Source organism: Thalassophryne amazonica, chromosome 16 (genome assembly GCF_902500255.1).
Source record: "Thalassophryne amazonica chromosome 16, fThaAma1.1, whole genome shotgun sequence".
NCBI lineage: Eukaryota > Metazoa > Chordata > Actinopteri > Batrachoidiformes > Batrachoididae > Thalassophryne > Thalassophryne amazonica.
This window is the reverse complement of record NC_047118.1, coordinates 72,392,123-72,464,211: the sequence shown is the minus strand read 5'-3', so window position 1 is coordinate 72,464,211 and position 72,089 is coordinate 72,392,123. Positions and strand designations below refer to the sequence as shown.

General features: G+C 40.5%; 3 protein-coding genes across 3 annotated transcripts in view; 1 reads left to right on the top strand and 2 right to left on the bottom strand.

The window, feature by feature from the left end:
- LOC117528755 (chromobox protein homolog 1-like) overlaps nucleotides 1-8,267 on the top strand; it is a 25,447-nt gene extending 17,180 nt beyond the window's left edge. Inside the window, exons 4-5 of the mRNA XM_034191385.1 lie at nucleotides 6,443-6,537; nucleotides 7,992-8,267. Of these exons, the coding sequence (XP_034047276.1) occupies nucleotides 6,443-6,537; nucleotides 7,992-8,142 (246 nt within the window). The 3' untranslated portion in view covers nucleotides 8,143-8,267. The remainder of the gene's footprint in view (nucleotides 1-6,442; nucleotides 6,538-7,991) is intronic.
- A 7,750-nt stretch (nucleotides 8,268-16,017) lies between these two features.
- On the bottom strand, nucleotides 16,018-49,995 carry LOC117527348 (endoplasmic reticulum membrane sensor NFE2L1-like). The gene is given in 8 exon segments (XM_034189655.1): nucleotides 16,018-18,869; nucleotides 18,872-18,988; nucleotides 24,568-25,224; nucleotides 27,976-28,135; nucleotides 29,079-29,252; nucleotides 41,348-41,503; nucleotides 48,024-48,386; nucleotides 49,949-49,995. Coding segments are annotated over 7 exon segments (2,382 nt in total). The 5' UTR covers nucleotides 48,306-48,386; nucleotides 49,949-49,995; the 3' UTR covers nucleotides 16,018-18,033.
- A 12,165-nt stretch (nucleotides 49,996-62,160) lies between these two features.
- On the bottom strand, nucleotides 62,161-67,435 carry praf2 (PRA1 domain family, member 2). Its single transcript, XM_034191043.1, has 3 exons — nucleotides 67,241-67,435; nucleotides 64,714-64,931; nucleotides 62,161-62,411 (listed from the first exon to the last, which is right to left on the bottom strand). Exons 1-3 carry the CDS (start codon nucleotides 67,414-67,416, stop codon nucleotides 62,275-62,277), a joined length of 531 nt encoding a protein of 176 aa, XP_034046934.1. The 5' UTR covers nucleotides 67,417-67,435; the 3' UTR covers nucleotides 62,161-62,274.
- Nucleotides 67,436-72,089: the final 4,654 nt, after the last annotated feature.

Here is a 72,089-nt window from a genome sequence, read left to right as displayed (position 1 = left end):
TTGTGTTTGTCTGTGCTCAGCATAAGTCCAGTCCTATTATTGCCTGGGTCTTCATATTCACAGGGAACATTCTTGGGACACAGACCTTGGACAAGTTCAAAGATGGTTAACCTTAACCTATTTTAAGAGGTTAAAAGGTCACATTCTGTATATTTTTATGCTATGAATCATGCAGATCTTTTTCTTTCCCCCCCCTGGATGGGTGGGGGTGACAGCCAATCAGAGTAGAGCGGCACTGTGACATCACTAGCTTGTCTCTAGCTGGTGCTCCAAAACAGCTTTGTTTACAGTAGTGTTCAGAATAATAGTAGTGCTGTGTGACTAAAAAGACTAATCCAGGTTTTGAGTATATTTCTTATTGTTACATGAGAAACAAGGTACCACTAGATTCAGTAGCTTCTCACAAATCCAACAAGACCAAGCATTCATGATATGCACACTCTTAAGGCTATGAAATTGGGCTATTAGTAAAAAAAAAAAAGAAAAATGTAGAAAAGGGGGTGTTCACAATAATAGTAGTGTGACATTCAGTCAGTGAGTTTCAGTTTTGTGGAACAAACAGGTGTGAATCAGGTGTCCTCTATGTAAGGATGAAGCCAGCACCTGTTGAACATGCTTTTCTCTTTGAAAGCCTGAGGAAAATGGGACGTTCAAGACATTGTTCAGAAGAACAGCGTAGTTTGATTAAACAGTTGATTGGAGAGGGGGAAACTTATACACAGGTGCAAAAAATTATAGGCTGTTCAGCAATGATCTCCAATGCTTTAAAATGGCCAAAAAAAAAAACAGACGCGTGGAAGAAAATGGAAAACCATCAAAATGGATAGAAGAATAACCAGAATGGCAAAGGCTCACCCATTGATCAGCTCCAGGATGATCAAAGACAGTCTGAAGTTACCTGTAAGTGCTGTGACAATTAGAAGACGCCTGTGTGAAGCTAATTTATTTGCAAGAATCCCCCGCAAAGTCCCTCTGTTAAATAAGACGTGCAGAAGAGGTTGCAATTTGACAAAGAACACATCAACTGGCCTAAAGAGAAATGGAGGAATATTTTGTGGACTGATGAGTAAAATTGTTCTTTTTGGGTCCAAGGTCCGAGGACAGTTTGTGAGACGACCCCCAAACTCTGAATTCAAGCCATAGTTCACAGTGAAGACAGTGAAGCATGGTGGTGCAAGCATCATGATATGGGCATGTTTCTCCTATTATGGTGTCGCATACCAGGTATCATGGATCAGTTTGGATATGTCAAAATACTTGAAGAGGTCATGTTGCCTTATGCTGAAGAGGACATGCCCTTGAAATGGGTGTTTCAACAAGACAATGACTCCAAGCACACTAGTAAACAAGCAAAATTCTGGTTCCAAACCAACAAAATTAATGCCTCGCAGATGTGAAGAAATCATGAAAAACTGTGGTTATACAACTAAATACTAGTTTAGTGATTCACAGGATTGCTAAAAAAGCAGTTTGAACATAATAGTTTTGAGTTTGAAGCATCAACAGCAGATGCTACTTTTATTGTGAACACCCCCTTTTCTACTTTTTTTTACTAATAGCCCGATTTCATAGCCTTACGAGTGTGCATATTATGAATGCTTGGTCTTGTTGGATTTGTGAGAATCTACTGAATCTACTAGTACCTTGTTTCACATGTAACAATAAGAAATATACTCAAAACCTGGATTAAACTTTTTAGTCACACAGCACTATTATTCTGAACACTACTGTATGTGTAAATATAACATGTTTCTCATATTGTGTAAAAGCTAGTGAGAAATAAATTAAACCTTCTAAAACTGAAAATGCTGTGACCTGATAACACCTCTGGAGTGATTTAGAAGACCTTGCAGACTTTTGCTAACTCAAACCTAACATCCACTCTTGACAAAGGCTCATGTATACGCACCTCCTCCTGCAGATGCTGTTAAAACATAAATAAAATATTGTTTATGATTGAATGAGTTTATTCTGCAACATTAATACAAACATACAGAGGTGAATATATCAATGATACACTGAGAACACAATAAAATCTAAATGCTTATTTCCATTGTGGTCCTTTTGAAATTATCACATGACAAAATAGAGGAGCTTCACGGTACACCCACAGTCAGGAGAACCTGGACTACATGTGTCGTGCACATATATTGAATATCATATGTAATCCTGAGGCGTGTCAAGGCAGGTGTTGATATGAATATACAACCCCTGGCAAAAATTATGGAATCACCGGCCTCGGAGGATGTTCATTCAGTTGTTTAATTTTGTAGAAAAAAAGCAGATTACAGACATGACACAAAACTAAAGTCATTTCAAATGGCAACTTTCTGGCTTTAAGAAACACTATAAGAAATCAAGAAAAAAATATTATGGCAGTCAGTAACGGTTACTTTTTTAGACCAAGCAGAGGAAAAAAATATGGAATCACTCAATTCTGAGGAAAAAATTATGGAATCACCCTGTAAATTTTCATCCTCAAAACTAACACCTGCATCAAATTAGATCTGCTCGTTGACATTGACCCTGTGCCATGACATTGACCCTACGTGTCTTCTTGCAAGGAATGTTTTCGCAGTTTTTGCTCTATGGCAAGATGCATTATCATCTTGAAAAATGATTTCATCATCCCCAAATATCCTTTCAATTGTCCAAAATATCAACGTAAACGTGCATTTATTGATGATGTAATGACAGCCATCTCCACAGTGCCTTTACCTGACATGCAACCCCATATCATCAATGACTGTGGAAATTTACATGTTCTCTTCAGGCAGTCATCTTTATAAATCTAATTGGAACGGCACCAAACAAAAGTTCCAGCATCATTACCTTGCCCAAGGCAGATTCGAGATTCATCACTGAATTTGACTTTCATCCAGTCATCCACAGTCCACGATTGCTTTTCCTTAGCCCATTGTAACCTTGTTTTTTTTCTGTTTAGGTGTCAATGATGGCTTTCGTTTAGCTTTTCTGTATGTAAATCCCATTTCCATTAGGCAGTTTCTTACAGTTCGGTCACAGACGTTGACTCCAGTTTCCTCCCATTCGTTCCTCATTTGTTTTGTTGTGCATTTTTCGATTTTTGAGACATATTGCTTTAAGTTTTCTGTCTTGACGCTTTGATGTCTTCCTTGGTCTACCAGTATGTTTGCCTTTAACAACCTTCTCATGTTGTTTGTATTTGGTCCAGAGTTTAGACACAGCCGACTCTGAACAACCAACATCTTTTACAGCATTGCATGATGATTTACTCTTTTAAGAGTTTGATAATCCTCTCCTTTGTTTCAATTGACATCTCTCGTGTTGGAGCCATGATTCATGTCAGTCCACTTGGTGCAACAGCTCTCCAAGGTGTGTTCACTCCTTTTTAGATGCAGACTAACGAGCAGATCTGATATGATGCAGGTGTTAGTTTTGGGGATGAAAATTTACAGGGTGATTCCATATTTTTTTTTCCTCTGCTTGGTCTAAAAAGTAACCATTACTGACTGCCACAATCTTTTTTCTTGATTTCTTATAGTGTTTCTTAAAGCCAGAAAGTTGCCATTTGAAATGACTTTAGTTTTGTGTCATGTCTGTGATCTGCTTTTTTTCTACAAAATTAAACAACTGAATGAACATCCTCCGAGGCCGGTGATTCCATAATTTTTGCCAGGGGTTGTATATACTTTTCACCGGGATACCAATTAAACAACTGCAAATTATAAAGAAGACGATGCTCATATGGCCGAGGATATTTTAGCATCGCATTACATTTTAAATTGCACCGGGTTTTTTTTTTTTTTTGTTTTGTTTTTTTGACCAGGAAAAGGAAACGTCACTCGTATTTATTCTTTTCTATTTTGAAAAACCTCTGATTCTGAGATTCTGATTGTTTTCTTAGCTGTCTCCACCTTGTTTTCTCTTGCATCCTAGGATGCAATTGCAAAACGATTTCTAGAAAAGGGAGAACAGCTTATGATTTGGCTATAAAAATAACATTTTAAGTTTTTTTTTTTATGTCTGCCAAAGACAGATTTTGACCATTTTCACCACAGATCTATTTTAGGCCATGGAAGAATCCATTAAATTTTGGAGGTGTTCCTGAATTTGGATCAGGTTTCACTTTATATAGGCTTTGAAGGATTATGTCAAAACTACTTAAGGGATTCTCAACATATTTGCAACACGGATGGATATTGGGGCATGGAAGACTCCACTGAATTTTGGAGGGGATCTGGATTGGCGGACGTCAGAAATATGTGATTGCTCCTGGTTTTTGTTTTTACTTTCATCCTTGTGTGTGTGTGTGTGTGTGTGTATGTATGTATATATATATATATATATATATATATACACACACACACACACACACGAGGTCTGTTAGAAAAGTATCTGACCTTTGTTGTTTTTTTTTCAAAAACTATACGGATTTGAATCGTGCGCTTGCATCAGACAAGCTTGAACCTTCGTGCGCATGCGTCAGTTTTTTCACACCTGTCGGTTGCGTCATTCGCCTGTGGGCAGGCTTTGAGTGAGCACTGGTCCACCCCCCTCGTCGGATTTTTATTGTTTAGGAATGGCGGAGTGACTGCTGCTTTGTTAGATGAATATTTTTTCAGAAACTCTACCAGACAGCCAGATGGAAACCATTTGGAAGATTCAAATGGCTTTTGGTGAAGATTCTATCGGTATCACATGGATTAAGGACCATTAAAAACGGCCCACGGCGGCGGAGGGCGCACCGCGCCCCGAGCGGCCATCGACAGGCTGAAACGAGCAGATCACTTCCAAATTTAAGGTTTTGTTGATGCAGGACGTCGTGTGACTAGCAGAGAAGTTTCAGAAGAGGTCTGGATCAGCACTTTATCGGCACATTCCACTGTTAAAGGAGATTTTGTAATGAAAGACGTGCGGACGGATTTGTGCGTCGCGACGCAGCCGCTCATGGCGCGGGACAAACACCGCTGTGTTGGAAGTCTCACAGGACAAGTTGGAACATGCCCAGCTGTTAAAAAATTTCTCGGATACTCACTTGACTGAAAACCCACCGAAAGCCATCTGAATCTTCCAAATGGTTTCCATCTGGCTGTCTGGCAGAGTTTCTGAAAAAATTTTCATGGAACAAAGCGGCAGTCACTCCGCCATTCCTAAACAATAAAAATCCGACGAGGGGGGTGGACCAGTGCTCACTCAAAGCCTGCCCACAGGCGAATGACGCAACCGACAGGCGTGAAAAAACTCACGCATGCGCACGAAGGTTCAAGCTTGTCTGATGCAAGCGCACATGATTCAAATCCATATAGTTTTTGAAAAAATAAAAAGGTCGGATAGTTTTCTCACAGACCTCGTGTGTGTGTGTGTGTGTGTGTGTGTGTGTGTGTGTGTGTGTGTGTGTGTGTGTGTGTGTGTGTGTGTGTGTGTGATATACGAGGTCTATTAGAAAAGTATCCGACCTTATTATTTTTTTCAAAAACCATATCGATTTGAATCACGTGTGATTGCGTCAGACAAGCTTGAACCCTCGTGCGCATGCGTGAGTTTTTCCACGCCTGTCGGTTGCGTCATTCGCCTGTGAGCAGGCTTTGAGTGAGGAGTGGTCCAGCCCCCTCGTTGGATTTTCATTGTCAGGAAATGGCTGAATGATTCGGGCTTTTTTTTTTTCCGTCAGAATTTTTTTCAGTGCTTGTTAGAGACAAGCAGCTGGAAACCATTAGAAAAATTTATCTGGCTTTTGATGAAAATGTTAGGGGCTTGGTAGAGAATAAGGAGTGTTACTGTCGCTTTAAGGATGGCCCCCAGCGGCTGTGGGGCGCGCCGCGCTCCGAAGCCGCCATCGACAGGCTGAACGACCATTTCATTTCTAAACGGATGGCTGTCTGGATCCGTGATCGTGTGCCATTTCTCTGGTTATCACAAGAGCTGGACATCAACCATTTTCCGGCAGATTTCACTTTTAACAAGAGATTTTGTCATGGAAAGCTGAGCGGAGGCTTCGTGCGTCACGATGGATTCGCCACTGGAGCGAGACAAAACCACCTCCGTTTTGGTCTCACAGGACGGCTTTGAGATGGCGTTCAGACAGCCGTCGGTGGTTTTTCCATCGAGTGATTATCTGAGAAATTGTGGATGTGCCTGGCCATGCCAGAACATGTCCCGTGAGGCTTCATCACGGCGTTGCTGTGCACCATGTGGCACCGCCACGGCGCGCGAAGCCTCCGCTCCTCTTTCCATGACAAAAACTCCTGTAACGGTGGAATGTGCCGTTCATTTCCAAACTGGATGCTGTTTTATCCGGGACGTCGTCTGACTAGCACAGGAATTGTGAAAAGACGTGGACAGCAGCACTTTTTCGGCACATTGAGACAGACGTGCGGAGGAATTCCGCGCAATATAATATACACACACACACACACGCACAAAATTCAATGTCTGTGTCTTACTTCTCATTCTTCACCAGGGTGAGAAAGCCAGAGGTTTTGGCCGAGGTCTGCAGCCGGAGAGAATTATTGGGGCGACAGACTCCAGTGGAGAGCTGATGTTCCTCATGAAGTGGTGCGTTTTGTCTACCTTGACATGAAGTTTTTGCTTTGCTTTTGGAACAGTGTGTTCTTTTTAGTTTTCAGGAAGTGACATGGAATGGTTTAGCAAATGTTCAGACAAATAAAACTAAAGGCCCCCTCACACTTGGCAAGAATGAGCAGGAATCCAGCAGAATTAGACCAAATGGGTAAAAATGCTACAATTTGAGCCACAGTCGGTTATTTCAAAATCTCTTTCATGTCGTTATGAACAGTCATTTATTCCAACAAGAACTGTGACATTTATTTACAGTGATAGTCCCAGAGACCGTTCTTGTCCTCTGACAAATTGAGGTGACCTTGCCGCTATATTGGGTATTAGTACACCCTTTACTGCAATGTCTGCAGTGGCCTCTCTTCACCTTCATTGGAAAATGTCCAGTTAGGTCCTTGAGCACATCCGGTGGGGGATGTGCACGATTTCTTGGAAGAGGGATTGTTGGGACTGCCATCACCTGAGCATGTTCTCTTCCGATCATTCAAAAGACTCCCTGCTGTGACTGGGTTCCCGTTGCCTGAAGATGGTCGTTCTTTCTTTGGAGATTATGTATGGCATAACAATTGCAAACTCTGATTATCATCCTATTAGTAATGCATGTAGCCTCCAATTTATAGCTACACCTTACATTCATGAACATTAACACCTGTTCCAGAACAAATGCTGCAAATGCCCCTCCAAGCATCTCCCACAGCTGCTCTCATTATGAGTTGATGGGAACATTTTCTTATCAATAGCCAAGACAAAGGGCAGACATGGAGAAACAGATTTTCTTTGTTAGAAAGTCCTGCTTTCTGTGATAAGGGGAAAATATGAGTGTTCAAGGTGGTTAGAAATCATAAGTAAATGAAAATGATTAGATTTGGCAATATATCTTTGCACATTAGTTTATATTACAGTATATGCTGTCCAATATAAGGCTAAAGGCTAGAATGTGTAAATCATCTGTAGTTTAAAGTTATATTGATTTAAAGTTGTACTTTAAGTTTGTCTCAAGACTTTCCTCTCAAAAACAGGGTTGTTTTGACTACCACATTCACCCAACGTTGTAATATTGCAACATTTAAAAAAAAAAGGCTCTAGATTAAAAATGGGGGGCATTTTCCGCATTAAATACATATATATGTATTCTAGAGGCTGTGAATACTTAACTTTCTTTATTTCTTCAGTATATATAAATTTGCAAAAATCTCAAGCTTTTTTCATATTGTCATTATGGGGTATTGTGTGTAGCATTTTGAGGGAAAACATGAATTTCATACATTTTGGAATAAAGCTGTAACATAACAAAATGTGGAAAAGTGAAGTGTTGTGAATGCTTTCCGGATGCACTGTATGAATTCCACACTTCCTGGGGCATTTAAATTTTAAAGCTAATACTCAGAACAGTCGCTTTCTTTCTCTTCTCGCTTATATTTTTCATCTTCCAGGAAAAACTCAGACGAGGCCGATCTCGTCCCGGCTAAGGAGGCCAACGTCAAATGTCCCCAAGTTGTCATCTCCTTCTATGAAGAGCGGCTCACCTGGCACTCATATCCCACAGAAGAGGAGGAGAAGAAAGAGGAGGAGAAGAAGGAGTAGATAAGTGGAGTCATTACAAAAGGTGTAGGAAGAAGTAAGGAGGTACTGGGCAGGAAATCAACTGCAAACTGGTGAACTGTTGTCAAAGTTAACTGACTCAAGCTGCCTCCCTCTGTCCTGGAAAATAAGATGTAGCCGTTTGTTTCCTGCCTTAATTCATGACTACTTCTTTCCGCAAAAGTTGCTCCCGCCGTTTCTTGATTTGATCCCCTTTTTTTAGCGCGCCCCCCTCCCCCCCCACTCACTAAAGATCACTGTTTACGAATCTGTGCCTTTTTCTTTTTTTTTAGTGATTATTATTTTTCTCCTCAGTGTGTTGGCATTGAAGCTCTTTATAATGTGCGTCGTCACCAGTTGTTCATGTCAGTGCTGACATGAACGTTTGGTTTTGATCCTCTGCTGCTAGCAGTTTTAACCCGTCATCTTTTACGTTTCCGCAGGGGGGGGGGTGCGCACTAATGTACTGAAGAAATCCACACAGAAATGGAAAGAAAAATTGAAAGCTGAGATATGAAGCTCATTTCCCATCTTGTGCTTTCGACCTAAAGTTTCATATTTTGGCATGTTGTCTTTAAAATTTTCAACCCCCCCCCCCCCCCCCCCCTTTTCTTTTAGATATCAACTTTGTCATTGTTCCATATGAATTGGCCTTTTCCTCCCCTGGAAGAAACGGGCTTGTGTATTTACACGACCTTCTTTTTTTTTTTTTTTTTTTTTTTTTTTTTTTTTAAGTGGTGGTTAGGGCTTGTCTCCGGATATGTTGGCGGGGAGCGTCTTTTGGATGGGGCGGAGTCATATGAAGGAGTGGAAAGAAACCATTGGTCTTTTCAGTGTCTCCTCTGTGCCACTGTGGTGGTCATTATTCCTGACACGCTAAACTTCATTAGAAAAGAATTTCCAACACGGAGTACATTTTACACTGACGTGAATCGTTGATTTGTTCGGAGGCATTGCAGTCGAAATTTAGACCAAATCACCGGTCCTACCAACCAGTTTGGCAGCTTCTCCGTGAGTATCAGAAATTAGTTGTCCAGATTAACTGCATTTTGTGTGCCCCCCCACCTGAAACTGCATATTGCTGCCACGCTGGCTGGTAGGCTGTCTTCTGCTTGCCTCTGTACATAATCAGAGTGAGCGTCATTTCTACTCCATTTTTAACCTGCACATGCATTCAAGGCTGTATTATTTTAGCTCACGCTGCCCGGGCACCACTCGAATCAAATCGATCTGTGACAGTGTCGGGGTTTCTGGTGCTTCACGGCCACTTGCCGGGCCGTGTGGGTGGTGAAATAAAGTTTTGGCGTCATGGAGCGGTGTGACGTCTGCTGTTCTTTTGATTGTAGCCCGGGCATGTTTATTTCAGTGTATACTGTATTAACAGCTAGCATAGTAGCTTTTGTGTTTGTTACCAGACCCAAGTAAGTTTGTATATCTCCTGTTTGTGCTGCTTGAACTGTGCTCGTGTCTTTTTTTTTTTTTTTTGTCTTGTTTGTTTTGTGCATCTGCAAACCCCTTGGCAAAAAATATCTTTAGCATTCATGGAATACTGTCAGACTCCTAACACACTTCTAGTGTATTAGCATGCTGTGCTAATGCTATTACTTTTGTAGTTTAGCATTTTTGCACAGTCAGAACCTGCGTTTTTTTTTTGTCCTCAAATTGATTCAGAACTGAATTAACACCTGACCTTTGACCTCACAGATGTAATATCTCAGGAGGTTAAATTTATGATTGCGTTAAATCAGTATTGTGAGCGTGTGCTTCTGCAGTTTAGTTTCGGTTTTAAAGGGTAAATTCCCTTTACTGTGGCTAAGTTAACTTACTTGGGTCTGCCAGTTATCTTTTTCTATTGTCTCTGAAACTGTTCTCTGCATTTAGCAGACTAGCCTGTGTTGTCTTATTGCATGTTGATTGATTCACTTTGCAATGTCACAGTAATGGCTGTTTTACTTTTAATAGTCTGTTTTGGACAATAAAAGTTGTTTCTTTTTGGTAAATATTTGTTTGTGTTGTCATAGTATGGTCATGAGAATCTGCTTGTTACAGATCTCTTAAGATCTAATCTTGGCATTCCTTGGCTCTAAGACTCGAGTTTAAAACCTGTTCGTTTAGCAGAGGTAACACCGGCTGGCCGAAACATGTAGATTTATGTGCATAGCTAGACATGGGCCGATAACTGGTTTCACGGTATCAAAACCACTAAATTTTTACGCTATACCGTCCTTACGGTATGAGTGGGTTATGAGAATTCTTGACAGGCAGTGCCGCTCTTCCCCCTGGCACACACCTCTGTTTCTGTCCACAAACGGGCAGCTAATGTTAGTTCGCTCTGCATAATGGCTGAAGGAGGCGAAGCCTGCGCTGAACTTTTCCCTCCGTCTGAAAGGACCAAGTCGGCTTTTTCATTTTATTTTCTGAGGAATAGCTCTTAGAGCCAGAAATGGTGGCAACAAAGCACCGTAGCTATGACCTGTGTCGGACGCGGAGCGATTCAAGATACCTGCAAAGGATTACATGGAAGGAGTAAACTTTATCCCATCTTTGAAACCACTGAGAAGTACAAGCAGTGGACTCGGGTCATGCTTGTGGTTGACCAAATGTCTCCCACAAACATGTCAAGAAGGACAAATACATCTATTCCAACCACTTCGTTGGTGAAGCTGGGCCAATATTGAGCATCCAGGATTCCTGACCTTATTCCAGCCACATTTCTCCCTAAGCAAGTAAGTCATGTTTCCCACGGGGCAGATGCTACATGTCTACAAGAGTAACTCTTAATTTGGTATTTTCTCAAGTTATCAATGGTATAGTACTCATAGTGGTAGACATTGCGTCAGTTAGTGCGCCTGAATCACGCGCTTCATACGCAAACAGGCATAATGTTGTTAAAGCACATTTTAAAGCTATACATAATGTGAAACCACAGTATTTTTTTTTGCCCCCAGTTATCGTCCAAATCGCATACCAGCCCATGCCTAGCCATAGCTGGCAAAAGTCACTTTTTGTAGATTTTTAGAATCGAGTAGAACGTCGTGCTTGTTGAGTCTTCAGCACTTGCTCGGGATCAACAGTCCCATGAAACGATCCCGTGGAAGTGAACATCCCAGGGATGAGAATCGCCTATCATTTAAAATCCGATGAGAGAGAGAAAAAAAAAATTGGTGACGTGTTTGACAGTTCTCACGTTAGCCACTGGGCATCACTGTTACTGAAGAGCATGGTGTGCACAAGGCTTGCTGGTGAAGAGCTGCTATGCTAAATAGCTTAGCAGCTCGTCCTGTAGATTGTGCCCGTAAAAGTAAATAAAGCCAATTAACGAAACAGGCTGGGTACTGTAATTTCTGGACTAAAATCCACTACTTTTTTTTTTATACATTTTGAACACTGCGGCTTAAACAGTGATGCACTTTGCAGGCTTTCATCCATTAATGGTGTCCATTGATTGGCCGAAACCCGCTTTCCTCAAATTCACACACGGAGTAAATGTATAGTTCTACCTGTTCGTTTCAGTGGAGTTCACATCCTGAAGAAAAACTATACACATCAGGCCTCCTAATTTTGGAAAACGTCTAAAAATTAGAGCTGGGCAACAATTAAAAAATTTTAGTTGCGCGATTTCCATGATTAATCACGTTATACGCACAATCCAAAAATGAATTTAAAAGTAGTGTATAGCTCAATTTTATTTTGAATGTTCTGCCATATGAACGAAAGTGCCATATTTGTTCTGCAAACACTTAGCATTTTGTTTATGCAGTTGCAGTTAAATAAAATAAATTATGGTTACCCAGTGATGTTCAGTAGTCCCCAGTGAGAGCAACAGCGGGTGCACGTTGTGAAGTTGTCGCTTTTGCAGTCCTCTGCTTTATGGTGTGTCATGAGGGAATCTCGTACGTGCCGTCATTTGTTGTGATTCTCAGTCACACAGCCCGACGTCCTCAACAACACTAATCGGCCTGCAGTCTGTAGCAATCCATTTCACTGTCACATTTACTAGCTTCTCTTGCCTTTATCAATAGTTCTCCCACACACTGCATCTATCGAGCCACAGTTTGTTTCATTGAATGATTTGCTGGTATCGGGTGCGTGTACTGCATTTAAGTGATACTTGAGACTTGAAGTACTCCGCTGATAAGAAAATGCAGCTTTGCAGTGGCTGCAAATAACCGGTTCTGTTGACTACGCCGTCTGGAAGCACTTTAAAATGAAAATGGCGTGTGCTTCTCTATGCTGGTTGGTGTATCTGTCCATTCTTTTCTGTTCCTGTCAGGGACTCATCACACACCAGTTCCTGTGAGCGCGACAGCAGTCAGCAACAGATTTGCAAAACAAAAGCCTGTGAGCAACAGATTCTTACAATAAAAAAAAAAAAAAAAAACTTAAGGTGCGATTCAAAAAAAAATTGTTAATGCATTAACACAATAACACGTTGACTTGCCCAGCCCTACTAAAAATACTTTATTTCTCGTGACACTGACACTTTGCGCCACAGTGCCTCTATCAGATCCCGGTTTCTGCACAGGAGGTCATCCATCAGGTGGCTGAGTTGCAGCACTTGGTGTGCCTGTCCAGGCCAATGTGAGATCGTCTCGGTCTGCTGCAGGTGTAATCCTTTGGTTGGGTTTATGGTGGTGTCAGCAGCGTCTCATTCGTTAACGTCTCAGTTACCACAGGCATCAGGTGATTTTGTCTGCATGCGATGAAATATCCCGTGATCCACAAAGAAAACAAAATAAAATAATGCCAAAATTACTCTATTTTGCCTCCTTGTGGAGCAGAAATACTGTGCGACAGTGCATGCGCTTGATGCTGTGCTCGTCAATAATTGCGTGTTCCACCTTCTGAAAAAAGCATTTACAGTATGTGTATGTTACCGGTATGTACTTAATTCTTCAATATTTTTCATTCATTTAAAAGAAAACAAAAGCAGAAATGAATATATTACAAGACATTGAATGAAAAGGAGCAGAGGGAAGAACAAGTCTTCTATTTTCTGCCCCTTTTTACAATACAATCTTTCAATTTTAAGCATCATTATTCAACATTATTTAACAGATTACATTTTTTGACTGTCACATACCACTGACATATTTCATAATTTTAGCCATTATTTAAAAGATTACATTTTTAGACTTACTTAGGTTACATTTTAGACTTAAAACATTTTAGACATTATTAACAGATTACATTTTAGACTTTGTCACAACCCACTGACTTATTTCATAGTTTCATACTTACTTAATACATCTAGTTTGTTTTTTAAATAATTTAAGCGACCTTGATTCTTTGATTTCTTTGTTGAGGTTGTTCCATAATTTTACACCATTCACTGCAATACTCCGTTCCTTTACTTTGGTTCTGAATCTTGTTTTTTTAAAGACTTCTATTCCTGTCAAATTATAACTACTTACTCTTTTTTCAAACATATTTTGAATGTTTATTGGTAATGTATTTTTATTAGCTTGGTGCATTGTTTGTAATATTTTCAAATCAACTAAATCATGAAATTTAAGTACCATATACTTAATGAATAATGGATTAGATGGATCTCTAAAATGACTATTGCTAATCATTTTTAAAGCTCTTTTCTGCAGAATAAATAATGGTTGTGTATAAGTTTTACATGTTGATCCCAGATTTCTACACAATAAGTTAAATATGGGACAGTCAATGAATTGTACAATGTTAATAAACCATAACTATTCAACGAAAATTTTACTTTATGCAAAACAGCAATGGCTTTCTCCATTTTTCCTTTTGTGTAATTTGTGACTTCCATGTAAGATCTTCATCAATCATGACTCCTAGAAATTTTTCTTTTACCCTTTGTATGTCCATTCCATCTATTTTTAATGACATCATTTTTTTTCCACTCTGTCATTAAACAATATGAAATTTGTCTTAAGATTTAGTGACAATCTGTTTATATCAAACCAATGTTTTTCCAACTCTGTATTCATCACTTGTACTACTTCCTGTATATCTGATCTAGAGTAAAATAATGTATCATCAGCAAATAATATGCTGCCAAGTACTTTAGATACATTCACAAAGTCATTGATATACAAAATAAACAGTTTGGGTCCAAGTACCGACCCTTGTGGTACTCCATAAATAATGTTACACAATTCTGATTTAGTATTATTTATCTGAACAAACTGTTTTCTATTTTCTAAGTAGCTTTTTATCCACTGATGTGCAGTACCTCTAATTCCATATTGTTGTAACTTGTGAAGCAATCTTGAGTGGTCGATAACATCAAAAGCTTTATTTCAGGTCGATAAAAATACTTACAAAATAATCTATCTATTGTTAATTAAATCTATTAATTAATCTATTGTTAATTAAAAGTTAAAAGAAAAAAATCTCTGTAAATATCTCATGTTTTAACGTGGACACCTGCAGTTTATAGACACGTGCGGCCAATATATGTAAAAAAAAATATTTTTCTTCTCTAAAATTGGTGGCTGCAGCTTACATTAAGGTGCACTCGATAGATCAGAAATTACAGTAGTTCCTGACAGGGCAGGGGTACCCTAAGCAGTAAACACTTTACTACTTTTCCTGAAAAACATCTCTTGTGCGAGATCCCGCATGTGGGAACTGCATATTATGGGATGCATAATTGAGGCAAATGAAAAAATCTTGGAGAGTTTTTTTGTGAGGAAAATGCACTGGCGAGCATGGCAAGTGTGCTGGAGAAATCGGTAAAGGTTACAAAGAAAAGATTGCATGGATGTAGCTGGGCAAAATCATACTATAAACTAATACTACAGCCTGCAGCCCTGATGTTGGACCGAATATCTACTACTGATGCAAGTTAGTACCTATTTAAAAAAAAATAAACTAAGGGTAAGAAAAATACAAATGAACTAAGAAGATAGAAAAAAAGGATTAAACACATCAACAAAGGACATGGGTAGGGCCCAGGATTCGACAATACCATCCAAACTAGAACTCTGTGTACATTCATTCATTCACCTTCTACCGCTTAGTCCAATTAAGGGTCGCGGGGGGCTGGAGCCTATCCCAGCAGTCATAGAGCGCGAGGCGGGGTACACCCAGGACAGGACGCCAGTCTGTCGCAGGGCCACAAATAAACAAACACTGACACACTCACACACACCCCTAAGGACAATTTTAAAGATTCCAATCCACCTAACCCGCATGTCTTTGGATGTGGGAGGAAACTGGAGCACCCGGAGGAAACCCACGCAAACATGGGGAGAACATGCAAACTCTACACAGAAAGGCCACGGGAATTGAACCCACGACCTTCTCGCTGTGAGGCAACAGTGCTAACCACTAAGCCACCGTGCTGCCCCCCAACCCTGTGTACATGATTTTTGTTATTCTTTTCAGTACTGTCAATAGTGTCAAGTTTGATTTTACATTTGAATGAGTGAAAATCGACATGTTTTTGTTTAATTGAAAAAAATCATTTGTAGCGTGGTCTTGAATGGGTTTCACCAGGATTTACATGTACATTGGACTGTCTTTACACATCCTGGTTATTTGGTTTCATTATTGACGAACACTGATTTGGAATGTCTGTCACCATAAATTTTGATACAATTTATTATGAATTGTCATTCATTGCCAAGATTTTAAACAAAGGTAAATGAGCATTTTTTTTTTATCCACATAAAACCATCTTTTCATTTGTTAAAATTCACCAGAATAGCTCCTTTAAAGTGTGAAAAATTCCAAATGTTGTCCTTGTGGAAGTGGGGGCCCCCTCACAGTCGTCCACCAATCTTTTTCCTTCCAGACTGTTCTCATCCCTGATATCAGAGCAGTGATATGTCAAGTGTTAAAAGAAGTTGTTGTTGAACCTTCTTGAGGACTGAATAAATTCAAGAGTATGCCAAGAAGTGTCAAAAAATAAAAACCTTTATCAAAAACACATTAAAGTTTTTACATGTGAGATGGGCTTCAATGTTCCATTAATGTCTTAAATACAACAGTGTAAATTTGTAAATGACAGTCACCACATGAACTAATGAACACCTGCTTTGCACAAATTCAAGCAAATGATCCAAACATTTTACAAATTGCATTATCTGCAAAATAACTAAATACTTGAGTAACGCTACACACTGGGTTCTAATTCCAAAGGAAGTAAATTAAACTTTCAAATAACAGCATTTTATTAATCAATTACATGACTACCACAGCTGACTTGGAACCAAGGACTTCGACAGCACAACCTACATCTAACCCTGCTCCTGTAGGTCATCTGCCTTGCAGGGTTTCCAACTCGGCCCACTGTTATTTAAGTGTGCTCAGATAATCAAGAGTTACGAAACAAGACTGACTAATCAGCTGTGGTTGCAGCAAGTACACATGGGAAACATGCAGGGCAGGTGACCTCTGACCCTGTTTCAGATAGCAAGTTCAATAAACCCTGAGTATCATCCTGAGCCCTCGGTTGATTAACTGAGCTGTCAAACAGACTTTTCAGTTTATGAACAAGTGATCGGAGTTGGCACAATTAACTGGATGCATTAAAATCTGCATTACTGGAACAAGATAATTAAACATAACTATGGGGGGGGGGGGTGTCAATCCTACTATTCCTCTTCAATGGAGTTAGAAATATTCAGGATGTTTATGCAAAAATAATATTTATACAGTAGCATCAACCAAATAATGGGAGCTGGTGTGGCAGATAACTGACTGTCAGAGTATTAATTTAAAAAATAATTAAAAATAAAGCTTATCTTTTAAATATGCCTTGTCTGTATAAGAGTATATCCATCTAGTGTCAGTCATACCTGGCTCATACCATTAAAGATATGCAGTTAGTAATATTACAGCAATGATTTGCTGCCCCCATGAATTAAGGAGGTGACACATAAAAGCACCATTAAACATACAAAAATACAATTACTGTGACATGCAAATTATGACTGTCTACAACAACAGTGAAGAGATTTGAGGGGGTGTCAAGCTTAATAAAGGGTTCGTGAATTATTACAGAATTGTGAGTGTGTGCAGATTGTGAAAGATATCTTTAGATGTGATAACATGAATTATAGCGAAGAGTTGTATCGGTGCCACACAGCCCCCAAACGAGAAGTGCTCATGAGGTCTGCAGACCACGCAACCAACAATGCACGTGGGCACAAAGTCAGCATGTCAATATTAGACAATAACAATAGACTTAGACATGCCCACCCCTCTCCAGGTACTGACAGAGTGCACAACCCCACAGAGAGGGGCGTCAATGCCCCCACTTGGGACTGGTCACTGGAGCAAGAGCCAGCGACGCTTTCATGCCTGGATTACAGTCCCATAGCAGAGCCATGGGGAGGGCTCAGCTGCTGCTAGTGGCAGACACACACCATCGCGAGCCACTTGAAAGGCAACCCATACTACCCATAGGGGTCTCCTTAGAGCCCACAACATGCTATCCGGACCACTTCCACTGACCAAGCCCAGCTATGCTATCAAACGACTTCTGGTTTGAAAAGGTTCCCGGGTGTAGCCTCCCTGCGCTTGTGGGAAGGTTCTTTATTCCTGTCTTCCCTTTGACCCTCAGCAGCTTAATGTGGTTTGGCGATAGTTAGATGACCATCTAGTCAAGCAGCCTCTACTTGCAGAGGTAGAATGTTACATGCCAAACTGTAGTTGTCAGTGCAGTTCCTTCTGTTTAGCAGGACAGAAAAGAACCTGTTGCAGTTCTCTTTCAGCATTTCATAAGTTCTTCAAGTTAAGATTGTGTCTGAGAATCACCCATTTCACATGGGTGGAAATTCTGTGCACACAGTGCCACAACCCATAAACTGCAAACACAGCTGTGGAACTGAAGGAGCATTACAGAGTGCTGAGAGTGGTTTGTCACGTGCTTTAGTTCTGTTATCTAATAGTTCTGGGTTTCCCACCTCCTCACTTCTGGTCTCTCTGTTTCTTCCTGTTTTTTTTGTCTGTGGATGATGTCACTCTTTGTCGGCGTGAAGTCAATGACACATGACCGTTTGGTCCAAAATTAAGCAGGTACTCTGTGCTGTCCAGTGGCCTCCCCTCCTTATCTCTGAGGTTGGAGAAGACCTCCTCATACAAGCTGCCTAGTCTCTGCTTCATTTCCTCCAGTGTTTTCAGGGCTTCTCGTTTTTCTCGGCGCAGCCGCAGACGGATGCGCTTCAACCTTGACACGTCATCTTGTATTCCCTGCAGCACATCCAGCTTCCTCTTCCTGCAGTTCTGAGCAGCTATTTTGTTTTTGCCACGGCGACGTATGTCCCTGATAAGCACGAGCTGCTCCTTGCTGAGGTGGTAATTGGCCAGAAGGTCACTGAAGTCCTCTACGGGAAGATTAACAATTAGTTCAATGGAGAAAGGAATCTTCATTGCTCGTGCTCGGCATTCATCCCGGCTCCATATTTGAGTCTTGGAGATGTGGTTGGAGATGTGCAGCTTGGTGCTGTTGTGTTGTCTAGTGGATTTGGGGTGTTTAGTCGGCAAATTGCTTTTGGAAGGCAAGGAGGTTGAGAACCCATGTTGAATGTATGTGTGATTATGACCAATATATTCCAACCGGGGAAATCCACTGAACATCTTTTGATCTCCATACATAGGAGGGAATAGTTTAGCATCATCAGAGTAGCCTCCTACTGCTCCCAGCTCCTCCTCTTCTTCCTCTTGCTTTATGTTGACCTCAACTTCCATATTTTTGCCAACTAAACCTTCGTCAGTATCATCTTCAGGAAAGGAACTCTCACAGTTGAAACTGAGGACAAAGACGTGTCTGAAGAACAGGAGCTTTCTGAGGAACATGGAGAAACAGGGCTGTGGTTGAAGTCCAGGGATAGACCAGAGTCTGAATCAGTTTCATTTTCACTGCCTAAGGGAACAAGGAAAGGTCAAGTTAAGTAGTGGGAGTTTTCAACATATGACTTTTGCATTAGTACACACTTGAAAGAGGAAAACACTGCTGCTTACTCTGCCAGTAAAATTTCATGCAGTTTTGCCAATTGCCACAAGTCAAATTATTTTACAAAGATTCCTAAATATTTTTTTGACATGCTAATATCATTCAAATTAGAGCCAAACCAATATATTGGTTGAGCAGTAATATCAGGCAATGCGATCCTTTCAGGAACATATTGGTGTCAGCGTTGATTTTTGCCTAAATCAAAACTTTTATTTTACAAAATAAACAATGCATAAAAACACTTTGTTTAAAATGGTATTGTGCAGTCTATCCAGCAGAGGACACTCCAGTAGTATTGTTTGCAATGCCCACCATCACACCTTAGTTGCATTAGCTACAAGAGACTGAGGCAAAGTGACCAGCTGCCATTAGTTTTCAGTCAGAGTAGGTATGTTACAGTGACAAGAGTGTCAGCTTGGTGGGGACAAAATAGATGATAAGTCTCACTCACTCACTCACCTTCAACCGCTTATACGGGATCGGTTCGCCAGGATAAGAAATCTATTTTATGCAAATACTGAACAACGTGATACAGCCACTGCCTATCATAGCTATGTATGTACGGTGGCATTCATTGGTTGGTTAAGAAAAATACTCCAAGATGACAGTTGTATTTCTGTATAAATATAATATGCTCATGGGCGCAATTTGGTGGGGGATGGGGGGGGACATGTCCCCCCGACCTTTTCAACCAGGGGGGACAGAATATGGTATGTCCCTCCCCACCTTCTGACATATATGTGTGTACTTGAAACATGCTATGTCAGTCTTATGTGCAAAACCATGTCAGAATAGTATCTTTGTTTCTGCAAGTTTGTATTTTTAGCAGCATTGACTTGTTTACAACACCTGCTTCTTGTTTGTCACATTCGGAATTTTCTGGGATGGCATTTGCCCAGATATGAAACCAAAAATAGTTGCCTCTAGGGACTAGTGTCTACACATAAGTATCAATGGACCATATGCTAATGTACTAAATTCTGAAAGTTTTGAAAAGGAAATCAGAAAAGCTATCTGGGTCCTCAGAAAGCCCATCTGCAATTATTGCTTGATCTCCAAAATCAGTCTATGCAAGCGAAATGATGTTCAGTATGAGTGTTGTCATTAGTGCCACTTCGAAAATTAAATTCATAAGTAATTTATCCTAAACTTATGATCTGTTGTTTTTTCAAACATGCAAAAACAAATACAGTATGCGATAGTTAATAATTATTAAGAGCCTGTTCTTTCATATTTATGAATATATTTTACCACATTGCAGTTGTTTTTTTTAATGAAAACTCAACCTATCATTCTTTTTGAGTTCTACACATGTGGTGATACCTTATTTACACCAGGATGTTAATAAAATCAATGCTGGCTATTCTCAGAATAAAGTACTTATATCCACAGTTTCAAATTGCATAAGTCAAATGGTGTCCACTTTATGGTCTTCTCAAAACATTAAAATTACTGTTCTGGATGCTCAGAATGCATCTGAGCTCATCGAGAAACCGTTGGCTTCTGGGGGCCTAAAGCCGCCCCCAGACCCCCGGCCTATGGGCTTCCGCACTTTGTCCCCCCCCCCCCCCCCCCCCAATTTCTAGTTCTAAATTGCACCCCTGAATATCCTGTTAGATTTCCTGTTATTTTGTAAAAGTTTGTAAAATATTAACAATTTCATATATTGGAGTCTGAAATTTTTTACTACCTAGTATCTCTTGGCCTGCAAAAATTCCATATTGGTCAGTTGAAAGTGCTGTGGGTTATCCCCTCCTGGATTATGAGGTGGGCTTCATAGATAATTGGCAAAGCTTCTGAGGAAAACCTGGTCTTGTTAGGAGAGACGGCATCCATCCCACTTTGGATGGAGCAGCTCTCATTTCTAGAAATCTGGCCAATTTTCTTAAATCCTCCAAACCGTGACTATCCAGGGTTGGGACCAGGAAGCAGAGTTGTAGTCTTACACACCTCTCTGCAGCTTCTCTCCCCCTGCCATCCCCTCATTACCCCATCCCCATAGAGACGGTGCCTGCTCCCCGACCACCAATAACCAGCAAAAATCTATTTAAGCATAAAAATTCAAAAACAAAAAATAATATAGCACCTTCAACTGCACCACAGACTAAAACAGTTAAATGTGGTCTATTAAACATTAGATCTCTCTCTTCTAAGTCCCTGTTAGTAAATGATATAATAATTGATCAACATATTGATTTATTCTGCCTTACAGAAACCTGGTTACAGCAGGATGAATATGTTAGGTTAAATGAGTCAACACCCCCAAGTCACACTAACTGCCAGAACGCTCGTAGCACGGGCCGAGGCGGAGGATTAGCAGCAATCTTCCACTCCAGCTTATTAATTAATCAAAAACCCAGACAGAGCTTTAATTCATTTGAAAGCTTGACTCTTAGTCTTGTCCATCCAAATTGGAAGTCCCAAAAAACAGTTTTATTTATTGTTATCTATCGTCCAACTGGTCGTTACTGTGAGTTTCTCTGTGAATTTTCAGACCTTTTGTCTGACTTAGTGCTTAGCTCAGATAAGATAATTATAGTGGGCGATTTTAACATCCACACAGATGCTGAGAATGACAGCCTCAACACTGCATTTAATCTATTGTTAGACTCGATTGGCTTTGCTCAAAATGTAAATGAGTCCACCCACCACTTTAATCATACCTTAGATCTTGTTCTGACTTATGGTATGGAAATTGAAGACTTAACAGTATTCCCTGAAAACCCCCTTCTGTCTGATCATTTCTTAATAACATTTACATTTACTCTGATGGACTACCCAGCAGTGGGGAATAAGTTTCATTACAGTAGAAGTCTTTCAGAAAGCGCTGTAACTAGGTTTAAGGATATGATTCCTTCTTTATGTTCTCCAATGCCATATACCAACACAGGGCAGAGTAGCTACCTAAACTCTGTGAGTGAGATAGATTATCTCGTCAATAGTTTTATATCCTCATTGAGGACAACTTTGGATGCTGTAGCTCCTCTGAAAAAGAGAGCCTTAAATCAGAAGTGCCTGACTCCGTGGTATAACTCACAAACTGGCAGCTTAAAGCAGATAACCCGTAAGTTGGAGAGGAAATGGCATCTCACTAGTTTAGATCTTCACTTAGCCTGGAAAAAGTCTGTTGCTCTATAAAAAAGCCCTCCGTAAAGCTAGGACATCTTACTACTCATCACTAATTGAAGAAAATAAGAACAACCCCAGGTTTCTTTTCAGCACTGTAGCCAGGCTGACAAAGAATCAGAGCTCTACTGAGCCGAGTATTCCTTTAACTTTAACTAGTAATGACTTCATGACTTTCTTTGCTAATAAAATTTTAACTATTGGAGAAAAAATTACTCATAACCATCCCAAAGACATATCGTTCTCTTTGGCTGCTTTCAGTGATGCCGGTATTTACTTTCTCTCCGATTGTTCTGCGTTATTTTCATTAGTTACTTCCTCCAAACCATCAACATGTCTTTTAGCCCCCATTCCTACCAGGCTGCTCAAGGAAGCCCTACCATTAATTAATGCTTCGATCTTAAACATGATCAATCTATCTTTATTAGTTGGCTATGTACCACAGGCTTTTAAGGTGGCAGTAATTAAACCATTACTTAAAAAGCCATCACTTGACCCAGCTATCTTAGCTAATTATAGGCCAATCTCCAACCTTCCTTTTCTCTCACAAATTCTTGAAAGGGTAGTTGTAAAACAGCTAACTGATCATCTGCAGAGGAATGGTCTATTTGAAGAGTTTCAGTCAGGGTTTAGAATTCATCATAGTACAGAAACAGCATTAGTGAAGGTTACAAATGATCTTCTTATGGCCTTGTTCTGTTAGACCTCAGTGATGCTTTTGATACTGTTGACCATAAAAATTTATTACAGAGATTAGAGCATGCCATAGGTATTAAAGGCACTGCGCTGCGGTGGTTTGAATCATATTTATCTAATAGATTACAATTTGTTCATGTAAATGGGGAATCTTCTTCACAGACTAAGGTTAATTATGGAGTTCCACAAGGTTCTGTGCTAGGACCAATTTTATTCACTTTATACATGCTTCCCTTAGGCAGCATTATTAGACAGCATTGCTTAAATTTTCATTGTTATGCAGATGATACCCAGCTTTATCTATCCATGAAGCCAGAGGACACACACCAATTAGCTAAACTGCAGGAATGTCTTACAGACATAATGACATGGATGACCTCTAATTTCCTGCTTTTAAACTCAGATAAAACTGAAGTTATTGTACTTGGCCCCACAAATCTTAGAAACATGGTGTCTAACCAGATCCTTACTCTGGATGGCATTACCCTGACCTCTAGTAATACTGTGAGAAATCTTGGAGTCATTTTTGATCAGGATATGTCATTCAATGCGCATATTAAACAAATATGTAGGACTGCTTTTTTGCATTTGCGCAATATCTCTAAAATTAGAAAGGTCTTGTCTCAGAGTGATGCTGAAAAACTAATTCATGCATTTATTTCCTCTAGGCTGGACTATTGTAATTCATTATTATCAGGTTGTCCTAAAAGTTCCCTGAAAAGCCTTCAGTTAATTCAAAATGCTGCAGCTAGAGTACTGACAGGGACTAGAAGGAGAGAGCATATCTCACCCATATTGGCCTCTCTTCATTGGCTTCCTGTTAATTCTAGAATAGAATTTAAAATTCTTCTTCTTACTTATAAGGTTTTGAATAATCAGGTCCCATCTTATCTTAGGGACCTCATAGTACCATATCACCCCAATAGAGCGCTTCCCTCTCAGACTGCAGGCTTACTTGTAGTTCCTAGGGTTTGTAAGAGTAGAATGAGAGGCAGAGCCTTCAGCTTTCAGGCTCCTTTCCTCTGGAACCAGCTCCCAATTTGGATCAGGGAGACAGACACCCTCTCTACTTTTAAGATTAGGCTTAAAACTTTCCTTTTTGCTAAAGCTTATAGTTAGGGCTGGATCAGGTGACCCTGAACCATCCCTTAGTTATGCTGCTATAGACTTAGACTGCTGGGGGGTTCCCATGATGCACTGAGTGTTTCTTTCTCTTTTTGCTCTGTATGCACCACTCTGCATTTAATCATTAGTGATTGATCTCTGCTCCCCTCTACAGCATGTCTTTTTCCTGATTCTCTCCCTCAGCCCCAACCAGTCCCAGCAGAAGACTGCCCCTCCCTGAGCCTGGTTCTGCTGGAGGTTTCTTCCTGTTAAAAGGGAGTTTTTCTTTCCCACTGTTTCCAAGTGCTTGCTCACAGGGGGTCGTTTTGACCGTTGGGGTTTTTCCGTAATTATTGTATGGCCTTGCCTTACAATATAAAGCGCCTTGGGACAACTGTTTGTTGTGATTTGGCGCTATATAAATAAAATTGATTTGATTTGATTATCGATGTCATATAACTCCTCTGACGCACACACAAAGTGGTTCTACTAAATTTGAGTGCTTTAGACTTCGATAGATGCTCTGAGTGTACTCATTTTTTGCCTGTACATTCTGTAATTACCTCGCTGGTGTCTCCTGGGTTTATCCCGTTCTTCCTGGACTGCCACACCATCATCCCAGTTCTTGTCATCACTTTCTTCCTTTGTGGCAATGTTGCAGATCAACTGACCACATTGTGCTTGGGACACTTCAGGGGAAAGGTAGTCCTGCTCTTGTAGACTGGCAAGGATCTCAGGGCTGAAGCCTTCCTCCAGAGCAAGACCCAACAAGCTAATCTCATCTAAGATGCTAGAATCTTCTAAGAGATCACTAAATGGACTTTGTAGACCATCATCATCATTGTCTTCATTGTCATTCATCAACTGGATGCTGGTGAGGGATGTCTGGAAGTCACGGGTACCACTCAGCTCTAGAGAAGTGATAGAACTGGAGTCTGAGTTCACATTGAATCCAGCAATTCCTTCAGGGTAGAGGATGTTAAGGCTGTTTTCTGTATTGTCAAGAAGATCACGTGTTAGCAGACTCATATTGAAGGCATTGGTGTTTTCAGCATCCAGTTCCCTATGGAAGTCATCTGAGAAGTCTTCCACAAACAGACCCATTTGGTCCTGTGGACCAGGAGAGATATTTTTCAGAGTCTCAAAAGATGAGCTGTAGTTCTCCAATTCTGCACTGGGGGTGAGAAGAACCTGGTCCGGGTGGTGATGCTCCAATGAATCTAGAAGGAGACAACAGGCAGTTTGATTAACATGGAACAGCATTCAGCAGTTTTTACTCCGTTAGTCCATGGGCCAGGTCAGTACTACATAAGAGGACTAAATAACAATCCAGCCTCAGCATACCATGGCCTACACAAAATGTAATGCTGCCATCTTAGAATGGCAGCTATAGCCAGGTAGGGCTCACTGAAGGATTACACAGGAGTCAGCATTTAAAAATGCCCCAGTCATAATTTAAAGTATACCACATTATTTGTTAGACCATAAAGATTTCAAAAAGTTATAGTTTGGACAATTTATGATAATGTTTTGGAGTTATGGGGTAAAAACAGCGAAAATGGTGACACAGGTCAGTTTCAGTTTGCACAGGATACAAAAGATAAGCTGGTCCAATTTTGGTTAGAAAAAAAAGTGATGCAAATTATTAACTGAGCTAAAGGGGTTTTTAAAAAGAATAGTTTGCACTTTTGGATGTTGACCGTTAGTAAGCATTCATAACACTGTCAAAACTATTCCATTTATTCTCATTAGCTCCACCAGTTTTCTTCCCTTTTCACTAAAACTGGAGCAATTTTAAGTTTTGACCCCTGTACAAAGTGACAGTGCATTCAGAAAGAATTCATGGTGCTGCACATTTTCCAGATTTTATGTTACAGCTTTATTCCAAAAAGGATGAATTTTTTTCCCTGAAAATTCTACACACAATACCCCATAATGACAATGTGAAAACGGTGGGGTTTTCATTGGGGGGGGGGGGGGGGGAACAAATGTAGGGAAGGGTACAAACATTTCTGCTGCTTTGAAGGTCCCAATGAGCACAGTGGCCTTCATCATTTGTAAATGTAACAAGTTCAGATCCACCAGGACTCTTCCTAGAGCTGGCCGCACATCTAAACTGAGTGACTGGGGTAGAAGGAGGTGACCAAGACCCCAATGGCCACTCTGTCCGAACTCCAGCATTCCTCTGTGGAAAGAGGAGAACCTTCCAGAAGGACAACCATCTCTGCAGCAATCCACCAATCAGGCCTGTATGGTAGACTGGTCAGAAGGAAACCACTCCTTAGTAAAAGGCACATGGCAGCCCACCTGGAGTTTTCCAAAAGGCACCTGAAGGACTCTCAGACCATCAGAAATAAAATTCTCTGGACTGATGACACAAGATTGAACTCTTTGGTGTGACGTCATGTTTGGAGAAACCAAGCACCATCCCTACAGTGAAGCATGGTGGTGGCAGCATCATACTGTGGGGATATTTTTCAGCAGCAGGAACTGGGAGAGTAGATAGGATTGAGGGTAAGATGAATGCAGCAATGTATAGAGACATCCTGGATGAAAACCTGCTCCAGAGCGCTCTTGACCTCAGACTGGGCAACAGTTCATTTTTCAGCAGGACAATGACCCTAAGCACAGGCAACAGTTCATTTTTCAGCAGGACAATGACCCTAAGCACACAGCCAAAATATCAAAGGAGTGGCTTCAGGACAACACTGTGAATGTCGTTGAGTGGCCCAGCCAGAGTCCAGACCTGAATCCAATTGAACATCTCTGGAGAGATCTGAAAATGGCTGCGTACCAACACTCCCCATCTAACCTGATGGAGCTTGACAGGTGCTGCAAAGAGGAATGGACAAAACTGCCCAAAGATAGGTGCACCAAGCTTGTGGCATCATATTCAAGAAGACTTGAGGCTGTAATTGCTGCCAAAGGTGCATCAACAAAGTAATGAGCAAAGGGTGTGAATACTTATGTGTATGTGATTTCTTTTTTTATTATTATTATATTTTTTCTCCACATTACATGGAGAAATGGGCAAGGGTGGGTTTTGAACCAGGAGCACACCCGATCCTTTTAATGATAACCTTTTTTCATAGTCATTATGGGGTGTTGTGAGTAGAATTTGGGGGGGGGGGATGAATGTACTCTATTTTGGAATAAGGCTATAACATAATAATATACAGATACAACAAAATATAGAAAAAGTGAAGTGCTGTGAATACTTTCTGGATACACTGTAAATTGTCCTTTGTCACCATTTTTGCTGTGTTGACCTCTTGCAGTCATAAATAATCCAAACTATATCTTTTTGGAATCTTCATGGTGAGACAAATAATGTGGTATACTTTTCAACATGATGGAAGCATTTTTAAATGCTGACCCCCTGGGTCATCACGGTCAACTTTACTGAACCCGCCCTTGTTATAGTTGTCACCCTAGGAAGGCCATTATAGTTCTGTTGTTGACTAATGACATATTGAGGCTATAAGTTTAATTGTAAGTGTTGTTTAGTCCCCATAAGTGGCACCACTTAGGAGGTCAAAACTGGCATCTGGCTCATGGACTAAATACAATCGTCTTTCACTGAAGAGCGTGTACTTCTCACATCCCATTTGAGTAGGACATTTTGGTCCCACGCAAGTGTCCACCCTCGTGGTTTTCAACTGTTTGACTCTTTTTAATGCCAATTCGGCAAACCACCCCAGATGAACTTAACATGCATGTTTATTGGTGGAAGGAAACCCACCCAGACAGAGAGACCATACAGAAAGGATCTGGATATTGGTAGAATCAAGCCCACAACCTTCTTACTGTGAGTTGTAATCACAGTCAGATCAACTAAAGAAATGAAATGTCTGTTTGTTTAAGGTGTAACTGTTTGGAAGAATTCAGGTTTGTCTCATCATACAGTAGGACACAAACACAACGCTGTGGAATTCTGAAAAGACAAACCGGCAGCTTCTGAGTTTAAGTACCATGCTGCAGATGACTGCCATCCTGGTTGACCTCTGGAACATTCATTTCCTGAGTGTTACAGTGCTGATGCAGAATGTCAGAGTCCACATCTTGAAGGGTTCTCTGAGGTCCAGAGTCCTGAGGATTATCTAATGGTGTCACCATGTCTACATCTGTGTCCTGGGAGGGTGCAAAAAAAAAAAAAAGCAGAATTATCCAGATTTTTTTCCTGCCAGAACTTCAATATCTCAGATTGTAGAATTTGACTATTTATTTATTTATTTATTTATTCTCCTATCTTGTTTAATTTCATCCTCTTTTAAATTTCAATTCCAGGTTGTGTTAACAAAATTTGACACTGTTTACCTAAGTATATTACTTAAAATTGAATTGGATATGCGACTACCTTTGGAGGTTTAGCATCTTGCTCAAGGACATTCTAATAACCAGACAGCAGGGGTGGATCTAACATTAGGTGATTGGGGTTTTGATAGGGTGTGTCAAAGGCACGCGACTAGAATTCAGACTGTACTTATAATGTTTAATACACAATTTTTATTGTAACCCCTTAACGCCCGAATTTATATAGCTGTATATAAAAACGTTTTGTGTGTGTTTTTGCCTTTAAGTAGATGGTAAATAATGTTGAGATTATTAATTTCACTTTTGCACAAAAACTAGATAGTAATATTTGGTATTCTGGTAATGACTTTATGTTATAATGTTATAATAATAATGATGGTATGTTGCAAATTTGCGACAACAGGCATACATTCAATTTGGTAAGTTGCATATTTGAGTCAGAGATTGTAGCATATATGCGACGATGGGCGTTAAGGGGTTAAATATGGGAGCTCTTCTCAGTCTGTTTACAGTATTGCTTATAAATCCATTTGTTTATGTAAGACCTTCCCCATATTTTATTACACCTTTGGTGCACCCTACCCCCAATAGATCCACAACGGGACAGCAGTAATGAGGTTTTGATCATACAACGCTCACTCCATGGGTCATCACCAAGTATAATAGCCATGAAAAGATTGTATTTATCTGTGCTGTAATTTCATGTTTCATTTAATCTTGTTTCATCGTATATTTATGTCTTAAATTCATGTGGTCTCACCTCAGACCGAGTTGCCTCAGGCTCCATGATGGCCATCAGGTCCTGCCAGTGGAGCTCCAGGTTGAAGGAGGGGTTATTGGTGTGGATGATTGGGGACAGTTCATGTTCTCCACCTGGGGACTGATGATGTAAGTCTTCCTGTCTACCCCCAACATCTGTGACAACATCACGTAACTGAAAGACCAAAAAATACTTGGTCCACTGGAATGTTCAACCACGGTTATAAACACAGCAGTATGTTATGTAAGCTCTATGTACAACCCCAATTCCAATGAAGTTGGAACACTGTGTAAAATGTAAATTAAAAACAGAATACAATAATTTGCAAATCCTCATCAACCTATATTCAATTGAATACACCACAAAGACAAGGTATTTAATGTTCAAACTGATAAGCATCAGAGGTCTCTAGATGATCCAGAACACAGCTGTTCAAGTTTTGAATTGAACTTGAAAGATTGAACACATAACACCACTGCTGGCATCTTTCTGTTGGTTGTCTGTTCATATGAGGGTGGACTTTAAAGTTTTGTTGTTGACTTGTAAGATTGTGCATGGCCACGTGCTGTCCTATATGGACTATTTGATTTAGACATATGTGCTGGTGCATGCCTTGAGATGACAGGGAGCTGCTGGCCTGCTGTGTGTGCCTCAGGTTAGGAAGACATCAGCAGGTTGTTGATCGTTCGCATTTCATGCTCATGGCCATAGAACAAACTGCAACATTTTTAAATATGGACTAAAAACACACTTTTTCTTAGCTGCCTACAGTTTTTGATGGTTGGAAGTTTCCATTGTTTAGTGTTTTAATAGTGTTTTATGTACTTTAATTCGTTATTAAAATTTGTAAGTATTATTAGCTCATGGTAGTGTGTTGTTTGGAGTTAAAGTGCTTATACAAATAAAATTCTTATTATTATTATTATTGTTACTATTATTATTATTATTATGTCTCGCTCCCGACTATAAAGTCGACCTGTTGTTCTGCTATGACTTTGGATAAAGTCTGCTTTGGCCATTAACATGGTTTGAAAGTAAAAGAATGAAAAACGCTCCTGTAATGTTCTGTGACGAAATCAGATTTATGAAAGCTGTACGACGTACGGCGACTGTATGAAGAATGGTGTCATGTAAAGTACGGTGACTGTATGACATATAGTGACTGTATAAAGTACACCAACTGTATGATGTACACTGACTATATGACATATGGTAACTGTATGAAGTATGACGATTATATGAAGTGTGTCGACTGTATGACGTACAGCGACTGTATAAGGTACACTGACTGTATGATGTATGAAGACTATTTAGAGTATGGTGACTGCATGAGGTATGGTGATTCTACAATGTACAGAAACTATATGAAGTACGGCGACTGTATAATGTATGGTCACTGTATGATGAACGGTGACTATATAAATTATGGTACAACCACAATTCCAATGAAGTCGGGACGTTGTGTAAAATGTAAATAAAAACAGAATATAATGATTTGCAAATCCTCTTCAACCTATATTCAATTGAATACACCACAAACAAGATATTTAATGTTCAAATTGATAAACGTTTTTGTTTTTGTGCAAATATTTGCTCATTTTGAAATGGATGCCTGCGACACATTTCAAAAAAAGTTGGGATGGGGTAACAAAAGACTGGGAAAGTTGATGAATGCTCAAAGAACACCTGTTTGGAAACAGGTGAGTGTCATGATTGGGAAGCATCACCAAAATGCTCAGCCATTCACAAGGAAAGATGGGGCGAGGAAGTGTGCTGTGGTCTGATGAGTCCACATTTCAAATTGTTTTTGGAAATCATGGACAAAAAGGAAAAAGACCATCCAGATTGTTACCAGTGCAAAGTTCAAAAGCCAGCATCTGTGATGGTATGGGGGTGTGTTAGTGCCCATGGCATGGGCAACTTACACATCTGTGATGGCACCATCATTGCTGAAAGGTACATCCAGGTTTTGGAGCAACACATGCTGCCATCCAAGCAACGTCTTTTTCAGGGACATCCCTGCTTATTTCAGCAAGACAATGCCAAGCCACATTCTGCATGTGTTACAACAGCGTGGTTTTGTAATAAGAGTGCAGGTAACTAGACTGGCCTGCCTGCAGTCCAGACCTGTCACCCATTGATAATGTGTGCCGCATTATTAAGTGCAAAATACGACAACGGAGACCGCAGACTGTTGAACAACTGAAGTTGTACATCAAGCAAGAATGGGAAAGAATTCCACTTACAAAGCTTCAACAATTAGTGTCCTCAGTTCCCAAATGCTTATTGAGAGTTGTTAGAAGGAAAGGTGATGTAACACAGTGGTAAACATACCACTGTCCCAGCTTTTTTGAAACATGTTGCAGGCATCCATTTCAAAATGAGCAAATATTTGCACAAAAACAATAAAGTTTATCAGTTTGAACATTAAATATCTTGTCTTTGTGGTGTATTCAATTGAATATAGGTTGAAGAGGATTTGCAAATTATTATATTCTGTTTTTCTTTACATTTTTCACAACATCCCAACTTCATTGGAATTGGGGTTGTAGGATCTTTCAATATGGCTACATCTGTTAATTATTAGCACTCACTAATCAGTCTGCATTCACTGAACGCCATTACTGCTCTGTCTCTGGATTTGGTATCTTTGGAATGACTTCCTGTCAAATTAATGGGAACTGATAAGGCCTATCAGCATTGTGAGGGAACGTGAATTACAATGTTGGGGCCATGCAGCGTGTTTTTCTGACTGATAGACTACAATGTTCAGGCAATTGTAATTGGTAGGTGGCTACAAATCAGGATGTGGGGTTTTGTGGTGTGGATGAGTCAAAGTCTTGTTCTACAGCCAGTGGAGTCTGAGATGGTCAGTGAGTAAAGGATGATGCAATTATGTGTAATGAAATACATAAAAACAAATTGCAAGCTGGTGAAACCCACAACACATTACATAAGGTCAAACCCTGAACATCTACTGTACATGTCAGGTCTGGGAACGTGCGCTGGTGCTGTGCTTCGGTAGAGCCACAACGCCATGGAACCGCCTTGGGTACTGGATGGAAATTCACCCAGGCAGACAACCGGTCCATCCCCAATTCTCAAAAGTAACCAGAAACATGTGTGTTCTTGGCCTTCTCCAGCCAACAAAGTAAAAAAAAAATAAAAAATCTTTTGCATTTTCTAAGTGCCAGTGACTTCATTCTGGTGCCTGTTAAAAATCAGCTGAAGAGATACGTTATTTTAGTCCTTTGAACACATGTCCACAGGATGAATCCCATCAAGATTTGTAGGTGACGCACAATATGCAGTGCGATACTTTCATGATATTTGGCTCAGACATTCTTAGGTCATTTATCTAAATTGACTTTCTGGTTGAATCTCTGCAGCTCCCCAAAAATGTCATTTTTCCACATACTTTTCAATTTTTATTAGGAAAAACCATAATTTTACAGAAAGACTCCTTGGTTGTCTACAGACATAAAAATCTCAATGTCCTTCAATTGGTCAACAGGCCCGAAATGGTCAGAAATAACATTTTGCCCACTTCTCAATTTATAACAAAACACTTAAGTTCTTAATTGATTTGGCATGTAGACTGCTCGAATCAATGTCTACATACACAAAGATTTTCATTGATCTTGAATGATGCTACTTCCCCATATTTGCTAAAAATTACCATTTGTTTAAAGGAATTCAGAGTGTCTTGACCCTATTTTTTAAATTTCAGAGTGTAATGAAGTAAATTAATGAGTCTGTATTTCTTGTAGTATAAGTTGCAGGGTTTTTTTTTTTTTTTTTACTAGTTTGGGAGGTCCTGCAACTTCTACTTGAGTGTGACTTTTATCACAATAACTCACATCTGTTACTAATAATGATAATGACTATTATATAGAACTTTCCCACAAATCAAAGCACTAAACAAAAACTTTAATAAATTCCAGTAATAAGAAGTACACTACAACAACGCACAGAAATACAAAATTTAAGAGGTGATAATGTTATGGTCAGAAGTAGAAGCAGCTATTAAACCTAGAACTTAGGCAGACTGGGTAGAACTCCTAAATGCAGAACTGCATTGAAGGACAGTTTTATTAAGACAAGGTAGGTCAAGACAGAGTCAAATGGGAAGCCAAGATGGTGAGTGCAAACCAGGTAGTCCTCTTCAAACATGGGTGCAGGTAAACTGAGGAATCATCTTCGTAGCAGTGCCGACAAACACAGGGATCTTGAACAAACTTTTGAAATCTCTTCTTCAAAAGGATGAGTTGCAACTTGTCAGGAAAGATGACTTTAAGCTTGCTTTCAGCTTGTTTTCATCTTGGAATATAATACGTGCCATGGAATTAATATACATGCTGTTGGATTAAACTGCACAGTGTTTGGTACCTTCCAGGAGTAAGTGAGGTCATACCGGACTTTTCCATTGTAAATGGGGAGGCCCACGGAATGAACTCGGTGGTGAAGACGAGGGAATATGTCTAAGAATGATTCTAACATGACAAGTGTGATCAAATGAAGTATTAATGTGTTAAAATTAAGAGTTGATTAGAAAAAGTATGTTACAAATAAGTGAAATGAATGATTATATGAGTTGTTTTTCATAAGGAGTGCAGAGTCAGAGAAAAAGAGGAAGTGAAGAAGATGTTGCAAGTGGGCAAGAAAAGCTGATGTTAAACAACTGATCAAATGATTAAAATGTTGGTAAAAATGAAATGAATAATAAGGAATGAGAATGTATATGATCATATGAATTGTTTTTATGTGAAAGAGAGTTGTAATGAAATGATTGAATATGATTGATGTGATTCTAAAGAAATGATTTAAAAGAATGAATTCTCAGAAAAGCTGAAGTGTTAACAGAAAAGAGGAACTTGAGAAATAAGTTACTGGTAGGGGCTGCGGGGATTTCCAGTAAAGTAGAAGGAGAAGGGAGGAGGTTTTGAGTTAACAGCGTCCCCATGGTAACCAAGATCATCTGAGGACGACAAGAGTCAAGCACATATATAAACTGTGAAACACCAGAAAACGGGGTTATTCTTCCAGGGAGAGGTGCTGTTGCCACTACTCCCCTGCTACGAGGAGATCACAAGACTTGACCATCTTGTGAGCAGCAATTGGAATCGTGGAGTGAGAGGACTGGAGCCATAAAAGATCATTTGAGAGAGATTTCAACTCCCACTCAGGCCGTCCAGTCACGGAGTAGCAGAACAATGGAGAGTAACCACTGGCCTTAAGTCTGAGTGGGGAATGTTCAACGATTTCTCTCTCAAGGAACATCACCGCATACCAGAATGGATTAGATCAACTTTTGGTTGATTGAAGACGGAATAAATTCTTATGTGGATTAACTTCCTGAAGGATTACAACATCACACAAGGATCGTGGTCAGCTAACGATTAATAGGTGATGAAGTGGAAATCAAGTTCATCGAGCTGGGGACCCTAACCTCAAAAAACCTCCTTCCCTCACTCGTAGAAAAAATTGTTAAGAAGTCAATCCAGTCCCAGTCAAAGTAAGATCAGTCAGAATTATTGAATTAAAAACAAAAATCTCTGCCAATCATTATTCTAATTATACTTGAATTACTGTTGTGAAATTATCACCATATAATCTATGTTGATTATGTTATTGGCACTTGCAAAACCTGCAATAAATTTCCAAGCATGCAGTTAAAGTGTTAAGGCTTGGACATTGGATTATTGATGCTTCTTAAGGTGTAAAAGTTAAAGTTTATTGGGTGTACAACATCAAAAGGCTCTAAAAGGTTAGTCTGGTTTTTTTAATGAAAATAACACATCCTGGGGACTCGCTGTACGAGTCACTAAATTCAAAATCTAGCAACATTCCAAGAGCCCTGATCCATAAGAGGAGAGCTGCCGTTAACGGGCGTGGCCAGTTCGTATCCTGGTTCCTGAGAAGGCTATTCGACCGGGGTGCGAGATCAGCTTCAGCGGGGTGGACGTCCGGATGGAGGCAGTGAGCAGCTAGACGAATCTCCTCACCACCAGCTTGAACAGCCTTTGTGCAGCCCTGCCGTGTAATACCCGTGGAGACACGAAGGTCGGACCCCAGAGACGGAGAGCTGGTTTTTACACAAACACACTCATCGGAGGGTGAGCGTGTGCCGTGTATCTAAAAAGCGGGATCTGACAAACTGCAGCAGCCTCTTCAAAAGGTGAGCATAATGCCTTAAAGGAGTAGGCACTGAAAAGTCTCTTCATACCAGGTGAGGACCAAACAGATTAGACTATGCCAAGGAATGTCTTTGCTTCTTGGAAGAGTAATACAAAACAAAATACATGATTCAACCAAAAGTCTCTCTTCTTGCTCAAAAACAAGTTTCAACCAAAAGTCTTTTTCTTACTTAAAAAGGGTTAATCCAGTGACAGGAGTTAACTCAGAAAAATCCCTCTTTCTAAAAGCGTAAGTTCAACTCCAAAGTGCAATACTCACAATTCAGAGGTGGCCACAGGAAAAACATGAGTAACCACACAAAGACAAAGAGCCAATGGACCCACAATTTGACTGACTATAAACAGCCAAACTAATCAGCTGCAGCTGCTGGCAAACCAAGGTGGGGACACTTAAAGACTAATGGCATGTAGGAATAAACTTGACCACCAGAGGGAGGTAACACCAAGACAAAAGACTAAATGTGCACTGACACTAGCTGCTTGTACTTGCACGCATGTCGTCGTGATTGTCCCACCCGCTGTCATCCCAGCTGGATGCTGTGCTTTGTTCCACCACCTGCCATGTGCTCTGTGCTGGATGCTGCATATATAAAGTAATTATTTCATAGCGGATGAATCATTTTCTCTGCAAGTTGTCTGTTGAAAACGGCTCTAATTGCTTCCTGAATTACAGAGGACTGTGCCAGCAGTGCTGTTCACTGAATAAGCTGGAGAAAGCATTTGGAGCTGTCTAAAAAGGTAATTATTTGCCATGTTTACATTGTCATGGCTTGGTAAAACAGTTGCATGTTCTTTCCTTCTTGTCTGAAGCTGTTAAAGTATGTTTATGATAGATTTAACATCTCCTTATAATCATTCAGACGAGCTGCGCTCTGATGCGACCCACTGACACAACCACTCGCTCATGTTCACTTCTTTACTCCACTCGACAAGCTGCACGTCGTGGTGGCGAGCAGATCGCGCCACATAGTACGACATTTATGCGTGAAGAATTTTTTTTTGAACATTTCAAAATTCTCTTTGCGCAATTGCACACGCCGGCACCCCTCTCATGTTCAGTCTGCACCTGAGTAAAGATGAGTTTACTCTCCTGCACGACAAAGATCATGCAAGTGCGTGAATCTGTGTCAGTGCACCTTAAGGAAGTGTAAGGAACCTGACAGAACAGCAGAGGGCAACAGAGGGTGATAAAACCAAGACAAGACTAAGACCTGTGAGGACCCCAGAGGGAGGCAGAGAAAAAGACATTGCTTGACACTGGAAGGTGATAGAAGGCAGTTGCAAAGAAGAATAATAGCTGACAAGCTGAAGGAGAAAAGACAAGATGTAAAGTGAAAATGGCAAGATGTGAAACCAGATAAGGAAGCTGGGAGTGACTGAGAAAAGATGACAAGAAAATACTGAGACATTATAGAGAAAATGAGACTAAACAGACAGTAGAGACAAAGGGCAGAACAAACCAACTAAAACTTGATCACATACAGGACCCTAACAGAACTGGACCACAACAGATAATACACAAAAAAGGAGGACTTATACTCCAGTGTGACTTGTACTCCGGCGTCGCAGACTGACTGGTCCCCCCTAAAAATCTGTCCGCCCTGCCTTCACTGCACATGCTTCATTTGCTGCGGTTCACTGATTATCACGTTGTTTCTGCTTAACACTACGCTCCAGTCATCCTCTATCTCAGCGACAGATATCTGAAGCTTTTGTACAATCATTTCCACATACGTTCAGCATTATTTCATGTTAAAAGAAGGAGGAAGCAATCAGAGTGGCACAGCTACACAAGCTGCTAGCTGATGCGTTCACTACACGTTGGTCATTTCAAAGCGTTACCGAGTATCGCCTCGTTTCTGCTTAAAACTGACTTTTGAATTATTTAACAGCTTTTACCTTGACCATTTGAGCACACTGGGTGAAGAGACTCTGTCTCAGCTGAGCTGCTGAGGTCAGAAATGATGCATGCGCAGTGGAGGCATGCATCTTGTCGTCTACAAAAAGCACAACCTGCCTTTTTGATCCCATACCAACAAAACTGTTTAAGGACCTGTGGCCCACTCTTGGGCCGACTGTGCTGGAAATTGTTAATGTCTCATTAACTTCTGGATCTGTTCCTAAATGTTTCAAATCTGCAGTGATTAAACCATTGCTTAAGAAATCTAACCTTGACCCGAGTGTGTTGAAAAATTATAGGCCGATATCGAATTCTAAAATTATGGAAAAAGTGGTTTCACGGCAGCTCGTGGATCAACTTACTGAGAATAAGCTTTTTGAACCACTGCAGTCTGCTTTTAGAAAATGTTACTCCACAGAGACAGCGCTCACTAAAGTAGTGAATGACCTTTTGCGAACAATGGACTCGGACACCACTCCAGTTTTGCTGCTGTTAGATCTTAGTGCTGCGTTTGATACCGTGGATCATCATATTTTACTCAATAAGATGGAAAATCATTTTGGGATTACTGGAAGTGCCATGGTACGGCTGACGTCATACCTGTCCAGTCATTCTCATTGTGTTTTGTACAGTAACAGTACTTTTAATCTTAGTGACATGAAGTTCGGGGTTCCACAGGGATCTGTCTTGGGCCCCCTGCTTTTCTCCCTGTATGCAGCACCCCTTGGGCATTATACCCGAGGCATTTTGGGATTGCCTTTCATTGCTATGCTTATGATACTCAATTGCACATGCCTTTAACTGCTGGTAATCTCATTCAAATAAAATCTTTATAAGATTGCCTTGCATTAGCGAGAAGTTGGATGTCTAGTAACCTCCTACTTTTAAATTCTGATAAGACTGAAATGGTGGTTCTTGGTCCAGCGAAGCATCGGCATCAATTTGACCAGCTAGCGCTTAACTTGGGTTTCTGGAGCAGGAAACCGGTCAAACGGCAGCTTAATTTGCACCAAAACTCTAAAAGGATCTGATTTATGTAAACTGTAAAAACGGAATGAAGGTCTTGGTCACGGTGGTGGATCTGCTATCCCACAACAACTTCACATTTCAGCAAACTGATACAGAAACCTGAACCCAGAGTGTTAATGGGTTATCTGACCATTCAGGATGTTTTGGAAAACATAGAACTTGGTGGTTTCGTCTTCTTAGGAAGCACGTGTCAGCACCATGATGTGTGTTTGTTTACACACACGCCATGTGTCCTCTGGTGCAGTAAACAGCCAACATTGCAAAACTGAAGAGTTCACGTGTGTGTCAGGACACAGTGAGCAAGTGTTCAAGTTTCAAAACAAGCCAGCTGGTCACATGACTTCTGTGAAGCTAATAAAGTGTTGGCGTGTCATCTGAGACATGAGAGAGTGAAAAGCAACGTTGCAACGCTGAGTGGATTGAAGAGAAAATACAAGATCAAGCATCTTTGTATGTCTATAGTTTAAAGTTTCTAATGTGTGCAGGGGCTGATCTAGATTCAAGTGAAGGGGGGGTGACGTGATAGGGTGGCCCGGGGCATGCCCCCCAGGGAAAAAGAAAAGCCTTTCTCCTACATTTTAAGGCAATCTGGGAATCTGACTCAACATTTTTAAGACAATTTTTATTTTAAACATGGAAAAATGTCTAATTCATCGTTCATCAATCGCCATTTGTTGATGCAAGACCTTTCCCACATTTTATCCCATCTTTAAGCTCATCTCTGAGCATGGCGCTAATTTCAAGAAGTTCAAAATTTAGCAACAACAGCGTGGGGCAATTGGGGTACGAGGTACTAAGAGGACAAACATGGATTTTAGAGACCTGTGTGGTGAGGATGAGGCTGTTAAAAACCCATTATCCGAGCACCTGGCAGCTACGAGGACTGGAAAGGCTATTTGGACAGGCTCAGCCCTCGTACACACACAATTCCACCTGCTTTGTGCGCCGGACACTATATAAAAAAAATATTTTGTAGCATATTAAGCATTTCCCGTCAGAGCTTGGATGTTCAAAAAACACCTCTAATCACTTCTGGAAACGCAGACGACTGTTTCAGCTGGACCTTTTTTCCCCGCTCTGTCTCATGTACTGAGGTGGAGAACGGATTTGAGACAGCTTAAAAGGTAATTATTTGCAATGTTTTTATTGTAATAGCTGGGTGAAACAGTTGCATGTTCATTCCTTCTATATAGTCAGCTGTAAAAGTATGTCTATGAGAGATTTAATATCTTGTTAATGGATTAGATGAGCTCTGCTGTGTGTGCACTGGCACAATGACTCACGCTCAAAATGAGAATTTACACAGAATGCCAGCTCGCAAAAGAGTGATTCTGCAGTCAGTAACGGATGAACACAAAGTTAAAAGTTGGATGGCGGTATGAAAATGACTGTGCGTTTAAAGCCAGCAAAGCCACAGATGGAAAGGAAAAGAAAGGAAGCCAGCGAGAAGGAGCACAGAGGCAGCTGTCCAGGAACGCAGAATGGCAGCGTGCGCAAAAGAGCGATTTTTGCAGACATTAACAGACGAACACAAAGTTAAAAGTTGGATCATGGTGTCAAAAGAAATAAAGCCAGCAAGAGGAAGCGCAGAGGCACTCTCCAGGAACCTGTGGTTTGGTTCTAGCTAGTCTGGTGCATTTAATGACTTTGGAACATAGGTGGACAGCAGCCTGGCGCACGGCGCACACCCGCCGGGCTACATTTAAAAAATGTGTGACAGCATCTTGAATGGATGCTGTGAATTGAAAACCCACACTTTAAAGGGACCAAGTGTGGGAGGGCTGGAGATCTGGACCAAACCCATGCCTAAACATGCACCAACATCGCGTTACATGACACTACATGGATCATATGGCTTGACGTAGATCATATGCGTTGACATGAGCCATTCGAGGCTAGACAGGGCTCAAATGACAGGATGGTCGTGGCTCACGAGAGGCTGATAACTGGCACATGTGAGGTACAAAGAGGCACATAGTAGAGGCGCCTTAGTTGCGGATACGTGATAGCTTAAGACATGGAACATTTTTTGAATAATCGCTGACATACCCATGCGTGGCTCATTATTCATGGCTTATTATTCGGTGGAACCGAGGCTGTAGTCAGTAGTTCAAGAGGGGAGTGGGGGAGGTGCTGCAACTCCCCCCCACCAATCTACTACTGCGTAACAAACAATGGTCCAACTCAAGTTAAGGTGCCTTGACACTTGCACAAATCTGATTCCCGCACTGGCATGCAATCTGCCATGCCAATGAGTAAACTCATTGTAAACTGCTCATGAGCTGTGCGCGACTGCGTGCAAGTGCACAAAGAAAATTTTGAAATGTTAAAAACTTGTGGCACGCATTAATTTTGTGAACTAGACTTTAAGATTGCACAATCTATTTGAAATGCGTCTAATTGCTGCAGCACATCTGAACGAGATGTTACATCTACAATAAACAACTTTACAGATACATTATCTAACACATAAGAAGGAATATCAATACAACTCTTGTTCTAATCAATTACAATATAAATTTTATAAATGATTACCTCTGAGATGATTTCAAATGTACTCTCCACCGCACGACGAGCACGAGAGAAGCTGCAGCTGCAGATAATTTCTCTGTGATTCTGGGAGCGATGGAGAGATGGTTTCATTGCCAAGTTCTGAGAGTAAATGTGTCCGGCTACAAAATGATTATTTTATATAACATGGCATCAAATGGGACAAAGCGCCGCGTCCAGCAGGACAAAGCGGGTCGCATTGGCACGATGAATTGCATTGCAGTGTGGGGATCAAATTTGTGCAAGTGTCAAGGTGGCTTTTCAATCATTTGTTTCTCCCAGTGCTTATCTCCAGGTTTCAAGGCCTTCTGTTCCACCTTCTGCTGGTACATCTGGAGTTATGTCAGAAAAGGCACCTGGCATAAAACTTGTGCCAATTTAACATGAGGATCTGCTTGTGTGATCTTGAGCAAATAAAAAAATGGGAGTATAGTGGGACTCCTATAAAGTAAAATTGATAATAAGGAATGTGAGTGTTCCTCTAGAACACCGAACTGCAAAACCAAAGACATGAAGACATAATTTTATCAACCAATCAGAATACATAAGCCTGAACTAAATGGTACTGAATTACAATTGGCTTCATGTGGTACCTGCTCTTCCTCTGAGGTATCCCATCCAAGCTGGTGCTCCACAATCAGAGAACCGGCAGGAGCCCTCCACAGAGGGGAGACCGGGCGAGGAGGAAGCACAGGGAGGCGATCTGGTTCCCGATGGACCAGCCATGTCTCTAGCTCTGTGTTTGGAACCTGAAAGAATGATGAGATGTTTTGGTTCTTTTAGAGGTACCGAAGGTTGGTTGACTGGCTAACTGGAGGCACCTGGGGCCTTGGCTCCTGAGTCCAGCTGGGACTCTCCACTGTTCACTACAGGTTTTAAGTTTGCATTTGAGTTATATATAAATGTTTATTGCTCCAGCTTACATTTGTTTCTTGTAATGTCTTCAAGCCGGTGTCGCTGACCAAACGGTCCCCCCTAACCATTGATCCCCCTGCCTTCACTGCGCGTGCATCATTTCTGAGCGTCAGCAGCAGTTCACCGTTTATTGGCTCGTTTCTGATTAAAACTGCACTCCAGTCATCATCTATCTCAGCGACACATATCTGAAGGTTTTGTACAACAATCATTTCCACATAAATTCAGCATTAATCAATCAATCAATTTTTTTTATATAGCGCCAAATCACAACAAACAGTTGCCCCAAGGCGCTTTATATTGTAAGGCAAGGCCATACAATAATTATGTAAAACCCCAACGGTCAAAACGACCCCCTGTGAGCAAGCACTTGGCTACAGTGGGAAGGAAAAACTCCCTTTTAACAGGAAGAAACCTCCAGCAGAACCAGGCTCAGGGAGGGGCAGTCCTCTGCTGGGACTGGTTGGGGCTGAGGGAGAGAACCAGGAAAAAGACATGCTGTGGAGGGGAGCAGAGATCGATCACTAATGATTAAATGCAGAGTGGTGCATACAGAGCAAAAAGAGAAAGAAACAGTGCATCATGGGAACCCCCCAGCAGTCTACGTCTATAGCAGCATAACTAAGGGATGGTTCAGGGTCACCTGATCCAGCCCTAACTATAAGCTTTAGCAAAAAGGAAAGTTTTAAGCCTAATCTTAAAAGTAGAGAGGGTGTCTGTCTCCCTGATCTGAATTGGGAGCTGGTTCCACAGGAGAGGAGCCTGAAAGCTGAAGGCTCTGCCTCCCATTCTACTCTTACAAACCCTAGGAACTACAAGTAAGCCTGCAGTCTGAGAGCGAAGCGCTCTATTGGGGTGATATGGTACTACGAGGTCCCTAAGATAAGATGGGACCTGATTATTCAAAACCCTATAAGTAAGAAGAAGAATTTTAAATTCTATTCTAGAATTAACAGGAAGCCAATGAAGAGAGGCCAATATGGGTGAGATATGCTCTCTCCTTCTAGTCCCCGTCAGTACTCTAGCTGCAGCATTTTGAATTAACTGAAGGCTTTTTAGGGAACTTTTAGGACAACCTGATAATAATGAATTACAATAGTCCAGCCTAGAGGAAATAAATGCATGAATTAGTTTTTCAGCATCACTCTGAGACAAGACCTTTCTGATTTTAGAGATATTGCGTAAATGCAAAAAGGCAGTCCTACATATTTGTTTAATATGCGCTTTGAATGACATATCCTGATCAAAAATGACTCCAAGATTTCTCACAGTATTACTAGAGGTCAGGGTAATGCCATCCAGAGTAAGGATCTGGTTAGACACCATGTTTCTAAGATTTGTGGGGCCAAGTACAATAACTTCAGTTTTATCTGAGTTTAAAAGCAGGAAATTAGAGGTCATCCATGTCTTTATGTCTGTAAGACAATCCTGCAGTTTAGCTAATTGGTGTGTGTCCTCTGGCTTCATGGATAGATAAAGCTGGGTATCATCTGCGTAACAATGAAAATTTAAGCAATACCGTCTAATAATACTGCCTAAGGGAAGCATGTATAAAGTGAATAAAATTGGTCCTAGCACAGAACCTTGTGGAACTCCATAATTAACTTTAGTCTGTGAAGAAGATTCCCCATTTACATGAACAAATTGTAATCTATTAGACAAATATGATTCAAACCACCGCAGCGCAGTGCCTTTAATACCTATGGCATGCTCTAATCTCTGTAATAAAATTTTATGGTCAACAGTATCAAAAGCAGCACTGAGGTCTAACAGAACAAGCACAGAGATGAGTCCACTGTCCGAGGCCATAAGAAGATCATTTGTAACCTTCACTAATGCTGTTTCTGTACTATGATGAATTCTAAAACCTGACTGAAACTCTTCAAATAGACCATTCCTCTGCAGATGATCAGTTAGCTGTTTTACAACTACCCTTTCAAGAATTTTTGAGAGAAAAGGAAGGTTGGAGATTGGCCTATAATTAGCTAAGATAGCTGGGTCAAGTGATGGCTTTTTAAGTAATGGTTTAATTACTGCCACCTTAAAAGCCTGTGGTACATAGCCAACTAACAAAGATAGATTGATCATATTTAAGATCGAAGCATTAAATAATGGTAGGGCTTCCTTGAGCAGCCTGGTAGGAATGGGGTCTAATAAACATGTTGATGGTTTGGATGAAGTAACTAATGAGAATAACTCAGACAGAACAATCGGAGAGAAAGAGTCTAACCAAATACCGGCATCACTGAAAGCAGCCAAAGATAACGATACGTCTTTGGGATGGTTATGAGTAATTTTATCTCTAATAGTTAAAATTTTGTTAGCAAAGAAAGTCATGAAGTCATTACTAGTTAAAGTTAATGGAATACTCAGCTCAATAGAGCTCTGACTCTTTGTCAGCCTGGCTACAGTGCTGAAAAGAAACCTGGGGTTGTTCTTATTTTCTTCAATTAGTGATGAGTAGAAAGATGTCCTAGCTTTACGGAGGGCTTTTTTATAGAGCAACAGACTCTTTTTCCAGGCTAAGTGAAGATCTTCTAAATTAGTGAGACGCCATTTCCTCTCCAACTTACGGGTTATCTGCTTTAAGCTACGAGTTTGTGAGTTATACCACGGAGTCAGACACTTCTGATTTAAAGCTCTCTTTTTCAGAGGAGCTACAGCATCCAAAGTTGTCTTCAATGAGGATGTAAAACTATTGACGAGATACTCTATCTCCCTTACAGAGTTTAGGTAGCTACTCTGCACTGTGTTGGTATATGGCATTAGAGAACATAAAGAAGGAATCATATCCTTAAACTTAGTTACAGCGCTTTCTGAAAGACTTCTAGTGTAATGAAACTTATTCCCCACTGCTGGGTAGTCCATCAGAGTAAATGTAAATGTTATTAAGAAATGATCAGACAGAAGGGAGTTTTCAGGGAATACTGTTAAGTCTTCTATTTCCATACCATAAGTCAGAACAAGATCTAAGATATGATTAAAGTGGTGGGTGGACTCATTTACTTTTTGAGCAAAGCCAATAGAGTCTAATAATAGATTAAATGCAGTGTTGAGGCTGTCATTCTCAGCATCTGTGTGGATGTTAAAATCGCCCACTATAATTATCTTATCTGAGCTAAGCACTAAGTCAGACAAAAGGTCTGAAAATTCACAGAGAAACTCACAGTAACGACCGGGTGGACGATAGATAATAACAAATAAAACTGGTTTTTGGGACTTCCAATTTGGATGGACAAGACTAAGAGACAAGCTTTCAAATGAATTAAAGCTCTGTCTGGGTTTTGGATTAATTAATAAGCTGGAATGGAAGATTGCTGCTAATCCTCCACCCCGGCCCGTGCTACGAGCATTCTGACAGTTAGTGTGACTCGGGGGTGTTGACTCATTTAAACTAACATATTCATCCTGCTGTAACCAGGTTTCTGTTAGGCAGAATAAATCAATATGTTGATCAATTATTATATCATTTACCAACAGGGACTTAGAAGAGAGAGACCTAATGTTTAATAGACCACATTTAACTGTTTTAGTCTGTGGTGCAGTTGAAGGTGCTATATTATTTTTTCTTTTTGAATTTTTATGCTTAAATAGATTTTTGCTGGTTATTGGTAGTCTGGGAGCAGGCACCGTCTCTACGGGGATGGGGTAATGAGGGGATGGCAGGGGGAGAGAAGCTGCAGAGAGGTGTGTAAGACTACAACTCTGCTTCCTGGTCCCAACCCTGGATAGTCACGGTTTGGAGGATTTAAGAAAATTGGCCAGATTTCTAGAAATGAGAGCTGCTCCATCCAAAGTGGGATGGATGCCGTCTCTCCTAACAAGACCAGGTTTTCCCCAGAAGCTTTGCCAATTATCTATGAAGCCCACCTCATTTTTTGGACACCACTCAGACAGCCAGCAATTCAAGGAGAACATGCGGCTAAACATGTCACTCCCGGTCCGATTGGGGAGGGGTCCAGAGAAAACTACAGAGTCCGACATTGTTTTTGCAAAGTTACACACCGATTTAATGTTAATTTTAGTGACCTCCGATTGGCGTAACCGGGTGTCATTACTGCCGACGTGAATTACAATCTTACCAAATTTACGCTTAGCCTTAGCCAGCAGTTTCAAATTTCCTTCAATGTCGCCTGCTCTGGCCCCCGGAAGACAATTGACTATGGTTGCTGGTGTCGCTAACTTCACATTTCTCAAAACAGAGTCGCCAATAACCAGAGTTTGATCCTCGGCGGGTGTGTCGTCGAGTGGGGAAAAACGGTTAGAGATGTGAACGGGTTGGCGGTGTACACGGGGCTTCTGTTTAGGGCTACGCTTCCTCCTCACAGTCACCCAGTCAGCCTGCTTTCCCGGCTGCTCGGGATCTGCCAGGGGGGAACTAACGGCGGCTAAGCTACCTTGGTCCGCACCGACTACAGGGGCCTTGCTAGCTGTAGAATTTTCCACGGTGCGGAGCCGAGTCTCCAATTCGCCCAGCCTGGCCTCCAAAGCTACGAATAAGCTACACTTATTACAAGTACCATTACTGCTAAAGGAGGCCGAGGAATAACTAAACATTTCACACCCAGAGCAGAAAAGTGTGGGAGAGACAGGAGAAGCCGCCATGCTAAATCGGCTAAGAGCTAGTAGCTACGCTAAGCTAGCGGATTCCTAAAAACACGCAAAGTGAATAATGTGTAAATAATTTAGAGGTGATTCAGCAGAAGGAGTGCTTTAGTTAAGGCACGTAAAGATTACACTGGGAAACAAACCGTAATCTAGATAACTAGACCAATCTAACTGCGCAGATTAAACAGCTAACAGATACAGAAAAACACAGCTGTGCTCCGGAACAGGAAATGATACAATACCGCAGTGAGAGCCAACCACCAGTAGTATTACCAGAGTATTACTTCATAATAAACGATGGGGGAGTGATCAGAGTGCCACAGCAGCACGTCTGAGTTTGACTCTCTGAGTCTGAATCTCTACACCCAAATCAAAGTCAGTTTTAAGCAGAAACGAGATGATAATCTGTGAACTGCTGCTGACGCTCCAAAGTGACGCAAACGCAGTGTAGGCAGGGGGAACTGATTTTTAGAGGGGACCATTCGATCGGCGACACTGGACAGGATAGGATGGGGGACAGGATATGTCCTTCAATGCGCATATTAAGCAAATATGTAGGACTGCTTTTTTGCATTTGCGCAATATCTCTAAAATTAGAAAGGTCTTGTCTCAGAGTGATGCTGAAAAACTAATTCATGCATTTATCTCCTCTTGGCTGGACTACTGTAATTCATTATTATCAGGTTGTCCTAAAAGTTCCCTGAAAAGCCTTCAGTTAATTCAAAATGCTGTAGCTAGAGTACTGATGGGGACTAGAAAGAGAGAGCATATTTCACCCATATTGGCCTCTCTTCATTGGCTTCCTGTTAATTCTAGAATAGAATTTAAAATTCTTCTTCTTACGTATAAGGTTTTGAATAATCAGGTCCCATCTTATCTTAGGGACCTCATAGTACCATATCACCCCAATAGAGCGCTTCGCTCTCAGACTGCAGGCTTACTTGTAGTTCCTAGGGTTTTTAAGAGTAGAATGGGAGGCAGAGCCTTCAGCTTTCAGGCTCCTCTCCTGTGGAACCAGCTCCCAATTCGGATCAGGGAGACAGACACCCTCTCTACTTTTAAGATTAGGCTTAAAACTTTCCTTTTTGCTAAAGCTTATAGTTAGGGCTGGATCAGGTGACCCTGAACCATCCCTTAGTTATGCTGCTATAGACTTAGACTGCTGAGTGTTTCTTTCTCTTTTTGCTCTGTATGCACCACTCTGCATTTAATCATTAGTGATTGATCTCTGCGCTCTTCCACAGCATGTCTTTTTCCTGATTCTCTCCCCTCAGCCCCAACAAGTCCCAGCAGAAGGCTGCCCCTCCCTGAGCCTGGTTCTGCTGGAGGTTTCTTCCTGTTAAAAGGGAGTTTTTCCTTCCCACTGTCGCCAAGTGCTTGCTCACAGGGGGTCATTTTGACCGTTGGGGTTTTTCTGTAATTATTGTATGGCTTTTGCCTTACAATATAAACCGCCTTGGGGCAACTGTTTGTTGTGATTTGGCGCTATATAAATAAAATTGATTTGATTTGATTTGTCCAGGAAACCCAGGACAAATGTAAAATGTATGACAGACAGGTTTCATCAAGTTGTTTTGAGAAATTATAAAAATGTGTCAAAACGTGAAAGAAAAAAACATCAAAAAATTCACAGGTTCATCTTAATTAATTATTGATTGTTTTTGGATCATTTGTATTTGACACACCCACCTCTGAGTGCAGAAACCATATTGATCTGCAAATTAATTGACAAATCTTGTTAACTACCTGCAGTCTGTCCAGAGATCGGACCCAGCCCAGCAGTCTGCGGGCTGTGAAGAACCCATCCAGGTCCACACTCTTCGGTTGCAGGCCAAGACCATCATCCGGGTGGTTATGGAGGTTGTGGAACTGTGTTGGAGTCAGTGCCGAGGTTGGACCCAAAAGTATCTCTTGCCAAGACGTGGACCGGTAGGGATCCAGATCGATGTCGACCCTCATTCCACACAGGCTAAGCAAGATGGCCACTTGGATCAGACCTTCAGTGAAGTACTTCTTTAGGTATATCATTGTGGTTTCTGATCAGTATGGCAGTCCACAAGTGGTAATGGGTCAACAGGTGAGTTCAGGATGGCAAAGTTCTTAGATGTTCTGATGGGTTTGGAAGGAGAAGGTCCAGAAAATTACAAACTCCACCCACTCACAGCTCAATACAAAAATGTTAAAACAACAACAAAAACTGTTATTGCTGAGCCTAAAGTCGCAGAGAAAGTACATCTCAGTCAGGCCTCATAAGAAATTAAACATGCAGACAAAACTAAAAAAAAAGAAACTACAGTGTGCCTTTGAGCAAAGCACTAAGTCTACTGGCCAGCTATGACTATTAAAAACTAAATCCTCATGCAAATCATCATTCCTGTGAACATAAACAGCACACATTAAATTTTTGCAGTAGCAGTAGTTTTTTCCCTACTACTTTTAAAATGTAGGCTTTTGTTCGACAGGGATTGAATTCAAATTAAATTTTTCTAAGTCCAATGTTTGGTAATATTAGGCTGCTACCTGGTTAGTGAGGTTATAATTTAACCTTGAAGTTATGGTGTGAGATATGTGTGTATCCTGTTTAACCTCAGAATGACACCAGCTGTGGTTGATGTCACCAAGCGTACAATCCACTGAACCGCACAAATAAAATTTGTGTTGCCCATCCCTTTCAAGATCTGTTTTACACGGGTGCTCATCGCCCCCAACAGTCTTAAAGTGGCACTGCTATGGCATGCAGACCAGCGCAGTTATGGCTCTGATAGTGTGACTGTGATAAATAACACACACACACACTGAGAAACTTCGACCTAATTCTAGAAAGAGTTTGGTAACCACCTGCCGGGTGAGTCACTGCAACCACATGATGTAATTGCAACTGCTTCCCTGGAAAATCCCTCCCTCCTCCCCACCACAGGGTTAACTTTCCATCTGTCGCTAACGTGTTTACAGGGTAACTACAGAAAACTGTTTGGGCACTCGTAGAGCGCACAGTGATCTAAACAATCTTCATTATGTTTGTCATGAAAAACCGACACCATTGCTGTCTGTCACTGCAAATCTACTCATTAATAACACAGTCACATCCTTTAGTATTCGTCAGATGACTGACCCTGTTTGTTTGCAGACCCCCCCCCCCCCCCCCCCCCGGAGGGTTATAACCAGGGCTCTTTAAAACCAGAAGTTCACTTCGAAATAATCTGTGACACATTTTTTTTAAATTTCAAACACAGAGTGTATCAAACTGACCGTTTTTCATTATATACAAAGGCCTTGTCTGGCCCCTGGGCCTCCGGTTGCCGACCCATGTTGTGGCATTAGACAGAAACACATTTATTTATTTATGTTCCTGAAGTTGACTTTGTTGCTTTTATTTATTTAATGTCTCAAATAGAAAATTGCCCACAACTGATCTTACTCTTCTACGTTAAATCTTTACTGTCACCACTTGAATAAACTCTGTGTAAAGCAACCTATTTTTGCATTATTTAACAAGTCTGACGCACATACACAAATATGACATTACTAACAAAATATTTATTTGGTATAAAGTTTACGACACCTATCATCACGAACCATATTAGTATAACATTAAACGTATCATATGAACATTATAGACATAATAAGAATATTACATATATTATAAGGAGTAATAAAGCACTTTTTCTTACCACGCGACGTCTGTTCGTTTCTCTGCTGCTGTTTCCTCAGGATTCACTTTCTGTCTGAAGTGGAGGGCGTGGTTTTAAAAAAATATACACCCTCTCAGTGACGTCACTCTTGCTCCTCCCCGTAACAACTCAGAGAATGACAACACTTTTGTTGCCATTTTCTCCACTGATGAAAAAAAAAAACCTTCTGCCACATTATTAGACTCACAGAAAAGCACACTAGCTGCTTTAATTCAGTACAAAATGTAATTGTTATATTTAAAAAAATTATAATAAAATGAAAAGCATACTCATTGCATGGAAAAACTTGTACTTTACAAAGAGAAAAAAAATTAATCTGTGGAATAAATGCAATTCTATTGTTAGCATAGTATAATTTTAATATTTTAAATGTAAAACCAAATGAATTATGATTATAATTTACTATATTTTTTTATTAATAATGGTAAGAAAATTATATTTACATACCTTGATTATTGATATTTTATAGTTTTTTTAATATCAACAAAATAATAATTTCATTTTTATATGTACAGCATTAGGTAGCATAGTGGATTAGTGGTTAGCACTGTTGCTTCACAGCAAGGAGGTCGGGGAATCGATTCCCACCTGGGACCTTTCTGTGTGGAGTTTGTTCTCCCCGTGGATTGAAAACTTTAAATTGACTGTACGTGTGCATGTGAGTGTGTTTGTGGCCCTGTGATAGAGCACCGTCCTGTTCAGGAATGAATCCAGCCTCTCACCCTATGACTGCTGGGATACGCTCCAACCCCACCCTTAATTGGAGCAAGCGGGTATAGAAAATGAATGAATGTATAATTGTCCTCCTCTATTTACTCTAATATTGGAGGATGCTATTATAGGTTTATTAGAAATAATCACTGAAAAAAATGAAATGATGAAACACAATAGAAGAAAATGATTTATTCTATAAAAGTCTCAACCATCTTCAATATCAATACAGACACAGTTCTTTGTATATTTTAGCATTAATGTCAGTTTTTGGCACAATGGTTAAAAATAGTTTGTTGAACAAATAACAAATTAGACTTAACACACTTTAATGAACTAAAGACAACATTTATCAAATAAAATGTTCTAAATCCACAAAGTTTCCTCTTTGATTTACAATCTGATATATATAATATCAGAACAAACCAAACAAAACCAAGATTTCTTTCAGTGGTATCGAGCCATGATATCACCCAATCAGAGGGCAGGTAGCATGTTCAGGCCCGCTGAAGTGCCTTTTAGCAAACAAGTCGGTAAAATGATAATAGCGACATCATCATAGACACACTGTAAAAAATAAAAAGATTGTGCATACAGAGTTTTAAACAATTCGCTCAATTCAAAAATAATTTAGTTACAATAAATGGTGCATTTGCTGCTAAATTAACTACATGTCAATAATTTCATTGTATTTTCAATATTTTGTACTCATTCATAATATTCCTTGCAATTAATTTGAAATATTTAATAAGACAGTACATGTTTTCTTTTGTAAACATGGCGACCTGAAAGGAAAAAAAGAATATTATTAAGTACTAGAATTTAAGTGTATAATTATCAATATGGATGTTGACCAAAGTCAAATAACAGTTAAACTTAAAAAAAGAGAATTACTGGACAAACCATAAACGTTTTAAAATTGGCAACACACAAATAAATTAGCTTGAGATAAATGAGCTTATCATGTAATACTTTTGCAAACTGAATTTTATATATATATATATATATATATATATATATATATATATATATATATATATTTAACTTCAGCAAATACACATAAAATATTTCAAATGTATTAAATAGAATGAGTGAAAAATACTCTGGATACTCTGGATATTAACAACTCCGCTACCAGAACAGAGTCGTTAATATCCAGGTTAATTAAGAGTACAGAGTGTACTGTATTTAATATTTTTAAGTCAAATTGTTTGCTCAAACTAAGTGGGTTCATTAGGTTTAAGACTGAAGAAAATCAGCAGTTTATCAGGATCTTCTCAAAGTCAAGGATGCAGATTAATTATTATGAACGATCAACGTCACTGTATTTAAAGGCAAAATACTTTTAAACTTGGGGGGGGGGGTAGTATGAGGAAAAACAGTCATCATGTAACAAATATCAAATATGGCCATCGGGTATTGCAAAGACTTTGCTCAGCATAACTCCAGTCCTATTATTGCCAGAGTCTTCTAATTTACTGGGAACATTCTTGGGACACAGACCTTGGACAAGTTCAAAGATGGCTAACCTTGACCTATTGTAACAGGTATTTTAAGATGTTAAAAACTCACATTCTCTTTCATTCTGTTCAGTTGTGTTTTTTTTTTTTGTTTGTTTTTTGAGGGGCGGGGGTGACAGCCAATCAGAGTAGGGCAGCACCATGACATCAGTGGCTGGTCTCTCTCTCTCTGGAGGTCCAAAATTCTTTATGTGTTTATATAACATGTTTCTCATATATTTTGTAAAAGCTAGCTGCTGGTCTAGCTAGCTGCTAACTTTGCTTCGTTTGTGTGTAAATATAACCTCTTTGTCATATATTACGTAAAAGCTAGCAAGAAACAAACACTTCTAAAACTGAAACTGCTGTTTTTGTAACCTGATAACACCTCTGGAGTGATTTACAAGACATTTTGCTGATGTCGGCACGCACGCTAACTCAAAGCTAACTTCCGATCTCATCAAAAGCTCATGTATGTGCACACACACACACCCTCCTGCAGATGCCGTTAAATCGTCTCCGTACGTCATACGTCACCGAACTTCATACAGTCAATGTATTTCATCGTTGCCGTACTTCATGCAATCGTCATAATTAATAGAGTCACTGACTTACCATACACCATAAAGCCCCGTTTACACATAGACGGTAAGAGCTCCCGGAAGCGTCCCGGAAGAGTTTTTGGCCGTCTTAAGGATCACACGCCGTTGTTAACGCTGGTACTAGGGGGCGTGGCTTAGTTCCGGCTTTACCGGGAATCGTCGAAAAAATTATGCAACATGTCGAATAATTCCGGGAGCACTCCCAGAGAATTCGTGTGACGACGGAGACAATGCGAACAACAGCGTTTGATACTTTTTAATCGCTGTTTCATCCTGCCCCTTCCTGTAGTGCCGCAGTTTACACCGCCGTAATTGGCGGCCGGCGTTGTATCCCTAATCAACGGCGTGTAAAACGGCGATAGAGCCCACATCGGCGCCCTCAAGGGCGTTTTAACCGGCGACAGAGGCAGACAAAACGGCGGTGCTAGCGGACAGTACGCCGTTCTAAACGCCACCTCCCTGGTAACAGCGTTCTAAACGGCCGATAGGCGGCGGTCAATATAAAAACACTAGCGCGCTGCATGCAGGCCTCTCACTCGCGGCCAGCTCCAGATATTTTTGCAGAGAAGCTCCAGTATGCCTCCTAAAAGAAAACTGGCAGCTGCAAGGACTTACCAAGAGGTCTGGTTCAGAAGCAGAGGGTAGCCCTGTGGTGGAGACGGAGCAACACGTTGAGGAGGGGGAAAAAGGAAGGAGAAGAAAAGGCTGAGTATGATCTCCCTCCCCCTGCAGTGACAGAGGCTTCAGCCTATTATACTCTGGGGGCGGTGCCTATATGCAAAAGTTCCTGAAGTAACGCAGGATTTGCCTGGATAAATCCAGTGGTACACAGGGCATTATCGGCGGCAGAAGAACACCGCCATTCTCACGCACGTCTTAACCTGCGATTGTAAAGGATAGAACTGGGTATTAACCCCCGTTGCCTGACGTGTGCCGGATGCTACGGCGTCAAAACGCCAATTTATTTGGCGGATTTAGCGGCGTTTTATCCGCGTATTTGCGGCTAGTACGGCGGTCAAAATGCCAGCGAAATGCTCCGCCCCTTTCCACCGCGAAAACAGCCGGAACTACCGCGAACTTAGGTCTACGTACTACCCGCCGACAAAACCGTCTATGTGTAAACGGGGCTTAAGTCACCACACTTCATACAGTCACAATATTCCATATAGTTGCAGTACTTCATACAGTCACTGTACTTCATGGAGTTGCCATACATCATAAGTCACCATACTTCATACAATCACCATACTATACACATTTGCCGTTCTTCATACTGTCACTGTATGTCATACTGTTACCGTACTTTATACTGTTACCACACTTCAGTCACCGTACATCATGCCATCACCGTATTTCAGTCACTGTATTTCACACAGTTGCCATAGTTTATATTTCACTGTATTTCATACAGTTGTCGTACGTCATACTGTTACTATACTTTATACAGCTGTATATACCTTACTTTATACAGTTGTCATACTTCATACAGTCACTGTATGTCATACAGTCGCCATACATTATACAGTGGCTGTACTTCATACAGTCACCATATATCATATGGTCAGTGTACCTTATTCAGTCACCGTACTTTATACTGTCCCCCTACTTCATTCAGTTACTGTACGTCATACAGTTGCTGCATGTCATACATTCAGGGAACTTTATACAGTCATTGTGCATCATACTGTTACCATAGTTCATACAGTTGTGGCACATCATTCAGTGGTACACTTTATACAGTCACAGTACATCATACAGTTGGTGCAATTTATACAGCTGCTGTATGTCAGTCACCATACTTCATACAGTCGGAGTCCTTTATCAAATCGCCGTACTTCATACAGTCGCTGTATGTCATACAGTCACCATAGTTCAGTCACTGTGCATCATACAGTTGACGCACTTCATACAGTCGCGGTACATCATACAGTTGGTGCACTTTATACAGTTGCTGTATGTCAGTCACCATACTTCATACAGTCCATGTACTTTATAAAATCGCCATACTTCATACAGTAGCTGTACATCATACAGTCACCATACTTCAGTCACTGTACATCATACAGCTGATGCACTTTATACAGTCGCGGTACATCATACAGCTGATGCACTTTATACAGTCGCGGTACATCATACAGTTGGTACACTTTATACAGTTGCTGTATGTCAGTCACCATACTTCATACAGTCCATGTGTTATGTGTCGACGCGGGTTGAGGAGCGGACCTGCGTCTGACGGAACCCAGCGCCAAAACAACCACAAAGCGGTTCCAATAACAAAACTATTTATTTTCCCCCTTCTGTGCAATACAAAGTGTACAAACGTAAAATGCGTCAGTCTGGCTGAGTGAAGGACGGCACGCCCTCCAGCGCCCAAAAGGATCGAAGCCCGGCGCTTCTGGACCCACGTTCACCGCCAAACACCCCCCAGGTGGACACGACAAACCGACTCTGCGAAGAATAGAAAAGGTGAGGTAAGTCAGCAGCTACAACTAATATCCTTCAAGGCACACACTATCAGCAACACATTCAGGTCTGAATTTAAGCTTTATGTAAATGAGCAGCTTCTCACAACAGGTGGAGGATCATCAGTCCGCATGCCACGGCCGTGAGAAGCGAGCTGCACAATTCTCATCAATATTCACATATACTGCATAACAAAATACCAAATTACTGTTAACAATTATTCAGACAATCAAATCACCTCTGATGTGTGCTGACAGCATGTGTCCCTCACCCGTCCTCCTTCACAGGCACGATGTGTCAAACCCAGGCGCGGTCCTCAGCGTCTCACAAACGAACATCACAAGGTCGAGTTCCCGGCAATTCTGCTTGAATCACACATGGCTTAAATGCAGAACGCCATCTCATTATCTGCTTCAGCTGAAAGTCTTTAAGGTTGCACGTGAGCACCATCCACAGGTGCTGCACATCACGTTGATGAGGGTGAAGGACTCCTCCGCCAGCACCTTCTCCACAGACAACAAATCAGTTTGCATACCACCTGGAGAGCAAAGAAAAGAAAAGAACACCCAAATGTCCAGCCAAACCCCCCAACACACAACACCATGTACTTTATAAAATCGCCATACTTCATACAGTAGCTGTACATCATACAGTCGCCATACTTCAGTCGTGGTACATCATACAGCTGATGCACTTTATACAGTCACGGTACATCATACAGTTGGTACACTTTATACAGTTGCTTTATGTCAGTCACCATACTTCATACAGTCCATGTATTTTATAAAATCGGCGTACTTCATACAGCCGCTGTACGTCATACAGTCACCATAGTTCAGTCACTGTACATCATACAGTTGATGCACTTTACTCGTATACAGTCGCGGTACATCATACAGTTGGTGCACTTTATACAGTTACTGTATGTCAGTCACCATACTTCATACAGTCCACATACTTTATAAAATCGCCATACGTCATACAGTCACCATACTTCAGTCACTGTACATCATACAGTTGGTGCACTTTATACAGTTGCTGTATGTCAGTCACCATACTTCGTACAGTCCATGTACTTTATAAAATCGGCGTACTTCATACAGTCGCTGTACGTCATACAGTCACCATACTTCAGTCACTGTACTTTATACGTCACAGTACATCATACAGTTGGTGCACTTTATACAGTTGCTGTATGTCAGTCACCATACTTCATACAGTCCATGTACTTTATAAAATCAGCGTACTTCATACAGTCGCTGTACGTCATACAGTCACCATACTTCAGTCACTGTACATCATACAACTGATGCACTTTATACAGTCACAGTACATCATACAGTTGGTGCACTTTATACAGTTGCTGTATGTCAGTCACCATACTTCATACAGTCCGTGTACTTTATAGTCGCCGTTCTTCATACCGTTACTGTATGTCACAGCATTACCGTACTTCATACCATCACCACACTTCATTACCATACTTCAATCACTGTATGTCATGCAGTCGCCCTACTTTATACATCACTGTATTTCACAGTTGCCGTACTTCATATTGTTACTGTACTTAATACCCCCACCATACTTTGTACAGTTAACATCTGTCATGCAGCCATTGTACTTTATACAGTTGTCATACTTCATACAGTCCCTGTATGTCATACAGTCACCATACTTTATACAGTCACCATACTTTATGTCCTCATAATACATTATACAGTGGGTGTACTTTATAGTCACCCTACTTAAAACAGTCGCTCTACGTCATGCAGTTAGTGAACTTTATACAGTCCTGCACTTCATAGTCACTTTATTTCACACAGTCGCTGTACATCACACAATTACAACCCCAATTCCAGTGAAGTTGGGATGTTGTGTAAAATGTAAATAAAAACAGAATACAATGATCTGCAAATCCTCTTCAACCTATATTCAACTGAATACACCACAAAGACATTTAATGTTCAAACTGATAAACTTTATTGTTTTTGTGCAAATATTTGCTCATTTTGAAATGGATGCCTGCAACACATTTCAACAAAGCTGGGACAGTGGTATGTTTACCACTGTGTTACATCACCTTTCCTTCTAACAGCACTCAATAAGCGTTGGCGAACTGAGGACACTAACTGTTGAAGCTTTGTAGGTGGAATTCTTTCCCATTCTTGCTTGATGTACAACTTCAATTGTTCAACAGTCCGGGGTCTCCGTTGTCGTATTTTGCGCTTCGTAATGTGCCACACATTTTCAATGGGTGACAGGTCTGGACTGCAGGCAGGCCAGTCTAGTACCTGCACTCTTTTACTACGAAGCCACGCTGTTGTGGCTTGGCACATTCTGCACGTGTGGCTGTATGTCCCTGCTGAAATAAGCAGGGACATCCCTGAAAAAGACTTTGCTTGGATGGCAGCATGTGTTGCTCCAAAACCTGGATGTACCTTTCAGCATTGATGGTGCCATCACAGAAGTGTAAGTTGCACATGCCATGGGCACTAACACACCCCCATACCATCACAGATGCTGGCTTTTGAACTTTGCCCTGGTAACAATCGGGATGGTCTTTTTCCTCTTTTGTCTGGAGTACACGATGTCCATGATTTCCAAAAAACAATTTGAAATGTGGACTCATCAGAGCACAGCACACCTTTCCACTTTGCATCTGTCCATTTCAAATGAGCTCCGGCCCAGAGAAGGCAGTGTCATTTCTGGATGTTGTTGATATATGGCTTTTGATTTGCATGGTAGATGTAGCGACGAACTGTGTTAACTGACAGGGGTTTTCTGAAGTGTTCCTGAGCCCACGCGGTAAGATCCTTTACACAATGATGTCGGTTTTTAATGTAGTGCCGCCTGAGGGATCAAAGGTCATGGGAATTCAATGTTTGTTTTCGGCCTTGCCACTTACATGTAGAAAGTTCTCCAGATTCTCTCAATCTTCTGATTATATTATGGACTGTAGATGATGGAATCCCTAAATTCCTTGCAACTGAATGTTGAGAAACATTGTTCTTAAACTGTTGGACTGTTTTTTCACGCAGTTGTTCACCAAGTAGTGATCCTTGCCCCATCTTTGCTTGTGAATAGCTGAGCCTTTTAAGGATGCTCCTTTTATACCCAATCATGGCACTCACCTGTTTCCAGTTAGGTGTTCTTTGAGCATTCATCAACTTTCCCAGTCTTTTGTTGCCGGTCCCAACTTTTTGGAAATGTGCTGCGGGCATCCATTTCAAAATGAGCAAATATTTGCACAAAAACAATAAATTTTATCAGTTTGAACATTAAATATCTTGTCTTTGTGGTGTATTCAATTGAATATAGGTCGAAGAGGATTTGCAAATCATTGTATTCTGTTTTTATTTACATTTTACACAACGTCCCAACTTCATTGGAATTGTAGTTGTACCATACTCTATACAGTCGCCGTACTTCATATAGTTGCCGTACATCATAGAGTCACTGTACATCATACAGTCACCATACCTCATGCAGTCACCATACTATAGTCTTCGTACATCATACAGTCAGTGTACCTTATACAGTTGCTGTACATCATACAGTCGGCACACTTCATATAATCGTCATACTTCAGTTACCATACGTCATATAGTCAGTGTACGTCATACAGTTGGTGTACTTTATACAGTCACTATATGTCATACAGTCACCGTACTTTACATGACACCATTCTTCATACAGTCGCCGTACGTCGTACAGCTTTCATAAATCTGATTTAATCAAAGAACATTACAGGAGCGTTTTTCATTCTTTTACTTTCAAACCATGTTAAAGGCCACAGCAAAGTTTATCCAAAGTCATAGCAGAACAACAGGTCGACTTTATAGTCGGGAGAGAGACATAATAATAATAATAATAGTAATAATAATAATAATAATTTTATTTGTATAAGCACTTTAACTCCAAACAACACACTACCATGAGCTAATAATACTTAAAAATTTTAATAACGAATTAAAGTACATAAAACACTAAACAATGGAAACTTCCAACCATCAAAAACTGTAGGCAGCTAAGAAAAAGTGTGTTTTTAGTCCATATTTAAAAAATATTGCAGTTTGTTCTACGGCCATGTGCACGAAATGTGAACGATCAACAACCTGCTTATTTCTTCCTAACCTGAGGCACACACAGCAGGCCAGCAGCTCCCTGTCATCTCAAGGCATGCACCAGCACATATGTCTAAATCAAACAGTCCATATAGGACAGCACATAGCCATGCACAGTCTTACAAGTCAACAACAAAACTTTAAAGTCCACCCTCATATGAACAGACAACCAACAGAAAGATGCCAGCAATGGTGTTATGTGTTCAAACTTTCAAGTTCAATTCAAAACTTGAACAGCTTTCTGGATCAACTAGAGACCTCTGATGCTTTTGTGCAGCAAATCCAAAAACAAAGCATTACAATAATCAATTCTGGATGACAAAAAAGCATGACTCAATACCACTGCATAAGCCAAATGCAAAACTGGTCTGATCTTTGCAATATTTTGCATATTAAAAAGTGTGATGCTTGTCACCTCTGTAATATGTGCTTTAAATGAGAGAGACTTAGCAAGAATAACACTAAAGTTCCTAACAGTCTCATGGTGCTTAATCACACAACTATCCTATAAAATGCTGAATTGCTGAAACAAGTTTCTTAATGTTCATGGTCTACTGATCGCCATCTCAGTCTTGTTTGAGTTCAGAAGTAGAAAATTAGATGACAGCCAATTCCTCCACTGCAACGAGACAGGCCTTAATTTTACCTATCTCCACCAAAACACTGGCAAGTGCAACTGCAAATCATCTGCATAACAATTAATGTTCGGCCCAAATCCACAAATGACCTTCCCCAATGGTGCTATATACATGGAAAATAACAATGGGCCAAGAACCAAACCCTGAGGGATGCCATGCTTGACAGTGGTAAATCCACATGCCACATTGCTGAAAACAACACACTGGGATCAATCCAACAATTATGACATTGGCTAGGAGATTACTTTACCAGAGATAGCTCAATAACTTTCAAGCCTATTCAACGGGACACCACGATCAACTGTATCAAATGCAGCATTGAGGTCCAGCAACAACAACATACAGTTTAAGTCCATATTAATTAACAGATTGTTGACACCTTAGCAAGTGCTTTTTCAGACAAACACTCTGAAGGCAGACTGCAAGGGGCTCAAATAAGTTTTTTCAACATATTTCAACAACTGATGAGAAACCACTTTCTCAAAGGTCTATAATTAGCCAAAATCTCTGGGTCCAGGCCTGTTTCTTAAGAAGGTTTTTTGATGTCCGACTTAAAAGTAGCCAAAAACTCCTTCATCCCAGATGGCAACACATTCATGACCACTTTGGAAAGATCGGTAACAGAAATAGGCTCAGAATTGGTCACTGCCCTTCTAATGTTAACACAGTTTTCAGAAACATCCTTGTAAGTCGATTCATCCTCAGAACACTGGTGACCTCTTTCTAATATCATTAATCTTATTAATAAAAACAGACATAAAATCATCTGCTGTGATATTTCTATCCAAAAATATTTGGTCTTATTTTATTAGTAACTGCAAAAATAAAGCAAAAATCTCCAAAAAGCATGACACACTGTTGACAGTTTCGTGCATGAACAGAGTGCGAGCAGCTGGAAATGTGTTGCAACCACATCATGCCGCTGTTGTGGGAAAAAATAAAAATAAAAACCAGCTGGATCGTGTTGCACCACATCGCGCCACTGATGTGGAGAAAAAGAAAAAAAATACTTGCCACCCGCAGGATTCGAACCTGCAATTTACAAAAGCTCTGATTAACAGATGGATGCTTTACCACTGCGCTACCATCGCTGTCCTATGACAGGAGCATAAAATGCCTAAAATCAACAAGGAGATAAACAGATTTAAAAAAAAGACAAAATTAGATAAAGAGGAAGTCTTTAATTTCTCTGTTATGGTGTATTTTTGGTGATACGTGACTGAAAGTGGCGTATTTGTCGCAGTGTTGGCTTGTAGTCCTGCGATGCACTGGCTGTGGTCTCTGTGTTTTTAATGTGACACTTCATGTGCACTGAGCCATCATTTCCAGCTGTCAGTGAGTCTTTGGCCAGCAATCAGCTGAAAGGCGGCTCGCTGTGCTGTGCTCCCCATCTGTACATACCAGCATGTCATGCAAGTGTGCCCGCGAAACACACGTACCTACGTGTTGTGGTGGGGAGCACAACACACGCACGATACACACATACGGCACATGTATTGAGGGGGGAGCCGACACTGCTATGCCACATGTGTGTTGCTTGGCAACTCCACAATCGTGGGGGCACTTAGACAAATTCCACTGTCAGCTCGAAAGTGGTCACATGCTCATTATTTTCATGCTAACAGCGCGAATGGCCACACATTTCCTAAGTGTCCAGCAAGCGATGTTGGATGTTCATGTGTGTCACCTGGAATTTGGCCAACACCTGCTGCGAGAGGGATCAAATGGGCTCTCACAGGGCACTCTCTGTCTTTTGGCCGCTGGTGTGCACGAACAGTTGTAAAGGCAGGTGTATGAGGCGTTAGAGGCAGCTCTAGTTTTTCAGGACTGGCATGCAATTCCTCCTTTGTGCGCTAGTCGGCTTCAATCGTGTGAAGGGGCCCTTAGTGAAAACCACATCTGGAGGACCGGTGTCTCTTTTTGGTATCTGAGGTTTGTTTTATGTCACAGTGCTGATTTCTTTTGGGGGGGGGGGGGGGGGGCTTTTTTAGAGGGATAAACAATTTTTGACCTTCTGCTATGTTACACATTGTATAAAAAATGGATGATTAAAGTGCAAGAACTGCCAAAAAAGAGACTGGGGATGTATCGATCTATCTATCGATTTAAGATTTGCCTTCTGACCTTTTCCGACATGTTCACGACCTGTTTCTTCCTTCATTGCAGATATTTAACTGATTTTTTCGAACGTTCCTTAATTAATGTCATCACCACATATGTCTCCATTCTTCCTCCTCTCCTGAGCACCTCTGCCTGCTCCCTGCTCTAGGATCCGGCCTCCTGTTCCTGGCCCAGGGCCTCCAGCAGGAGTCCCATGGCGTCCTCTTCAGGCGATGCTCCCAGTTTGTTCTCCATCTTGTTCTTCAGATTGCGCAGCCTGAACGACGCATGGATGAGCATCACTGCCAGACACAGAGCATGAATGGGTTAAATGCTATGAGCACAAATGCTGTCCCCATGTGACACTGAAGTATTTCATAAAAAACATTTAAATGCAGTGTACAATTATTTCGTTTAGCTAAATTCACATGTACAAGAGTATTAAAAAAAAAACCATCTCCATCCACATGAAAAATATGTTGCCAAGCGATATCAAGATAATGTCATGGAGATAGGATCCACAAAAACTTTTTTTTTATACAGATGACAAATCACTGAAGAGAGTTACTGAAAATCTGCACCCTGGGGAGGAGTTTTGTAAAAGCTCCAGGATCAGTGACCTAAAACCTGGAAAAAGTTACTGTTTCCCAAAATACCTACGTACATGTGGACAGAACCTCAGTCTCACTAAAACCCTTCTGAAAACTTTTCCTCAAATCTACCCCCAGACAAATTAGGTTATATAAAACAAAAACATTTTTTAAAGTTGTGGTTGAACAATGTTGGCACTTTTTTGGGGGAAAACAAAGTGATGGTTGACGTCAGATATCTTTACATTTCGCAAAACAAAGTTACCGCGTATTTGTTTACAATCCTAGAATTCAAATTTCTACACATTTACAAAAGAAACCCTCTGTATTCATTTTAGAGTTTCTTTTTTTTTTTTTAATGAAATCAAAATACAACAGTTGGTTTAAATACACTGAAAGCTCTGTAAAGCATTTTATATAACTCTGAAATAAAATAATGAACAACAGAACAGAGAGTTGAAGATCAGTTTAAGAACATTATATTGCTCATTTAAACTGAAATCATTAAAGTCAGTGTAAATTTCATTAAATTTATTTTATTTATATAGCCCCAAATCACAATACTTACTCCTAAATTAAGCATAATATAAGAGTTTTTTTATTTAACCAACTAGCTATTTGTATTTGGAGAGCTTATATATGTCAGTATTAAACTACAGATATCAACAATTCCTCTGAAAACCAATTATAAACATAGAAAAAAAAATTATAAAAAGATACCCCCCCCCCCAAAAAAAAGTTTTTAAATCAGTTTTTCAAAGAGATTTCAACACAAAATTCTTAACTTGGACCACTAAGCCTACACACCTGCAGCCAGTTTTAATCTAATAGGCATAAGGCAATAAGCACCTGTCACACCATGAGGGATCAAGGAAACGTATGAGGAACTGATATGAATTTTGGATATCCATTGTGTTATTTTTGTCCTGCAAAGTCCTTTTCCCATTCATTAATCGTATCCCTTGTCAGCTGACGTCCGCAGAGTCTGTCAGCAAGTCTTGTGCATGATCAAAACTTTGAGTGAGCATCAGATGGAGAGCTTTCCTGTGCATTTGTTGACCATTTTGTTCTCTACTTGCTTTTTACTTTTACAATACTCATGACTTTATATCCTATGGTTGTCAGACGCTTCAACTGGGCTTCTGATTGGCCAACGCTTCGATGCAGGGGTGTGAATTCGCTGCATGAGCGGAGATAAGACGTTTCCGAAAAAGCAACATGCAGTGTGCAGACATAACTGCCGAAAAAAGACAGCATATCTGTATGTTTTTAATAATTTATATCTAGACAACAGAGCCTCAAGCAGATTCTCTTGCAAGAAGGCGCCGCGAGTTCTTTGATGTTTCTGTCCATTGCGCCACACTGCACGTCGGCACAGGAAGAAAATGTGTCAGGGCACAAACATAGTGAGGAAGTATGACATCATCATACCCAAGCAAGCCACATTCTATCCACATTTGCATTCAGACCTCGGTGAATCTTGCTCAAATCCGGCTCCCCCAGTGCACATACTGGGAAAATCATTCTGCTGAATGTAGCTCTCTGTGTTGCCAGTGGAAATGTGATGTCATCTGTCCAACAAAGCCACAAATCCATAGGAGACTGACTGATTACACAAGCTTGCCACTGTACAAAAATGGACAAGTGATTAGTGTGCATGGTTTCAGTGCGGAAAGTTCCCAGTTCAAACTCCACACGTGCCTACTTACGTCAGGAAGGGCATCTGATGTAAAACTTAAATCATTAAATTAAATCAACATGCAGATCCCCTGTGGCGACCCCAAAAAGAGAGCAGCTGAAGGGACTTGCTTAAAAAAACAATTGTAACTAATCCATTTGCTCCATTTGTTACAGTGTGACAACGCATTTATTAACTAAGGTGGTCAAACAACCCTTAAAATACACTCCCAGTGTGCTACGGTATACCACACACACAGGACAAAAAAAAACCTTTCTCCGTATTTTGTGAATATGGCCTCATTTGTGTACTGACGAGTTCATGTTTGGGTCTTACTCAGTATGGGAAAGGCAATCCCAAACAAGAAGGTGGCCACGCTTCCCAGCACAGACAAGAAGATGTAGCTAGCAGAAAGAATGGCTAACACACAGATGGACGGATGATTTCTACGGAAACGACGAATGGGAGCTTGGTTCTCGGCAGCCCAGACAAAGCCCAGGAACAATATGGTGACCACCGCCGCCCCAACAATCAACTGAAAGGGTTGAAGATACCTGAGAGGAGAAACACAGAAGATAATTAACGAGTCATGAAATGGGTGCAAGTTAGAGGCTTCATCAGCATTTTACAGTGACTTAGAAAAGGCCAATACAAGGAATAATAAAAAAAATGCCACTAATAATTTTTATTTTTTAGAACTTGCAGTCATACGTGAAGGTCAACCAAGGTTCTTTGGCTCCATGGTGCTAACACTAGCATAGTGCATCCGGAAATTATTCAAAGCACCTCACTTTTTCCACATTTTGTTATGTTACAGCCTTATTCCAAAGTGGAGTAAATTAATTTTTTCCCTAAAAATTCTACTCACAACACCCCAAATGACAACATGAAAGAATTTTTTGTTTGTTTGTCTTTGTGCAACTTAATTAAAAATGAAAAAACTAAGAAACTACACATACATAATAAGTATTCACACCCTTTGCTAAATACTTTTTGATGCACCTTTGGCAGCAATTACAGCCTCAAGTCTTCTTGAATATGATGCCACAAGCTTGCTGCACCTATTTTTGGGCAGTTTTGTCCATTCCTCTTTGCAGCACCTCTCAAGCTCCATCAGGTTGGATGAGGAGTGTCGGTGCACAGCCATTTTCAGATCTCTCCATAGATGTTCAATCGGATTCAGGTCTGGGCTCTGGCTGGGCCACTCAACGACAGTCACAGAGTTGTCCTGAAGCCACCCCGTTGATATCTTGGCTGTGTGCTTAGGGTCATTGTCCTGCTGAAAGACGAACTGTTGCCCAGTCTGAGGTCAAGAGCACTCTGGAGCAGGTTTTCATCCAGGATGTCTTTGTACATTGCTGCATTCATCTTTCCCTCAATCCTGACTAGTCTCCCGGTTCCTGCCGCTGAAAAACATCCCCATAGCATGATGCTGCCACCACCATGCTTCACTGTAGGGATGGTGTCTGGTTTCCTCCAAACATGATGTCTGGCATTCATGCCAAAGAATTCAATCTTTGTCTCATCAGACCAGAGAATTTTGTTTCTCTTGGTCTGAGAGTTCTTCAGGTTCTTGATCACCTCCCTGACTAAGGCCCTTCTCCCCCGATCGCTCAGTTTAGACAGGTGGCCAGCTCCAGGAAGAGCCCTGGTGAATCTGACCTTCCATTTACAGATGTTGGAGGCCACTGTGCTCACTGGGATCTTCAAAGCAGCAGAAATGTTTCTGTTCCCATTCCCAGATTCGTGCCTCAAGGCAATCCTGTCTCTGAGGTCTACAGACAATTCCTGTGACTTCATGCTTGGTTTGTGCTCTGACATACACTGTCAACTGTGGGACCTCATATGTAGTCAGGCGTGTGCCTTTACAAATCATGTCCAATCAACAATTTTGAGCTTCGTGGCAAAGGTTGTGAATACTTATGTATGTATGACTTTTTTTTTACTAAATTTGGAAAGAAATCTAAAAAAAAGAGGATGCACTATGTGTGTGTGCATATCTATCTAATATAGATAGAGTTTTTGCAAATATATCTGCAATAATTGATACTGTCAGAGTTGAGATGACAAATAGAAATACTCATCTGACATCTTCCATTTTGTTCATCCACAATTAGCAGCTGTCTTAACTTATTTATTTGTTCCTTGTAAAGACCTTGATTTCCAACTTTATCAAATGAACGTGTGCTTTTTGGAACTCAGAAATTCCAGACAGGATTTTACAGTTTGCAGTCATCACGAACGCAGCATAACTCACAAAGGTCTAAATTATTTTGAGACAATTCTGAGGATGTGACATTGGTCAGTCATTATTTAAATAATAAGGAATAAAATTACAATGATACCAAAGAAAATTCTGTTACTACTTAAATTTTAAATAAATACAAATAACTGCTTCAAAGAAGTTTCAAAGTTCTTTAACCCTATTCATCCTTAAAAGCAGTTTAAACCAGTCTATTCTTGCAGTTTAACAATCAACAACAAAAAAATTACTTCACATTTATCCAAATTCCACTGGAGTTTAAAAACCCACTTTGAAATAAGATGATTTGGTTTGGTCCAATGTGCAACACATTTGCTGCAGATTTAACCAATTCTTATCAATTTATACAAATTTATCCATCAAATTCAACCAGTTTAACCATCAAATTCAATGACTTTATCCTTTGCAATTAGGTTTTATGCAATAAGTCAAAACGAGTTGAAATCAGTTTTACATAATCGAAATAACCTTTTTTTTCCTCCATAAATTACTTTTATCAAATCGATAAGTTTGGCATTTATTTACTGATTATGATTGAATCGGATCAAACACTGGTGTGTGATTTGATTTAATTTGGCTGACACGTCATAGGCTCGTAACCCCACAGCAGCAGGATTCCCGCCGCCGTCACTAAATAGTTGGTCTGAGTACAACCAGTTGGTGATGATCCGGTTGTTCCAGCGGTCCAGGTCGCGCACGTCGGGCACAGCGAACCGGGCCGAACTCCGGATAAAATCATCCAGGCTCCGGAGAGGTGGAGGCTGCACAGCCGACATCTTTCCCAAACGACAAGAAAATACATTTCCCATGATGCAATGTGGGGACAAACGTGACAGACGCGCGCGTACGTCGAGATAGCGCTCGAAAGCACGGCGGTACATTACATCAAATATATATATATATATATATATATATATATATATATATATATATATATATATATATATATATATATATATATATATATATATATCATGCAGGAGAAAACAAAAACAACGCCTGTAAAAATCAGGTTAGGACTCAGAGGGATACACGTCACTGATTGGAGCGCCTGACTAAAACTAAACCAAAATAAAATAACAAAATCATAAATAATAAGCAGAACGGATGACCAAAACAACAACAACAACAAATAATAATAATAATAATAATATAAAATAAAGAAATAAAAAGTAGAGCGGATGACCAAAACTAAACCAAAATAAAATATCAAAATCATAAATAATAAGTAGAGCAGATGACCAAAACAAAAACTAACAAAAAAAACAAACATACAAAACCAACAACAACAAGCCATACATCACCAGTGCCAGAGTCCACCTGAGGTTATTTCAGTTGATTGGAGATGATAAGGAAACGCACACACCTGTCTTAAGGACATGCCCGTATATAGAGAATTCTGCTGATTTTTTTCTGATCTGGATATCAACGTTATGTATTTTCTTTTCATTGATAATAAGCAACAAGCACTAACTGTTACACAGCTATTATCACACACCGTCAAGTTTCAGTTTCCTCTGCCAGAGTAATCCCTTAAGTGATGAAAGGGGAAACTGCCAGATAAACTTTTCCCATGGGGGTTGAGAATTTTTGCTCCCTGGTCCCTATCCTCCTCTGATATCAAACAGATCAGTAGGCTTGTAAATACCCACGTAGACACACAATTACACTTGTCTGGTTTGTAAAAACATGTTTGTATGTATAAGCTGAGAAATAAAGGGAGCTTCTCCTTCCTGTTGCAAACACTGTAAAGGTGCAAATATTCACATGGGATTTATTATGTGAATTTCGTGAGTTAAACAAGGTCACCAAATTAAATACCGCTATTTTAATACATAACGTACATATACGTACATATTCATAATGTAAACGTGAATATTAATACCGCTAAATATGAGGTCTGTTAGAAAACTATCCAACCTTTTTATTTTTTGCAAAAACTATTTGGATTTGATATCATGTACGCTTGCATCAGTCAAGCTTGAACCTTCGTGCGCATGCGTGAGTTTTTTCACGCCTGTACCGACAGGCAGGTATAAAGTTTGCATTAATGTTATCTTGGTTCTTCCTGGGTGGTTCTTATGGCAACTGATCCAATCCCAAGCAAGGACTATTTGTATATAAAAATGTATTTCCTAAAATGATACATTTTGGGTTTCAAATGAAATTTATGTAGCTTTTTACCCCTCGAAATCCTCAAAAAGCTTCTGCTTTGGGGGGCTTCACCCCCTCTGAGCCCCCCCACGAGGGCGTTACCCCTCGACCCCACTGGGGGCCCTGCAGCCCACTGGACCCCCAACTCAAGGATTTGAACCCCCCCTTTCACATTCCTATATACGGCCCTGAAGGAGGCAGCTGAGGTAATGTATTTTCCATTATTCTGTATCTTGAGACAGTCCTTTGATCAATGTAAGTTAGCTGGTATATGGAAGTCTGCAAATGCAACACCAATTTTCAAAAAATGTGATAGAAGTGTAACAGGTAACTACAGACCAGTTAGTTTAACTTCACAGGTATATAAGCTTTGTGAAAGTTAATCAGAGACAGGACTGTATTTTTTCTTGACAATAAGCTATGCAGTGAGCAACATGGTTTCAGAAAGAGCAGATCATGTCTCACAAATTTGTTAGTTACTCTAGAACAGTGTTTTTCAACCTTTTTTGAGTCGCGGCACCCTTTTTATATTTACAAAATCCTGCGGCACACCACCAACTAAAATAATATTATAATGCTATTACCTCTGGTTTTGCGCAAAACCCAATTATCGCAATAGAAAATCGATACAGAAAACATCGCATTTCGAAAATCCTCAAGCATTTTGCGCTCTGATCTCAAGTAGGGCTGTCATGATTAGAAATTTCTGGAGACGATTAATTGTCAGACAAATAATTGCGATTGACGAATATATTGTCTATTTTTTTTCTTTTTTTTCTCTTCTTTATATTCTACTATTGTAGTATAATTACGCAACTCTGGAAGAACGTTTGGCTTCTGTGAGTGGAGAAACTGGGAATGGTGCAACATTTTTATTTTTTATCTTCATTTTACATACAGTCCCAACTTTTTCTGATTTGTGGTTGTTTCTGTTGCATTTCTGAAATTGTTTCTCCTCATCAGTCACGTTTTGTGCTTAAACACTACATTAAGCTCAAGACTGAACAAATAAATACCTTTGGAAAATAACAGCTGTTAAAGTTCAGAGTTCTCACCTGCTTTTTGTGATCTGTGCGTCTGAACATTTTTTTTTTGTGTATCTCAGTTCATTCATATATTCTCATTTTTTAAATATGTTTTTAAAGATATTTGACCGTTTATTTCATCTCATGATCTCATAAATTCAGCATACGACGCGCACATGGTGTGAACAGGACGGTAACGGCAGAATCACACCTTTAGAGAAAGTTCAGAGAGAAGTAAAAGCTTCACGTTTTCGTTTTGTTAACATGTTCACTCCATTTAAAAGTCTCTCTCTGCTCCGCGCTCGCTGCGCACTGAACGTGTCGCGCCTGCATTCAGGAATCTCCCTCACCCACCCCCTCCCCTCCCTCACCCACCCCCTCCCCTCCCTCACCCACCCCCTCCCCTCCCTCCCTCACCCCCTCCCCTCCCTGACCCACCCCCTCCCTCGCAGTCTGCAGCCTGTTAACTCCGCGCGCGTGCACACACAGGCACAGACACCACACCGACAGCTCCGCATTTTAGAACGGCTTTTGAAGGAGACGACACTGTTTTAATCGGCCGTCAGCCTCCTTGTATTGTCCCGCCTTAAGACGAGAGCGAGGCTGCAGAACAATGACGTCAGATTCTGAGTCGTTTTTATGCTTTGTGGATAAAATAAATAATTCACGGTAATCGCGAATATGAAAAATAATCGCGAATATGAAAAATACCCACGGCACCCCTGACGATCGATCACGGCACCCCGGTTGAGAATCACTGCTCTAGAAGACCAAGTTGTATGATGATTTTAGAAAGGCTTATGATTCTGTCCCGCATGCTAGACTGAAAATATGGTGTGGTTAGTAATCTGTTAAACTGGATTGAGGATTTCCTTACAGACAGGAGGCAGAGAGTATGTGTTAATGGTTCAAAATCAAGTTGGATGAAAGCACCAAGTGGAGTTCCCCAAGGGTGTGTTATAGGCCCGTTACTCTTTCTCGTTTTCATAAATGATTGACCTGGGGTATTACAAACAAAATGTAAAATATTTGCTGATGATACAAAGGTTTATCACCCAATTTTGTCTTTGGTTGATTCAGAAATTTTACAAGGAGATATTGATAAGCTAGTGAATGGACACATGAATGGATTTTGTGTTTTAATGAGTCCAAGTGTAAGGTGTCACCTGTGGGTAAGAAAAACCCTAAATATAGATACGTGTTTTATGAATGAGGTGCCCCTTCAGGTGGTAACTGAATAAAAAGACCTTGGTGTCTTAATTATAGACAGTCTGTCATTTTCAAAGTATATAGCAAATGCTGCAGCAAAGGCCAACCAAACGTTGGGAATGATTAAGCGTTGTTTCACTTATATTGACAAAAATCTAATTTTTAGTACTGTACAAATGTTTTGTTAGGCCTCTTCTTGGGTACTGTGTTCAGGTCTGGTCTCCTCACCTGGAAAGGGATAAACAGGTCCTAGAAAAGGTACAGAGACGGGCGACCAAATTACAACCCCTGGCAAAAGTTATGGAATCACCGGCCTCAGAGGATGTTCATTCAGTTGTTTAATTTTGTAGAAAAAAAGCAGATCACAGACATGACACAAAACTAAAGTCATTTCAAATGGCAACTTTCTGGCTTTAAGAAACACTATAAGAAATCAAGAAAAAAAAGATTGTGGCAGTCAGTAACGGTTACTTTTTTAGACCAAGCAGAGGAAAAAAATATGGAATCACTCAATTCTGAGGAAGAAATTATGGAATCACCCTGTAAATTAACACCTGCATCAAATCAGATCTGTTCATTGACATTGACCCTATGCCATGACATTGACCCTATGTGTTTTTTTGCAAGGAATGTTTTTGCAGTTTTTGCTCTATGGCAAGATGCATTATCATCTTGAAAAATGATTTCATCATCCCCAAACATCCTTTCAATTGTCCAAAATATCAACATAAACTTGTGCATTTATTGATGATGTAATGACAGCCATCTCCCCAGTGCCTTTACCTGACATGCAGCCCCATATCATCAATGACTGTGGAAATTTACATGTTCTCTTCAGGCAGTCATCTTTATAAAGTCTCATTGGAAAGGCACCAAACAAAAGTTCCAGCATCATCAACTTGCCCAATGCAGATTCGAGATTCATCACTGAATATGACTTCATCCAGTCATCCACAGTCCACGATTGCTTTTCCTTAGCCCATTGTAACCTTGTTTTTTTTCTGTTTAGGGTGTTAATGATGCCTTTCGTTTAGCTTTTCTGTATGTAAATCCCATTTCCT

Coding starts and splice junctions, on each gene's coding strand:
- praf2 (XM_034191043.1), bottom strand. CDS start 67,416: ATGTCGGCTGTGCAGCCTCCACCTCTCCGGAGCCTGGATGATTTTATC. Junction 64,932..67,240: donor GGGAATCCTGCTGCTGTGGG/GTTACGAGCCTA, acceptor TTCTCCTCTCAG/GTATCTTCAACCCTTTCAGT. Junction 62,412..64,713: donor GATTGCCTTTCCCATACTGA/GTAAGACCCAAA, acceptor TGTGTCTGGCAG/TGATGCTCATCCATGCGTCG.